Source organism: Haliotis cracherodii, unplaced genomic scaffold (genome assembly GCF_022045235.1).
Source record: "Haliotis cracherodii isolate W230 unplaced genomic scaffold, xgHalCrac1.p SCAF_17, whole genome shotgun sequence".
NCBI lineage: Eukaryota > Metazoa > Mollusca > Gastropoda > Lepetellida > Haliotidae > Haliotis > Haliotis cracherodii.
The window spans coordinates 30,072,436-30,144,524 of NW_027266272.1; the positions used below are offsets into that span (position 1 = coordinate 30,072,436).

At 41.4% G+C, this 72,089-nt stretch overlaps 3 protein-coding genes across 4 annotated transcripts; all 3 read right to left on the reverse strand.

Moving 5' to 3' along the window:
• Positions 1–3,806: 3,806 nt before the first annotated feature.
• Positions 3,807–11,128, reverse strand: LOC139464602 (cobalamin binding intrinsic factor-like). Its single transcript, XM_071246125.1, has 5 exons — positions 11,101–11,128; positions 8,277–8,355; positions 7,641–7,811; positions 4,185–4,312; positions 3,807–4,038 (listed from the first exon to the last, which is right to left on the reverse strand). Exons 2-5 carry the CDS (start codon positions 8,336–8,338, stop codon positions 3,977–3,979), a joined length of 423 nt encoding a protein of 140 aa, XP_071102226.1. The 5' UTR covers positions 8,339–8,355; positions 11,101–11,128; the 3' UTR covers positions 3,807–3,976.
• Positions 11,129–17,594: 6,466 nt separating this feature from the next.
• On the reverse strand, positions 17,595–28,137 carry LOC139464603 (cobalamin binding intrinsic factor-like). 2 transcript variants are annotated; one of them, XM_071246126.1, is made up of 5 exons: positions 28,109–28,137; positions 23,749–23,826; positions 23,019–23,186; positions 18,290–18,420; positions 17,595–17,958 (listed from the first exon to the last, which is right to left on the reverse strand). In XM_071246126.1, exons 2-5 carry the CDS (start codon positions 23,808–23,810, stop codon positions 17,897–17,899), a joined length of 423 nt encoding a protein of 140 aa, XP_071102227.1. In that variant the 5' UTR covers positions 23,811–23,826; positions 28,109–28,137; the 3' UTR covers positions 17,595–17,896. The 2 variants fall into 2 exon arrangements, with proteins under 2 accessions (XP_071102227.1, XP_071102228.1); XM_071246127.1 differs by lacking the exon at positions 28,109–28,137 and adding an exon at positions 26,677–26,697.
• An 8,490-nt stretch (positions 28,138–36,627) lies between these two features.
• On the reverse strand, positions 36,628–43,807 carry LOC139464604 (cobalamin binding intrinsic factor-like). The gene is made up of 4 exons (XM_071246128.1): positions 43,740–43,807; positions 43,181–43,354; positions 36,856–36,986; positions 36,628–36,689 (listed from the first exon to the last, which is right to left on the reverse strand). Exons 1-4 carry the CDS (start codon positions 43,805–43,807, stop codon positions 36,628–36,630), a joined length of 435 nt encoding a protein of 144 aa, XP_071102229.1.
• Between the last annotated feature and the right edge of the window lie 28,282 nt (positions 43,808–72,089).

Sequence of the window (72,089 nt, forward strand, 5' to 3'; positions counted from 1 at the left end):
CATAGGCGGGAAACCTGTTCACCAATTTGTTGTCACCGCACGAGCGCCGTCAAAGGTGGCGCGTTCGGGTGAGGTGTTTTTTTTTTATCTCTTCCTGGGCAGTCATATTCCCAATACCCACTTTCCACTAGTTATCGCTGTTTTTAGGAAAATTACAAATTGCCAACCTATACTTTCTTTTGCCGCTTAGTTTAGATAAATGTGGTCTTCAGTCATGTGTGCAATTGAATACAATATTGAAATAAGGAACGTGTTCATTAGGCGGGACATTTCAAAACAATATGCATTATAAGGTGTTGAAGATCTTCTTGAGTTGACTACAAAATATAGTTTTTACAAGTGCAAATACCTTAGCTGCATTATAAATTATGTTTTATTCCATATCATTTTGTTATCTTTAAATACCCAAACCAATTCTAGAGTTGTGAATTCCAAATCAAATAATATATTCTCGAAAAGAGTGAGTGAGCTAAGTTTAACGTCACATCGGCAATTTTTCAGCCATATCTTGACGAGTCTCGAAAAGAAGATCCATGGGAAATACTACATATTATATACAGGTATGCACCGGGTTGGGATCGGGGTTAGAATTGGTCTTTAGCAACCCATGCTTGCCGTAAAAGGAGACTATGATTGTCGTAAGAGGCGACTAATGGGATCGGTTGGTCAGGCCCGGGGGTGATTTGAGCCTGGAGTGAGTGTTTTGGGCCAAGTTGGAGGGAGTGGTGACCCGAGCCCAGGCTGAAGGCATACTAGAGTGAATTTAACCGGAGCCGAAATCACTCTTGAGGGAATGTTTAAAGGATTGTTTTGAGCCTGCTACATCTAATTAAGCCACGCCTCCTCGTTAACGCTTTTAAGATTCGGTCGGATTTTGACAAACACAGTGCTCAAAATACGTACTCTCAAATAAGCGTCACAGCGCTACGTTTAGGATTAGTATGATTTACAGATTAAAATAAAAAATTCAGCAAAGAGGGTTTGGGTGTTCCTGGCACAGTCAGGATTGTTAGTCTCAGGGCCCTTGCCCCCTCTACACGCAGCCCAGACAGCGAATTGGACTTCTCCCTGGAAGCGCTGCCTAGTCAAACTCACCCAGACCTTTTTCGGAGAATGTGGAGACTCCCAATCACTACAACCTTTCTGCATTACCCAGATTGTCAGGAAGGCTGTATTTCTGGTAGCAAACCCGGGTACTCTCACAATGTCAGTCAACAGATTGGGAGGTACCAAACCTAAGATACCGAGAACAATGGGGAGTCTGACAACTTGGTACTTGGGATGCAAGCATGACATTTTGAAAGCGAGGTCCGCATATTAGCCATGTTTTTCCTGAATCTTGTCAATCACATTAGTGTCAAAAGGGACAGAATATTGAATGATGTAAATAATTTCATTGGATTTATCTAAAAGAACAAGATCAGGTTTGTTGGCCTGGATACGTCTGAGGCTGTATATATACGGGCCTATTCCAAAGAATTGTGTATTGATCATTATCCATGACGCCCTTTACATATTTCCGGTCGTACCAGAGATGGACCTCTGTGTCAAAACCACAAGCATGGCGAAGACGGTAATAAAAAGATCGAGCTACACCATCATGTCGCTTCAGATACTGTGTTTGTGCTTAAGCTGGGCATCCACTGACAATGTGTTGGACAGTCTCATTAAATTCGTTACATAATCTACATTTCATGTTTACATTTTGATGCAAAATCACACATTGACGGTTTCGAGTGGGAATTGACTGGTCCTGAGCAGCAAACAGAAAACCTTCTGTTTAACTTTTCAGGCTAGACGACTTCATCCAAGCGAAGGACTCTACAGGACTGCTGATCGTCTCAACACAATGCACATAAAATCGACGCAGTGGTCGTTCAGATTGCCGCTCCTTGAAAAAACTGAGTCTGGGCCGACTTTATATGGCACTTAGCTTGGTTGACACTCATTTCTGTACCGTCCAGCCGTACAGAACTATCAACAAAGTCAACACTGATACTGTGGAATGCCTTGTTTTAATCATGAGTCTTAACATGCTTCACATTTTGGGTTTTGTTCTCCTTACAAACACAGTGAACATTATAGCACATGCTGAAAATGCGAATGGAGTAAAATATTAGTGTTACAGAGATAGAGTTTAGTGTCTTATCTTTAGCACATGACAAGGGAACTAACTTAAACATTTCGGAATCACCACGGGGCGGCTGGGTTAAGTACTCCGTACAAACAGGGAAAATAAATGGTGGTTGACAACATTGTCTATTGCATCGCGTGACAAAAATATCAGTTCTAACCAGAGAAGCGACGTATTGGACAACCACCGCAGTACTATTCTACATGTATTATACATGTACAATTTACACTGAATTTGCGTGATTCTATTTCACAATGCTTGAACAGGAACCCGTTCGGGTCCAAACCACTTCAATCGGGGTTCACATGCGAGAAAGTAGTTCCAACTTTAGAGACTAGCGGAAAAATAAATAAAAAAACAAAACTGAAGATAAAGATAATCCTATAGTGGTGGAAAGGTATGTATTGCATGACCAAATTAATTACAAACTACATTACATAGACAGTTGCTTCAGATATATAAACACCTCTCTGAAATAGAGTTAGAATGTATTTGTTGTTACCCTGTCTGGTTAGGACAAGGCTAAGCAGGGAGTGGTCGGATCGGAGTATACTGTGTCTGAGTAGGGTATCTATGATAAACTGCGGCATGGTATCTCAGTGAGCTAACACTATAAAACCTGCATAAGACCGGACAAGTGCAAGCAGACACACAGACATTGACGATCCTGCTCTGCATGGTTACCTTGTTAAAGGGAGACTTCGATTTCTCCTTTTAGTTACAACATTAAAAGGAGGCACTGGAAGTCCAGTTGCCTCAATGCTCTGTGCAGAGATGCGTACAGTAGGTGTGTCAGATTCATTAGGTTTTCCAGCACCATCCCGTGCTCTCTGGTTTACACGACTAAAACCTGCATCTAGTCCGACTTTAAACTGTTCAAACTTAACCCACGTCTCCTACATTGAGCTGACAGTTTCCACTTTCATTTACCCGTGGAAATATGCACACACATGTCACATACAGACAATTGGGATTAAGTTTATGGCGTAATAATTCCCATCACGTTCAACAATAAATGTATGTAGGTATACCAGGTACATCAACTGTGTCAAGCACATAAGCTATGCCAATGTATTATTCAAAATATCGGTCATTACTGTGATATTGTATATGCAGTGTATTGTTCTCAACATCAGTCATTAGTGTGACATTGCATATCCAGTGTATCGTTCACAATATCGGTCATTCTTGTGACATTGTATTCCAATTGTATTGTTCACAATATCTGTCATTCTTGTGACATTGTATTCCAAGTGAACTGTTCTCAATATCGGTCATTAGGATGACATTTAATATTCAGTGTATCGTTCACAATATCAGTCATTAGGGTGACATTTAATATTCAGTGCATCGTTCACAATATCGGTCATTAGTGTGACATTGTATATTCAGTGCATTGTTTCCAATATCGGTCAACAGCCTGACATATATACATTGTATTGCACAACACATTAACGTGTGGTGTGAGATTAAGTTTAAATGAGGTTAAAAGTATTGCTGCATGAAATAAATAAATAATGTAATCGACGTTTTTACATCACCATTTTTGGCGTTTATTTCACATCTATATAACCAAAACTAAATTATTTTTTATTCAATTACCTTAAGAGGACAAACAATTCCACAACACAGGTTCCAGCAATCCTTTACGTGATCACACACTCATGCCATCACAAAGATACGACAATATCCGGCCAGATCTCACCATGATGTCAAGTATAAGGTTGAATAGAGAGCTTTGTTTTGTGCTTTGAGGATATGAGGCATTAGCTCAGTTTGTATTTCCACATCTTGTAGCTGGATGAGTTCGACCCCTGACCACGGCGTGGTGAAATTGTCGGTCTAGTAAGTGGTGAAATTGAAGGAAATAACGGACCCATCTGTTGGTACGTACATACTGACACCTGCAATGCAGAAACACCATGGTCAGTTTATGTGTGGATCAGTGCTTCGATGTACATATACACACTTATGCATACATACATGTCTACACTCACTCACTCACTCACTCACTCACACTTACATACACGCACACCACCAATCCACGCACCTGCTGCAGGATTTCCATTGTCCAGGATCTCCCAGTAGGTCTTGTCCTCGGCGTTTCCAGCTAACTTGTTCATGCTCATCACATCGTATCCCGTCGCGTTTGGTGTCGCATTATATTCAGCGGTAAAACTGAAAAAGAGCAATTAAATGACTGACTTGTTTTTTATTTTGATTATAAATATGAAATTGTCGTTTCCGTTCCTTTTGTCACACAAGCGATGTCTTATAGATTTAGAATAGGATGGGTCTCACTGAAGAGGTGATAGATGACAGAAGAAGGTGTTGTTTGACAAAGAAGGTGTTGTCTGACAGAAGAAGGTGTTGTTTGACAAAGAAGGTGTTGTCTGACAGAAGAAGGTGCTGTCTGACAGAAGAAGGTATTGTATGACAGAAGAAGGTGCTGTCTGACAGAAGAAGGTGTTGTTTGACAAAGAAGGTGTTGTCTGAGAGAAGGTGTTGTCTGACAGAAGAAGGTGTTGTATGACAGAAGACGGTGCTGTGTGACAGAAGTAGGTGTTGTCTTACAGAAGGTGTTGTCTGACAGACGAAGGCGTTGTCCTATAGAAGACGGTGTTGTTTGACAAATAAGGTGTTGTTTGACAGAAGAAGGTGCTGTCTGACAGAAGAATGTGTTGTCTGACGGAGGTGTTGTCCTTCAGAAGAAGATGTTGTCCTATAGAAGAAGGTGTTGTTTGACAAAGAAGGTGTTGTTCGACAGAAGAAGGTGCTGTCTGACAGAAGAAGATGTTGTTTGACAAATAAGGTGTTGTTTGACAGAAGAAGGTGCTGTCTGACAGAAGAAGGTATTGTATGACAGAAGAAGGTGCTGTCTGACAGAAGAAGGTGTTGTTTGACAAAGAAGGTGTTGTCTGAGAGAAGGTGTTGCCTGACAGAAGAAGGTGTTGTTTGACAAAGAAGGTGTTGTTTGACAAAGAAGGTGTTGTTTGACAGAAGAAGGTGTTGTATGACAGAAGACGGTGCTGTCTGAGAGAAGAAGGTGTTGTATGACAGAAGACGGTGCTGTGTGACAGAAGAAGGTGTTGTCTCACAGAAGGTGTTGTTTGACAAAGAAGGTGTTGTCTGACAGACGAAGGCGTTGTCCTACAGAAGAAGGTGTTGTTTGACAGAAGAAGGTGCTCTCTGACAGAAGAATGTGTTGTCTGACGGAGATGTTGTCCTTCAGAAGAAGATGTTGTCCTATAGAAGAAGGTGCTGTTTGACAAAGAAGGTGTTGTTTGACAGAAGAAGGTGCTGTCTGACAGAAGAAGGTGTTGTATGACAGAAGAAGGTGTTGTCTGACCGAGGTGTTGTCTCTAAGAAGAAGATCCTGTCCTACAGAAGAAGTTGATGTCTGACAGAAATAAGGAGGACTGGGGACCTAGTGTTTTTGGAATGTAATTTATTGATAAACAATGATCGTAACTGTATTACATTGAATCTGTTGAGATTCAGTAGGAATTCATTGCATTGCATTTGAACAATGATTCGTTGTCAGGTATGTAATACTTTTTAATGTAAGCAGTGGTGATTATATTAAGATGCTCGAATTATCTGTAATCTACCGGAATAGCATGGCTGGATACCAAGCGTAAACAATATGTATGGAAAAGTCTGTAGTGTTCTAGGGAAACTGGACTGGCCTAGCACTGTGTGGAAAGTGCTGGAAGTTAGTTAGCTATATAAGTGTAGGGGGTGCGTCCGTCCCTCATCTCACATTTCATCTGACATTACATCAAGATCACTTTTCACCCTGGTGTTCAGACTAGGCCTATCTCGGAAGCTTGACCACTATTGCGGCGAGGTGATTAATATTCTTGTCATTGTCATTTCCACTGTTCTCACATTTTATACTGTATCAATCTATTTACACATAGTATCTATCTGAGAACCAAGGAGGAGGTGTGCACGGCTAGTAGTATCTATCTGAGGGCCGGGGAGGAGGTGTGAAAGGCTAGTAGTATATATCTGAGAACCCAGGAATAGGTGTGAAAGGCTAGTAGTATCTATCTGATGACCCGGGAATAGGTGTGCAAGGCTAGTAGTATCTATCTGAGGACCCAGGAGGAGGTATGCAAGGCTGGTAGTATCTATCTGAGGACCAGGGAATACTACCAGTATCTGAATGAGAACCTAGGATAAAGTGTGCAAGGCTAGTAGTAACTATCTGGGAATCCAGGAAGAGGTGTGCAAGGCTCGTAGTATCTATCTGAGGACCCAGGAGGAGGTGTGCAAGGCTCGTAGTATCTATCTGAGGACCCAGGAAGAGGTGTGCAAGGCTCGTAGTATCTATCTGAGGACCCAGGAGGAGGTGTGCAAGGCTCGTAGTATCAATCTGAGGACCCAGGGGATGGTGTGAAAAGGCTATTAGTATCTATCTGAGGGCCCAGAATGGTGTGCAAGGCTAGTAGTATCTATCTGAGGACCCAGTAATAGGTGTGCATGTCTGGTAGTATCTAACTGAGAACCTAGGATAAAGTGTGCATGGCTGGTAGTATCTATCTGAGAACCTAGGATAAAGTGTGCATTGCTGGTAGTATCTGACTGAGAACCAAGGATAAATTGGCATGGCTGGTAGTATCTGACTGAGAACCAAGGATAAAGTGTGCATGGCTGGTAGTATATAACTGGGAACCTAGGATAAAGTGTGCAAGGCTAGTAGTAACTATCTTGGAATCCAGGAGGAGGTGTGCAAGGCGCGTAGTATCTATCTGAGGACCAAGGAGGAGGTGTGCAAGGCTATTAGTATCTATCTGAGAACCTAGGATAAAGTGTGCATGGCTGGTAGTATATAACTGGGAACCTAGGATAAAGTGTGCATGGCTGGTAGTATCTGACTGAGAACCAAGGATAAAGTGTGCATTGCTGGTAGTATCTGACTGAGAACCTAGGATAAAGTGTGCATGGCTGGTAGTATATAACTGGGAACCTAGGATAAAGTGTGCAAGGCTGGTAGTATCTATCTGAGAACCTAGGATAAAGTGTGCATGGCTGGTAGTATATAACTGGGAACCTAGGATAAAGTGTGCATGGCTGGTAGTATCTATCTGAGAACCAAGGATAAAGTGTGCATGGCTGGTAGTATCTGACTGAGAACCTAGGATAAAGTGTGCAAGGCTAGTAGTATATAACTGGGAACCTAGGATAAAGTGTGCATGGCTGGTAGTATATAACTGGGAACCTAGGATAAAGTGTGCATGGCTGGTAGTATCTATCTGAGAACCTAGGATAAAGTGTGCATGGCTGGTAGTATATAACTGAGAACCAAGGATAAAGTGTGCATGGCTGGTAGTATCTGACTGAGAACCTAGGATAAAGTGTGCATGGCTGGTAGTATCTAACTGAGAACCAAGGATAAAGTGTGCATGGCTTGTAGTATCTGACTGAGGACCTAGAATGAAGTGTGCAAAGATAGTAGTATCTAACTGAGGACCAAGTATTAATGCAGCAGTAATCCTACTGGAAATGCGGATCGATGGCAACGGCCTCCTGTAGGAAGTAGATGAGTTCTCTCTGAGGTTTCATCTCAAGCTTGACAGTGGACTTGAACCTCGGCGGCTTGAGGCTATTCTCCACATTGATGATGACCGTGATATTAGGACCGCACATGCAACAAGGGCAAGTAACACTCCTGAAAGACAATGACATATCATGTGTCACTTTTGTATTCGAATTCAGTCGTGAAATTATCTAACTTATCTATCTAAAAAGTTGATTTATTACTGTCACAGATTGAACGACTATCACCCTTTGAAATGTCTTATACTTTGACTTTTCAGATTATTTCTAGTCAGTGTGTACAGAACAGACGTGAAGTGTATATCATATAATATCAACTCGTTAAAACAAGCGTGTTATTAGGCTAGAAATGCAACATCGTCTTATCATTAAGTATCATCTGTGTACACTTGGAAATGTGCGTGAATATGTTATCATGATATACAGGCAAGTTATTGTGTCAAGATCACCGTTGTTAGGGCTGGTATTTATTTTAGCAAGCAAACCATTTCTTATTGTACACCATGAGGAGAAATTTCCCTCCAGCACACCAAATAATCAATGTCTATTTAATGAGAGACTGTACATGTATACTTACTGGCCAGTCAGTGCGTGAAACACAAAGCAGGCCAGCAGACTCATGCACGATAGGGTATGCATTGTTCTTGTTGGTAAACCTAAAAGAAATAAAAAAGATAAAATCTTTAAAAAAAACTTCTTTAAAATCTTTGGAGAAGACCCCGTCGTCATAGGCACATGTACAGTAACTGACATAGTTGACATGGATCTCAGTGTCCGTGTAGGCTGGTACACTAACACATATAGTGGACATGGACAGTAGTGTCCGTGTAGGCTGGTACAGCAGCACACACAGTGGACATGGACAGTAGTGTCCATGTAGGCTGGTACAGGAGCACACAGAGTGGACATTGGTTGTGGTGTTCGTGTAGGCTGGTACAGCAACACACACAGTGGACATTGGTTGTGGTGTTCGTGTAGGCTGGTACAGCAGCACACACAGTGGACATGGACAGTTGTGTCCATGTAGGCTGGTACAGGAGCACACACAGTGGACATTGGTTGTGGTGTTCTTGTAGGCTGGTACAGCAGCACACACACTGGACACGGGTTGTAGTGTCCGTGTAGGCTGGTACAGTAACACATACAGTGGACATAGACAGCATTGTCCGTGTAGGCTGGTACACCAGCAGTGGCCATGGACAGCAGTGTTCGTGTAGGCTGGTACAGCAGTACACACAGTGGACATGGACAGCAGTGTTCGTGTAGGCTGGTACAGTAACACATACAGTGGTCATGGACAGCAGTGTCCGTGTAGGCTGGGACAGCAGTACACACAGTAGACATGGACAGCAGTGTCCGTGTAGGCTGGTACAGCAGTACACACAGTGGACATGGACAGTAGTGTCCATGTAGGCTGGTACAGCAGTACACACAGTGGACATGGACAGTAGTGTCCGTGTAGGCTGGTACAGCAGTACACACAGTGGACATGGACAGTAGTGTCCATGTAGGCTGGTACAGCAGTACACACAGTGGACATGGACAGTAGTGTCCGTGTAGGCTGGTACAGCAGTAAACACAGTGGACATGGACAGTAGTGTTCGTGTAGGCTGGTACAGCAGCACACACAGTGGACATGGACAGCAGTGTCCATGTAGGCTGGTGCAGTAACACATACAATGGACATGGACAGTAGTGTTCGTGTAGGCTGGTACACCAGCATTGGCAATGGACAGTAGTGTTCGTGTAAGCTGGTACAGTAACACATACAGTGGACATGGACAGTAGTGTTCGTGTAGGCTGGTACAGCAGCACACACAGTGGACATGGACAGTAGTGTCCGTGTAGGCTGGTACACCAGCAGTGGCCATGGACAGTAGTGTCCGTGTAGGCTGGTATAGTAACACATACAGTGGACATGGACAGTAGTGTCCGTGTAGGCTGGTACACCAGCAGTGGCCATGGACAGCAGTGTTCGTGTAGGCTGGTACAGCAGTACACACAGTGGACATGGACAGTAGTGTTCGTGTAGGCTGGTACAGTAACACACACAGTGGACATGGACAGTTGTGTCTGTGTAGGCTGGTACACCAGCAGTGGCCATGGACAGCAGTGTTCGTGTAGGCTGGTACAGCAGTACACACAGTGGACATGGACAGTAGTGTTCGTGTAGGCTGGTACAGTAAAACACACAGTGGACATGGACAGTTGTGTCCGTGTAGGCTGGTTCACTAGCAGTGGCCATGGACAGCAGTGTTCGTGTAGGCTGGTACAGTAACACACACAGTGGACATGGGCAGTAGTGTCCGTGTAGGCTGGTACACCAGCAGTGGACATGGACAGCAGTGTTCGTGTAGGCTGGTACAGTAACACATACAGTGGCCATGGACAGCAGTGTCCGTGTAGGCTGGTGCAGTAACACATACAGTGGCTATGGACAGTAGTGTCCGTGTAGGCTGGTAGAGTAACACACACAGTGGCCATGGACAGCAGTGTCCGTGTAGGCTGGTGCAGTAACACATACAGTGGCCATGGACAGTAGTGTCCGTGTAGGCTGGTACAGCAGCTCACACAGTGGCCATGGACAGTAGTGTCCGTGTAGGCTGGTACAGCAGCTCACACAGTGGACATGGACAGCAGTGTTCGTGTAGGCTGGTGCAGTAACACATACAGTGGACATGGACAGTAGTGTCCGTGTAGGCTGGTACAGCAGCACACACAGTTGACATGGGTGGAGTGTCCGTGTAGGCTGGTACAGCAGCTCACACAGTGGACATGGACAGCAGTGTCCGTGAAGGCTGGTACAACAGCACACACAGTGGACATTGGTTGTGGTGTTCGTGTAGGCTGGTACAGTAACACATACAGTGGCCATGGACAGTAGTGTCCGTGTAGGCTGGTACAGTAACACATACAGTGGTCATGGATCGCATTGTTCGTGTAGGCTGGTTAGTCGCATGCAGTAGTTGTGCTAAACATACCTGTATGTTACTCCGCATGCCCTTGCGCAGTATTTCTGTGTGCCCAGATAGCTGGAACGTTGCCTATAATATCAATTGCTCTTTTGACTGGCCCTGATTCGAATATTGACAGTCCGCTGTCACATTGCTTAAATATGAACACAACATGCACACAACATGCACACTCGGTAGTAGTAACATCGTGGCATTCATTTTCTCTACAAGGTGTGGGCATCGAATATTTCCAGAATAAAAGCGACTAAATTGGATGGCAAGGCCAACATCTGTGCGACCCAGCTGTAATACTGCTCACTACGGTGTAAAACAACACTCGCTAACTCTATCATTGCACAATATAACAACCTTTGCTCTCCGTACAGTTGCGTCTAATATCAATTGAATTGTTTAAAGCGAAGCGCGGAGATTGTTAATATGCCTTACCTGTAATGTGCAAGTCAGCCACAAGATGGCGATGTCACGTGTACTGTGATACTCCCTTCATTACAGCCTGTTTACACAGCCGAATCAAGTATCATGTATGTGAGTATTATATGTCATCTGTACGTATTTGCAGTAACAGCCTTAGGATGGACCTTAACATATCTTTGCTGATACCACTTCTATAATAATACGCTGAAAGCAAACGTTCGTACATCAAGAGAAAGTAAGACTATTGTTAATCTGTCATGGCATCTGTCCTTTCATGAAGTCAAGCTTTCATCTGTCACCACAGATTAAATGTAGTAATATGAAAGAATCGGGTGGCAATCAACTGCCATTGTGTAGTATAATTACTTTAGTGGCTGATCTAATACTTCGTACATACAGACCATTTGCTAAGAACGCCAAGAGCATGCCGGGACGTAATTTGTTACTTCCCTTTCAAACTGCTGTACTTGTCCTTTTCGGGGACGAAAGTATCCCGAAATTTCACTAGAATTATGCACACCCACCATATTTGCCAGGCAGATGTATTAAATTTGTATTTAAAAAGAAAATGAATAGAAACAAAATCAGAACGTAAATAGGGTTGTTTGTCAAATCAGTTTAAATCCAGTACACTTGCAGCACACGCTGAGTAAGAGAAGAATTTTCAGCTCAATGCTACCGAAGATCCGGGTTGGAAAAAGTCTTCAGCAACCTATGATAGTCGTAAGCGGCGACTATGCTTGTCGTAAGAGGCGACTATGTGTGTCGTAAGAGGCGACTATGCTTGTCGTAAGAGGCGACTATGTGTGTCGTAAGAAGCGACTTTGCTTGTCGTAAGAGGCGACTATGCTTGTCGTAAGAGGCGACTAACGGGATCGGGTGGTCATGATCGCTGACTTGGTTGATGCATGTTATTGTATCCGAATTGCGTGGGTCGAGGCTCATGATATCAGTCACTGGACTTTCTGGTTCAGACTAGATTATTTACATACTGCCGTTTTATAGCTGGAATACTGCTAGTGTGGCGTTAAAGAATTAACAAAGCGTAGCAACTGTCTGTGCCTGTCTGCGACTCCAGGGGTTTCCTCCCATATTAAACTGACACACCGTGATATGACTAAGATACTGTTGAAAGTGGCGTTAAACCAAACTCATTCGATACACCAACTGTACTAAATATACCAGCTGCAAAAGCTGTACCAGATATACAACCAATAGAAACTGTACCATACATATAAGCTGTATAAGACCCCCACTACAAGCTGTATCAGAGATTCAAGCTGTACCAGATATTCAACCAATTCCAGCTGTACCCGATGTATCATTTGTTCAACAAGTTGTGCCAGATGCACCAGATATATGTATTGTCCATTTTATACATATATCTAATTTGGCATTGTATATCTAGTGTATTGTCCATAGGGTCGGTCATTAATGTGACATTGTATATCTAGTGTATTGTCCATAGTGTCGGTCATTAATGTGACATTGTATATCTAGTGTATTGTCCATAGTGTCGGTCATTAATGTGACATTGTATATCTAGTGTATTGTGCATAGTGTCGGTCATTAATGTGACATTGTATATCTAGTGTATTGTCCATAGTATCGGTCATTGATGTGACATTGTATATCTAGTGTAGTGTTCACAATATCTGTCATTAGTGTGTGACATTATATGTCTCGTGTATTGTTCACAATATAGACCATTAGTGTGAAATTGTTTCTCTGAGTATTTTCACAGTTTCGGCCATTAGTGTGAGCATTGTATACCAATGTATTGTTCTCAATATTGGTTATTAGTGTGAAATTATGTACCAATGTATTGTTCACAATATCGATCATAATGTGTGACATTGTATTGTTCACAATATCGGTCATGATTTGGACTTTGTATACCCAGTGTTTTGTTCACAATATCGGTCATTAGTGTGATATGATATACCAAGTGTAATTGGTCACAAAATACCATCAGTGTAACAATGTATACAGATGAACACAATATCGACCATAAGAGTAACGTTGTAGACCATTGTTGACATTACATTTTTTATATATTGTGCACAATATTGGCCATTAGTGTTATTGTAAACCAATGAACCTTTCGACAATTTATGTGACATTGTATAGTCACTTTACTTTTCACAATATGGGAAATGTATTTGACATTGTATTTCCAGTGCATTGTCCACATTATCGCTCATTCGTGTGACATTATATACAGTTTATTGCAAACAATTTAGAACTGCATGTTCTTTACATCTTTATGAGAATATAGTCCGGCAGAGAAATGAATATTTTCCCACAACCCAGAATTAGGGGATAAAGTTTTTTTTATTGCTGGATTTGTTTAATGATGTACTTTAGATTATGAAACTGACTGATGACACTCTGTCATCTTTGGGCATTTTGAAATATTCAAGATGGCCGACAAGATGGCCGCCAAAACATGAAAATATCGCTTCCTTGCTAACAGTATGGAATATGATACCACTTTTGGAGCAAATCACTAATATTTTGATTTCAACTAATTAGAATATGGTATTCTAAATGAACTGGTATCATTTAAAACATAATTTGATTCTTAAATAAGCAAGATAACTGGCAAAATGCCTGTCGAAACATTATAAACTCAACAAGCACGGCATTCTTTTTAAGGATAATTCTGAACTTTCAAAAATGAATATTGGCTCAAGGTTTTCTTCACATACATACAATCATCATCAACAACATGGTTAGTGAGTTGGTTGAAGCAGACACTGGAGCTACAACGTAATAGGAGAAGGCCTCGTAAGTGTGTCACTTGTGCCTAATCCATTTGGTTTTCCGAAATTAAATATGTTTAAATCAATACCGCAGCTGGTAGTTTAATTTGTGAAAAATAGCAGCTGTCGGGGCTATGGGTCAGTGGGTGATTGACGATTTGCGATGGCGCCAGCTGGGGTAGGAGACGACACACTTTCCAAATTATTTCTCAACCTTATCTGATGCTAATTCAACAAGAAACACAGAGACACATAGTTTTTGATAGAGGCTACTTGTTATACTATATTGTTGATTAAAATATGTAAAACTATGTATCTCTGGCTGTATTGTCATCCCTTCAATCAGTAAAGTGGACTATTCCAACTACACACATTACCTAATTATAAATCTCATCCAGGCATGGCATACCCACATCACCTAATTGTATTTTGGTACCTTGTGGGGAGAAATTAGGCGATCTGGGAGGACACCGTTATATCATCTAACATGTCCAACTCTGCTCTTAAGTAAACAAGAACCTAATCAGTGAGGGGTCCTTTATCATCCATATTTGACTGCTTATAAAAATCTTATATCTCTCCTCACAGCTGGTTATCATATTTTTGCTGCTGAATATTCGAAACAGAGTGATTGAGTTGGTACAACACATGTATACGGTTCCATTTTAAATGACTGCAGCGCTCCATTATGAAAACAAGTTGTTTTAACGCCGCTCTCAGCAGCATTCCAGTGATATATGACGGCAGCCTGTTGTATATGAAATAAATGCAAATTGAATCTTGAATCTTGAAAGTTGCAGCTTTTCCGCAAATCAGTATGACATGCAGTATACAGTATATCAACTGCAATTTACTGTATACAACATGCAGTATACAGTGTGTCGCGAGCTCCGCGCTGGGCTGGAGCACACATTTCCTGCCCCTCTCCCTTCGGCAAACACCTCATGGGGGGTGTAATGAGGTCACAGGTCAGGCGTGCACTCGTCAGTTGTCTGATACGGTCAAGAGTAAGATCTTCCGGACTATCACAGCACTAGAGGAATGTGGATTGTTGATGAGGTACAACGTGTTTGAAACTGGGAGTTGAACACAAACACTTATAGAGAAGAGCTCACCATAAAACGTTATGGACTCGCGGACGGACTTGTGTTTTCAGTTCAAGACGTACATGTATCAAGTTGAACTTCTACGACAGCTATAACTTGGTTACCGCTTCCTAACTGTAACATTAACTGAACATTACGCCTTTTATACATATTTGTGATGGGGCGACAATGCGACAGCGAGACATATTTTGACATTGAAAAATGTCGCGTTACGGCATTGTCGCCCTTTTGTAAAATATAGAAAAAGATTATTCAAAGAGCGACAATGCGACAACGCGACAATGCGACAAATTGCCAAAATATCGCGTTGTCGAATTGTCGTGCTTTGGTTAATTTCGACACATTTTGCTTGTTTTTGTAAAGGCGTCAATGCGGCAATACGACAACGCGACAATGTCCCTTCCAAGATTCCATAGTGATCCGTGCAAATAAAACTGAGTTATGAAATAGAAGTTTAACATGCCAGTTAAAAGATAAAGTGTAAAAATGCGCTGATGAGTTCATCTGCATGCCGAGTCTATACGCTGTGATGAACAATAATGCTCTGAGCCAATACATTTTGTCAAATGTATGACATGTATTACCTGTAGGAACATATATTTATACTCGTCCATATTTTTGACGGACAATATAATATACATGCTCGGTAATAGTGAGGACGGGCATCATTGTGTGTTTCCGTGCTCACCTTTCGCGAACACCCGTTGGATGGCCTGAACCACTTCGGATTTTTATCCCACATCAGTCTGATACACCGTGATATAACTAAAATACTGTTCAAAGTGGTGTTTAATGCGATCACCGTAGTGTGTTACTGCAACTGTCCAAATTTTGTGTAGTGATATTATGTAATATGTAAAATAAAGCATATTCAATTATCCAATTGATTTGATTAGAATATACTTGCGTCAGTGTATTTTATTAACGCCCAAAACCGTATTTGTTAAACACATATAATAACAGATCATATACCCGCATGGTGCCTTGACTTACTATTAGCTTTAATAGGCCATTCCGGAATAAAATAGTTCCCCCCAAAGCGAAGAACATCTGTTTTAGTTTGTTTACAAGAAATGTATTCCAAAAAATACCCTCATTAGATGAGAAGGTCCATTAAGAACTACCTCAGTAAGTCAATCACAATGACAGAGCGTTGTAATACATTTACATCAAGTACAAAATGGCCGACACGATAAACGTGACGGGAGATATTTCCGAAGTTGTTAATTAACCTATGACGATTTCAAGCCTTTGTCATCACTGATCAATTGGCCGATCATTGAAAGGTGATTGTAAAGATGTGTCAAATAGATACTAAGGTAAATTCATAGATTGCTGTAGATTGTCACTACGATAGTTTGGATTTTTGGGTTGTTTTTTTTCTCTAGGATGGGTATCCTTGAACGGCATGCAACCAAACTGTATGACTTATCCCAGAGTATGCTAAGACGCTACGTTCAAAATTAAATTGTCTAAATGATGAAAAAAACCGCTTCTGTATGAATTCTTACTTGGGAATTCCCAGGGTTTTCCCCAGGAATGTGGAAGTAGTCAGTGTTTACGTAATTTCAAGAATACATTCACCTGATAAACGTCATGTGACCCACCTCTCGTCCCATGGAAAAGCTGTATATCGTGTAAACTTCACATTACAAAATTAGTTACTGTTATAACCAAATGAAACACAACCCATTATCCGATAGAGGTAACTGTTCATAGCGGAGGGATATGTTATCTCCATAAACTTGGTAGCATGGTTTGGTTTGACTTCTTGGCACGTGTCTGAATTCCATTAACATGTTACATATCCTAAAACTGACTTATCAGCAATTTTTTAGTCGTTTTTCCGTCCAATGACCATATACGGAAAAAAACGTCGTTTGCAGTGCATGCTGAGATGTCAAGTTCAAGCTTTGAGGCAGCCATTGAAAGGGACCAGTCATTAATTGTTCCATTCTTTTTTTCCAAAAAAGTTGGCCCAATCTTTTTTGGCCCAGTTTGTTTTGGCATGAATTTCTTAAAAGTATTTAACACAATTTAATACAACCATGTGTATAACAGACATAATAGGTTTTGCTTTATTTGCACCTCTTTTGAGGTTACTATTATTTTTATTTATCTTTATTGTTTTTTATAATTTCATTTCAAAATGCAGTGGGAATTTATCTTATTTTGTAACTATAGAACATTAACAATCGTTAGAAAATCCACAAGCATCCCAGTTGACACTGAATAATATAATAACAAATGTATATATAACGATATATACTGATTTGGGGTTTTTCATAGACAATATTGCCTATTATTTTGATTAATTACATTTCCAAATGAAACTATTTCATTAAGAATAACATATTCTAATATGTTGATGGCAAAACAATAGTGATATGCACCAAAAGTAGTCCCATATTCCATACAATTAGCACGGAAGAGATATTTTCATGTTTTAGCGGCCATCTTGGCGGCCATCTTGAATATTTTAAAATGCCCAAAGATGACAGAGTGTCATCAGTCAATTTCATAACCTAGAATGTGTACTTAAACAAATCCAGCAATAAAAAAAACTTTATCCCCCAATTCTTGGATTTTGTCCTCTCTGCCGGACTATAATAACATCATTCCAAATCCATTAAATAAGAAATCGAATTGAAGTTTGTATTTAACCATCTCAAGCGTTTATTTCATGTTCCTATACACACTGTAATACACAATGTATTCTTTATAAAGGGATGACTCAGACGGTGATTTGCGTGATCTTACACTCATGCCTTCATTGAAATACCACAACATCTGGACAAATCCCACTATGGTCCCTAGTACATGGTCGAATGTGGTTGTTTCATGCATTAAGGATATGAGGCATTGGTTCAGTTGGTATTTTCACATCTTGTAGCTGGATGAGTTAGACCCCTGACTAGGTCTGGTGAAATCGTCTGTCTAGTACGTCGTGAAATTGAATGTAATTACGGACCCATCTTTTGGTACGTACTCACTGACACCTGCAACGTAGAAACACCATGGTCAGTTTACATGTGGATCAATCCTTCTCCATGCAATATTTTCAGCGTATAAATGAGTCGTATCCATCCACCCATCCATCCGCACGCACGCACACACACACACACACACACACACACACACACACACACACACACACACACACACACACACACACACACACACACACACACACACACACACACACACACACACACACACACACACACACACACACACACATACATACATACATACATACATACATACCGCAGGTGCACGCGCATATAAAGACGCATACACACATACCTACTTACATACTAGCATACTTACCTAGAGGTGTAGGTATCCCTTTGTCCAGGATCTGCCAGTAAGTCTTATCCTCGGTGTTTCCAGCTAAGTTGTTCATGCTCAGAATATAATATCCCGTCACGCTTGGTGTCGCATAATACTCAGCCGTGAAACTGAACAACAAGAGCGGAACATGTTTTGATTATAACATTGAAAATATCTTTTCAATGCGTTTTGTCACACAAACCATATAGGAAAAAGTAAAATTGAGATCACGAAACGCAGACACAAGCTATTTAGATTTCAGATAATATGTGAGTAAACCTGGAAAGGGTTTTACGAAGATGTGTATGACTCCCAAAATAGGTTGGTACCTGACACGGTGTTGTCTGAAGAAAAATCTGTGGTCGGGGGAAAAAGGTGATGTCTGACAGAGAAGATGTTGTCAGAGGAACTAGCTGATGTCTGACAGAGAAGATGTTGTCAGAGGAACTAGCTGATGTCTGAGAGAGAAGGTGTTGTCTGAGAAGGTAGCTGATGTCTGACAGAGATGATGTTGTCAGGGGAACTAGCTGATGTCTGACAGAGAAGGTGTTGTCTGAGGAACTAGCTGATGTCTGAGAAAGAAGGTGTTCCCCGAGGAACTAGCTGATGTCTGACAGAGAAGGTGTTGTCTGAGGAACTAGCTGATGTCTGAGAGAGAAGGTCGTGTCTGAGGAACTAGGTGATGTCTGACAGAGAAGGTGTTTTCTGAGGAACTAGGTGATGTCTGACAGAGAAAGTGTTGTCTGAGGAACTGCTGATGTCCGACAGAGAAGGTGTTGTCTGGGAAACTAAGCAATGTCTGACAGAGAAGGTGTTGTCTGAGGAACTAGCTGATGTCTGACAGAGAAGGTGTTGTCTGAGGAACTGCTGATGTCTGACAGAGAAGGTGTTGTCGGAGGAAGAAGGTGATGTCTGACAGAGAAGATGTTGTCAGAGGAACTAGGTGATGTCTGACAGAGAAGATGTTGTCAGAGGAACTAGCTGATGTCTGAGAGAGAAGGTGTTGTCTGAGGAGGTAGCTGATGTCTGACAGAGATGATGTTGTCAGAGGAACTAGCTGATGTCTGACAGAGAGGGTGTTGTCTGAGGAACTAGCTGATGTCTGACAGAGAAGGTGTTGCCCGAGGGAAATAGCTGATGTCTGACAGAGAAGGTGGTGTCTGAGGAACTAGCTGATGGCTGACAGAGAAGGTGTTGTCTGGGGAACTAGGTGATGTCTGACAGAGAAGGTGTTGTCTTATGAACTGCTGATGTCTGACAGAGAAGGTGTTGTCGGAGGAAGAAGGTGGTGTCTGACAGAGAAGATGTTGTCAGAGGAACTAGCTGATGTCTGACAGAGAAGATGTTGTCAGAGGAACTAGCTGATGTCTGAGAGAGAAGGTGTTGTCTGGGGAACTAGGTGATGTTTGACAGAGAAGATGTTGTCAGAAGAGGAACTAGGTGATGTCTGACAGAGAAGATGTTGTCAGAGGAACTAGCTGATGTCTGAGAGAGAAGGTGTTGTCTGAGGAGGTAGCTGATGTCTGATAGAGATGATGTTGTCAGAGGAACTAGCTGATGTCTGACAGAGAAGGTGTTGTCTGAGGAACTAGCTGATGTCTGAGAGAGAAGGTCGTGTCTGAGGAACTAGGTGATGTCTGACAGAGAAGGTGTTTTCTGAGGAACTAGGTGATGTCTGACAGAGAAGGTGTTGTCTGAGGAACTGCTGATGTCTGACAGAGAAGGTGTTGTCTGGGAAACTAGGCGATGTCTGACAGAGAAGGTGTTGTCTGGGGAACTAGGTGATGTCTGACAGAGAAGGTGTTGTCTGAGGATCTCCTTGATGTCTGACAGAGAAGGTGTTGTCTGAGGAACAAGGTGATGTCTAACAGAGAAGGTGTTGTCTGGGGAACTAGCTGATGTCTGACAGAGAAGGTGTTCCCCGAGGAACTAGGTGATGTCTTACAGAGAAGGTGTTGTCGGAGGAAGAAGGTGGTGTCTGACAGAGAAGATGTTGTCAGAGGAACTAGCTGATGTCTGACAGAGAAGATGTTGTCAGAGGAACTAGCTGATGTCTGAGAGAGAAGGTGTTGTCTGAGGAGGTAGCTGATGTCTGACAGAGATGATGTTGTCAGAGGAACAAGCTGATGTCTGACAGAGAAGGTTTTGTCTGAGGAACTAGCTGATGTCTGACAGAGAAGGTGTTCCCCGAGGAACTAGCTGATGTCTGACAGAGAAGGTGTTGTCTGAGGAACTAGCTGATGTCTGAGAGAGAAGGTGTTGTCTGGGGAACTAGGTGATGTTTGACAGAGAGGGTGTTGTCTGAGGAACTAGGTGATGTCTGACAGAGAAGGTGTTGTCTGAGGAACTGCTGATGTCTGACAGAGAAGGCGTTGTCGGAGGAAGAAGGTGGTTTCTGACAGAGAAGATGTTGTCAGAGGAACTAGCTGATGTCTGACAGAGAAGGTGGTGTCTGAGGAACTAGGTGATGTCTGACAGAGAAGGTGTTTTCTGAGGAACTAGGTGATGTCTGACAGAGAAGGTGTTGTCTGGGGAACTAGGCGATGTCTGACAGAGAAGGTGTTGTCTGGGGATCTCCTTGATGTCTGACAGAGAAGGTGTTGTCTGATGAACTGCTGATGTCTGACAGAGAAGGTGTTGTCTGGGGAACTAGGTGATGTCTGACAGAGAAGGTGTTGTCTGAGGATCTCCTTGATGTCTGACAGAGAAGGTGTTGTCGGAGGAACAAGGTGATGGCTGACAGAGATGATGTTGTCAGAGGAACTAGCTGATGTCTGACAGAGAAGGTGTTCCCCGAGGAACTAGCTGATGTCTGACAGAGAAGGTGTTGTCAGAGGAACTAGCTGATGTCGGACAGAGAAGGTGTTGTCTGGGGAACTAGGTGATGTCTGACAGAGAAAGTGTTGTCTGAGGATCTCCTTGATGTCTGACAGAGAAGATGTTGTCGGAGGAACAAGGTGATGTCTGACAGAGATGATGTTGTCAGAGGAACTAGCTGATGTCTGACAGAGAAGGTGTTGTCTAAGGAACTAGCTGATGTCTGACAGAGAAGGTGTTGTCTGATGAACTGCTGATGTCTGACAGAGAAGGTGTTGTCTGGGGAACTAGGCGATGTCTGACAGAGAAGGTGTTGTCTGGGGATCTCCTTGATGTCTGACAGAGAAGGTGTTGTCTGATGAACTGCTGATGTCTGACAGAGAAGGTGTTGTCTGGGGAACTAGGTGATGTCTGACAGAGAAGGTGTTGTCTGGGGATCTCCTTGATGTCTGACAGAGAAGGTGTTGTCGGAGGAACAAGGTGATGTCTGACAGAGAGGGTGTTGTCTGAGGAACTAGGTGATGTCTGACAGAGAAGGTGTTGTCTGATGAACTGCTGATGTCTGACAGAGAAGGTGTTGTCTGGGAAACTAGGCGATGTCTAACAGAGAAGGTGTTGTCTGGGGAACTAGGTGATGTCTGACAGAGAGGGTGTTGTCTGTGGAACTAGCTGATGTCTGACAGAGAAGGTGTTGTCTGAGGAACTGCTGATGTCTGACAGAGAAGGTGTTGTCTGGGAAACTAGGCGATGTCTGACAGAGAAGGTGTTGTCTGGGGAACTAGGTGATGTCTGACAGAGAGGGTGTTGTCTGTGGAACTAGCTGATGTCTGACAGAGAAGGTGTTGTCTGAGGAACTGCTGATGTCTGACAGAGAAGGTGTTGTCTGGGAAACTAGGCGATGTCTGACAGAGAAGGTGTTGTCTGGGGAACTAGGTGATGTCTGACAGAGAAGATGTTGTCTGAGGATCTCGGTGATGTCTGACAGAGAGGGTGTTGTTTGAGGAACTAGCTGATGTCTGACAGAGAAGGTGTTGTCTGAGGAACTAGGTGGTGTGTAAAAGAGAATGTGTTATCTGAGGAACTCGGTGATGTGTGACAGTAGACGTTGTGACAGAAGGTTGTGTTGTGTGAGAGAAATTGCGTTGCTTGTCAGAAGCAGCGTTCGAAATACCTGCCTGTCGGACCGTCCGAGGCAGGTTGATTTCAACTCGGGCTGTCCGATTTTCAAATCCCCCTGCCCGACGGTCGGGTTATATTTCATAGGTGAAAATTTATAAATATTTCCCGATGATAAGCATTAATTCACATGTAAAGATGAATGATAAAATGTAACCATAAAGAAACCCCGTTAGCTTTTAGACAACCTAACATTTAGCGATGCGCTTATGCTACAAGCAATCAGTTTTCATATTTTTAATTAAATTATCCTGAGAAACATGATTATAGTGGGAAGGCAGGTTTTGGTCAGGGCTGGCAAGTATTTCAGCTAGCCAGTCCTGTGGTCTGGCTGAATTTTTTGGGAGTTTCATACCCTGTCAGAAGAAGGTGTTAAGTGATAGGAACGTGTTGTTTGACAGACGCAGTTGTTTTGTGACAGAGAATGTGTTTTCTTATAGAAGTAATTGTGTGACAGACGAACGTGTTGTCACACAGAAGAAGGTCTTGTGTGACTTAAGAAAATGTTTGACTGCAGACAGTGTTCTGTGATAGATGAAGTTGTTGTCCGATAGAAACGAAAGTGTTTGGCTGACAAGGCATTGTATGGCAGAAGGTGCTATAAGACTGCTAAGTGCTGCTTGACAGGGAACGATGGTGAACGAAGGCAAGGTTTGACAGAGATGGTGTTGTCTGACACTGAACTAGGAAATTAGGATTGAGGAGGAGGTACATAAGGAAGCAGTCGTCTTACTGGAAGAGCTCGTCGATGGCGACGGCCTCCTGAAGGAAGTAGATGAGTTCTCTCTGATGCATCTCAAGCTCGACAGTAGACTTGAACGTGGGTGGCTTGAAGCTGTTCACCACTTCCATTGTAACAGTGATATTAGGACCGCACATGCAACAAGGACAGTTAACACCCCTGAAAGATAACGGCTAATTAATGGAATCATGTATCACGCCTGTATTCAGTGGTGAAATACAAACATCATGTAACATATCTAGAAAGTAAACCCTGTACTTTCACGAATTGGACTACTTTATATCTTTCCTTTGAAGCGTCTCTTGCTTTTCAGATTATTATTATTATTTGAGAAAATAATACAAATCTAACTTCGAACATTATCAACTTTAATAATCTAAATGTACTATTTACAGCAAATGATCAATGGTTATTCATTAAGTATGTGCATCTATGTACTCTTTATAATGTACATGACAATGTTCAAATGAAAATGATTGATCGAATTAAATAACGTGATTTCATGTGCCCGATGGTATGGGTTCAAATGGTGTACAGGCAAATCGCTAGGGTTGGGATCCTCGATGAGACACAACAGGTTTTCAATCATTGATACAGTACATTCTTTTCAGGACATTAACACTTCTTTTGCTTAATCTGAGACTAATTTACACCCACCCCCTCCCACATACCAAATTGTCTGTCTCTTCAATGTCGACATAATGGAAGAGAGTGTACTTACGGCTGGCAAGACAGTGCCAGGACCACGTAGGCTAGCAGGCATACACACGATAGTGTACTCATTGTTCTTGTTTGTAACCTAGGAGGAACAAAATAAGATCGTATTATAAAAAAAAGAAAACATAATGGTAAAGCTTCCTAAATATATGCCAAGGGACTCACGGGTATATTCTCAAGGCACCAAGGCATGCACGAGCGGTGGCTTAAAAGTTCTGATGTAACTGCGTAGGGTGAATAATGTACTACTACACATCACTACTAATACTCACTACACGTCACTACTAATACTCACTACACGTCACTACTAATACTCACTACACGTCACTATTAACACTCACTACACGTCACTATTATTACTCACTACACGTCACTACTAATACTCACTACACGTCACTACTAATACTCACTACACGTCACTACTAATACTCTCTACACGTCACTACTAATACTCACTACACGTCACTACTAATACTCACTACACGTCACTACTAATACTCACTACACGTCACTACTAATACTCACTACACGTCACTACTAATACTCTCTACACGTCACTACTAATACTCACTACACGTCACTACTTATATTCACTACACGTCACTATTAATACTCACTACACGTCACTATTAATACTCACTACACGTCACTACTAATACTCACTGGGCGGTCGGGTAGCCTAGTGGTTAAAGCGTTGGATCGTCACGCCGAAGACCCGGGTTCGATTCCCGACATGGGTACAATGTGTGAAGCCCATTTCTGGTGTCCCCCGCCGTGATATTGCTGGAATATTGCTAAAAGCGGCGTAAAACCATACTCACTCACTCACTCACTCACTAATACTCACTACACGTCACTACTAATACTCACTTCACGTCACTACTAATACTCGCTACACGTCACTACTAATACTCACTACACGTCACTACTAATACTCGCTACACGTCACTACTAATACTCGCTCCACGTCACTACTAATACTCACTACACGTCACTATTAATACTCACTACACAGCACTACTAATACTCACTAAACTTCACTACTAATACTCACTACACGTCACTACTAATACTCACTACACGTCACTACTAATACTCTCTACACGTCACTACTAATACTCACTAAACTTCACTACTAATACTCACTACACGTCACTATTAATACTCACTACACGTCACTACTAATACTCTCTACACGTCACTTCTAATACTCACTACACGTCACTACTTATATTCACTACACGTCACTATTAATACTCACTACACGTCACTATTAATACTCACTACACGTCACTACTAATACTCACTGGGCGGTCGGGTAGCCTAGTGGTTAAAGCGTTGGATCGTCACGCCGAAGACCCGGGTTCGATTCCCGACATGGGTACAATGTGTGAAGCCCATTTCTGGTGTCCCCCGCCGTGATATTGCTGGAATATTGCTAAAAGCGGCGTAAAACACGTCACTACTAATACTCACTACGCGTCACTACTAATACTCACTACACGTCACTACTAATACTCTCTACACGTCACTACTAATACTCACTAAACTTCACTATTAATACTCACTACACGTCACTATTAATACTCACTGCACGTCAATACTAATACTCACTAAACTTCACTTCTAATAGTCATTACACGTCACTACTAATACTCTCTAAACTTCACTACTAATACTCTCTACACGTCACTATTAATACTCACTACACAGCACTACTAATACTCACTAAACTTCACTACTAATACTCACTACACGTCACTACTAATACTCACTACACGTCACTACTAATGCTCTCTACACGTCACTACTAATACTCACTAAACTTCACTATTAATACTCACTACACGTTACTACTAATACTCTCTACACGTCACTACTAATACTCGCTACACGTCACTACTAATACTCACTACACGTCACTACTAATACTCACTACACGTCACTACTCATACTCGCTCCACGTCACTACTAATACTGACTACACGTCACAACTAATACTCACTACACGTCACTATTAATACTCACTACACAGCACTACTAATACTCACTAAACTTCACTACTAATACTCACTACACGTCACTACTAATATTCACTACACGTCACTACTAATATTCATTACACGTCACTACTAATACTCGCTACACGTCACTACTAATACTTACTACACGTAACTACTAATACTCATTACACGTCACTACTCATACTCGCTCCACGTCACTACTTATACTGACTACACGTCACAACTAATACTCACTACACGTCACTATTAATACTCACTACACAGCACTACTAATACTCACTAAACTTCACTACTAATACTCACTACGCGTCACTACTAATACTCACTACACGTCACTACTAATACTCACTACACGTCACTACTAATATTCACTACACGTCACTACTAATACTCACTACACGTCACTACTAATATTCACTACACGTCACTACAAATACTCGCTACACGTCACTACTAATACTTACTACACGTCACTACTAATGCTCTCTACACGTCACTACTAATACTCACTAAACTTCACTATTAATGCTCACTACACGTCACTACTAATACTCTCTACACGTCACTACTAATACTCGCTACACGTCACTACTAATACTCACTACACGTCACTACTAATACTCACTACACGTCACTACTAATATTCACTACACGTCACTACTAATACTCAATACACGTCACTACTAATATTCACTACACGTCACTACAAATACTCGCTACACGTCACTACTAATACTTACTACACGTAACTACTAATACTCACTACACGTAAGTACTAATACTCACTACACGTCACAAAGCCAATACACAGGATATCTCTCATAAGAGAGTTCATCATGATGAATGTGCTGGATATGTGAAAGTAACCTCGATTCCAAAGCTTCTGATCATTCTGATCAGAAACGCACCAGGTTCATCATGTCTTGTGAGAATTCATGTCGTCTTGAAGCTGACACAGCTGATTTTGTTGAGGGATTTGTAACCAAAGATGTGTCTTGGTATCACCACTATTAGCCAGATAAGAAGGCTAAGGTTGTTCCATGATGGCTTCGATTGTCATGGATTCCAAAGGGATCCTACTGGTGGACTACCTCCCGAAGAGACGGACCATTAAAGGCAACTGTGTGAGAATATCAAGGCTTAACGTCTTGGAAAATTCATTAAAGAGACCAGGACAGTGAAACTGTGTACAAATCTGTTGTCTCCATTGCTGCAATGCATGCCCGGGGCTTTCTACTTATTGAACATCATCCTTATTCGCTAGTTTTGGCAGGGTTAGGTTTCAACTTTTGCCCGAACTTGAAAAAGAATTGTTTGGCAAGCATTATGCAAATGATGATAATGTAATTTCTGCTGTGGAGACCCTTTTAGACTACCAAGAGGGAGCTTTCTACACAAGAGTTGGAAATAATTAGCAACTAACTCTATCTGCGCAGTCCATCATAGTTTGGCTCTGCACTTTTCAGCCACCCTATCATTGCCGACTCTGGCTGGCGACGTGTGGCAGCCTTCCTTGATTGCCTTGATTTTACGGATGTCATGTCACCCTAGTCTATTATAGATGAAGATTTCAACGTTGGATTGAAGAAAATCAATCCTTGACACGTTGAATTTTGAATGTTTCGTTCTAGAATAGAAATGTCAGTGATGTGCAACGCGTAGTCTAAAATAGTAATTCGTCTTAATGATCCTCCCTTTATAACACCCAAGGACTCGCAATGTAAATTATTTGCGCCCATTCACAATTTGTATGTGTAAAGGACGTAATGTTTTAGTCTGGTAAAACCATGACAAACTGTTTTAGACGTCACAGGTACCCTGATAGTTTGTAGGGGAAGGGAGGGGGTTGGGGAGAAGGGTTGTTTTCGAAAAGTAACGTCATTCATAATTACCTCCTATTGGCAACGTTAAAACAGCACCAGTACATAATCGGACATCGTTAGATTTGGTGTCGAGACAGACATTCATATACATGTGCACAAAATAATATGAAGGTACTTTTATTTGAAATAAAGGATGTGTGCTGTGTTTTTCTGCTGCGGTTGTGTTTATATGACATCTTTTCAAATTTATATAAAATATTCATGTTACTCAGAATGTCAAGTGAACATTTATTTTGTTGATAAAACCCGAAGAATAATCATACTTTCAGTTATTATCTGGATCAAATTTTTTAAAGAAAATCTTCTGTAATATTACTGACTGTGGGGTAAAACAAAGCCGCTATTCTACATTACAATAGAAACTACATGTACATTTGTGCGTCCTGCATGTTTGTATGTACACTGAATTCATTAATGATATACTGTATAGCACAGGGATAATGTAAATACGCCTTACCTGATGTCGAAGTAAACAGCACGCAGCTTAAGGATGCTCGTAACTGTCACTTATATAGTGGCTATGTCACGCCTACTGTGACTGTGGCACTCCGTAACCTGTTGTACATCCTGTTCACGCAGCTGACTCACGTACCATGCACATATCAAAGAATGGGTATATTGCATATATTTAACAATAGTATTTTATATGTACCTTATTCAGAGGTGATAGTTCGTATAATGGTATTGACTTAAGTGACAAGCAACTAGGACTTACTGTTTTATTCAATTGTATGAGTGACTGGTGCTACCGATGGCACGATACCGACACTTGTTGCGAACACCTGGTGTAGTCACTAATTTTCATTGATGTATTTATATCATTTTCACCGCTATTTTGCCTTTTACGCTCAGTGGAATCTGTTTCGGCGGATAATCGAGACTTGTTGAAAATCGACTCTGGTGTCGACGTTTTACATTTACAGTTCATTTGCCAACGGTTTCCGTTCTTATGAGCATGGGGGTCAAAGGTCTCATTTTGGGTTACACTACAGTTGTTTAAATAAAGTGAGTGTGAAACTAAAATAAAGAATAATTAAACAAGAAAGTCTATATTTGTCTATTTTTCAGACAACGTCTTGTTTACCACCAGTGCAAAATATATTTATAAAGGTGGGATTTTCACTCAAGATCTAGATGGTGTTGATGGGTAGTAATAGTGTTATGGGTTGACTGATATAGGCACTATAATGGAAGTGCATGTACTGGAAAGTGTACTGTAATACATCGGTAGGTCATGAGTCAACCAGCGTGACCAGGATGTTTTCCTTCTGTGATACAGTTTGTTGTTCGGCTGGGAATACTTATGCAGCTTTCTCCGAGAATACCTATTTCACTGATACGTACCAGGAAAGTACAGGTTTGGGAAAATAAACAAGTAACTGCTGCTTCGCAAAGAAGGAGAGCTGAGCCCCGTGGCGACTTTTAAAGTGATTCATGTTAAGTGTTGAAATTCATTAAACTGACGCAGCGGAGGAAGGGGGCAGGGGGATTTTGAGGGGGTCCAGTCCGTCTAAGGTGCTGCAATCCGCTGTTGTGAGTTGCGTCCCTTTAACGTGCAAGAAATCTATGATCGTGGCTTCGAATCCCAACTTCGTCCTGATCATGTTGAAAAATGTTTACAAAGTTACAATGATAAAACGGCGTTAAGTCAAACTCACACACTCACTTACTCACTGCAACATAAATATGCAATACCGCTTAAAAATACGTATTTCTGAAATATATAAATAATTCATGTGCAATTGAAAATAGTTAATAGTGTAATTTTCCCATCACTCTCAAACACAACTGTATAGTGCATGGTTGTTTTTTATGTGAATCAATTGTATAACAAATTACATATATCATCATTTCATCTCAACTTCTGTCGCGTCAGGAATACATGAAATTTATGAGTAAAGATGCCTGGTGTTTGACACGAAAAGACACGGAAGCATTACATTTCCACATGTACCACATGTGTCAACTGGGCGCGATAGACTACGAGATGTATCAGCCGTACCAGATAGACCACGATAAGGCGCTCCATCAGACAAACCACTATAAACAACTGCACAAGATGGACCACAAATGTACAAGACATATCATCTGTACCAGATAGGTGGTGAGATGAAATGGGGTTTAACGTCGCTTCCAAGATTATTGCACTTATGTAGCGACGTGCATGCACGTGTATGTGTGTGTGTGGATGCTTGTGCTAGTCCGGACTGATGCCGATTTATAGCTCACTGAGATACCATGCCGCAGTTTAACATGAATACCCCACTCAGACACAGTATACTGACTCCGAGCCGACCAGTCCTTGTTTTAGCCTCTTAATGCCGAGCGCCAGACAGGGTAACAACAAGTACCATCTTTTAACGTATTTTGGTATGACGCGGCTTGGGATCGAACCCCGGACCTTCCGCTCTCCGGGCGGACGCTCTACCATTAGACCACGGAGGCGGTCTTGTACCAGATAGACTACCCATATCAAATGTAGATTTACTAACTAAGCCAACTGTATGAACTGTTCCAAGTGCATCCATCAACTGTATCAGCTGTAAAGGCTTCAAATCGCCCTTGTATCGCTCTTATATAGGTACAGACAGCCTTCGGGAAACTTGAACGATCAAGTCTGCCATGTTTTAACAACCATGGAAGGTAACTACCGACAGCGCTCGACATTTTACCAGCTCTTCAATCGTGTGCTTCCACTGACACTCCACTGACTGCAAATAAACTTACAACAATTTTCTACTGCCACGTAGAGCAGTGTATCAGTGTTTAGATGTCCAGTGTATTGTTCACAATATCGGTCATGTGTGTGACATTGTAGACCTAGTGTATTGTTCACAATATCGGTCATGTGTGTGACATTGTAGACCCAGTGTATTGTTCACAATATCGGTCATGTGTGTGGCATTGTACACCCAGTGTATCGTTCATAATTTCGGTCATGTGTGGGACATTGTAGACCCAGTGTATTGTTCATAATATCGGTCATGTGTGTGACATTGTACACCAAGTGTATTGTTCATAATATCGGTCATGTGTGAGACATTGTACACCCAGTGTATTGTTCACAATATCGGTCATGTGTGTGACATTGTACACCCAGTGTATCGTTCATAATATCGGTCATGTGTGTGACATTGTACACCAAGTGTATTGTTCACAATATTGGTCATGTGTGTGACATTGTAGACCCAGTGTATTGTTCACAATATCGGTCGTAAATGTGACATTGTACACCCAGTGTTTTGTTCACAATATCGGTCAATTGTGTGACATTGTAGACCCAGTGTATTGTTCACAATATCGGTCATGTGTGTGACATTGTACACCCAGTGTATTGTTCATAATATCGGTCAATTGTGAGACATTGTAGACCCAGTGTATTGTTCACAATATCGGTCATGTGTGTGACGTTGTACATCCAGTGTATTGTTCATAATATCGGTCATGTGTGTGACATTGTACACCCAGTGTATCGTTCATAATATCCGTCAATTGTGAGACATTGTACACCCAGTGTATCGTTCACAATATCCGTCAATTGTGAGACATTGTACACCCAGTGTATTGTTCACAATATCCGTCAATTGTGAGACATTGTACACCCAGTGTATTGTTCACAATATCGGTCATGTGTGTGACATTGTACACCCAGTGTATCGTTCATAATATCGGTCATTAATGTAATAGTTCACACCCAGTGTATTGTTCACAATATCGGTCATGTGTGTGACATTGTACACCCAGTGTATTGTTCACAATATCGGTCATAAATGTGACATTGTACACCCAGTGTATTGTTCACAATATCGGTCAATTGTGTGACATTGTATACGCAATGTATTGTTCATAATATCCGTCAGTTGTGTGACGTTGTTTTCCTACGGTAGCTTTCACAGTATCGGCCAGTAGTGGTATATATATATGTGTATATATATATGTTCCGATTATTGAAACGGTATTTACCTAACATCTTCATTATGGTAAAAGCATTGCCAAATCCATGATCCAAGTAACTGAATTGCATTCTGTGTAATTCCTTTGAATACAGACAGACAGATTTATTTCGTATATGAGGCCAATAGTACAACGACATTTTGTTGCAGGACAATTCGTCGTTGAGCACCACTCGTATATTGTATCTTAATAGATGTACACATTTGAGTTTTATTAATATTCAATGTATCATCCTTCGTTCAAATATCTTATCAACAAAAACTGCAATTTTTGCTGTTTATTAACTGTACAATTTTTCGTTTTTGTCTCTAACAGTTGAGGCCCAGTTTATATCCCCAAAGTCATCAAGGCGCTTAAGCATGTAATAGCATCGGTTTTTTCTGCTGTCTGAGCGAACGTATCCAGTATGAGATAACTCTACATGGATAGTTTACATATATCGGGTGCCTTCCGCATTCTACAAAGAAAATGCATTATTTGGTGACCGGTAGCCGACGCCGAGAGCAAATTTACAAACTTTTGTATGAATTTTCTTAATACTGTGGTGATATAAGGTTCCCCAAAGTTCCGAGTTGTATTTTACCATCTGCGGCTGTATTTTACCATCAAATACCCTAAATAGCGATTCAACATGTATATTCCTCATTATACTAACACACTGTATAGCTGAATACATTGATTTATCTGCATGCCTTGAAAGTACTTCACATGCTTTTGTAAATTAATTTTGCCATATAATTGTTAAGCCAAGATATTTGTTGTATGATACTACTTCTAGTCTTTCTGGACCGAAGAAGCATTTATCTTGTTCAGATATCTTTTCTCCTTTCTTGAAAACAACAACTTTAGTTTCTTAGTATTCACAGATACTCCCCACTTAGCACATTATTTATATAGAACATCTATCTTTTTCTGTAAATTTAGACCACAATCCGCAAATTTGCAACATCATCCGCAAATAGTAAAATCGATAATGCCTGTACAACTTCGTCTACAAAAATCCCACTACAATCAGTGTTCACGATATCATTCACAAGTTCATCAATGTACAAAATATAAAGGAGTGGTGATAATATACATCCCTGTCATACACCCGCACTTAATTTATGTATTTGATACATCAGTCATAGTGTTTTTACTACATCTTACAGCTGCTTTTATATGTTTCCATATATACTTCTTAGTAGTGTACTTATCTTACCATGTATACCTTTACAGAGCAACGTATAAAGACGTTTATTTCGATCCACGGTGTCAATTGCGTTTTTGAAGTCAACAAAAAAACAGTAACAATTTCCATGCTTCATGCTAATATATCCATGTGTCAGTGAATATAAAGAAATGTGATCTATCGTAGAGTAATCTCCCTAAACCCTGCTGGGCAGTCTGACAGTATATGTTGGGTGGAGACCCAAATGTTTATTCGCCTCTGTAGTTTTTTGCGTCACCCCTCGAGACGGATATATGTACTGGGACAATAAGACCAAGATTCCATGATTCCGGAAATTGACCTGTCTCAAGAATATGGTTAAAAAGGACGCATATAAAAGGGTATTAACAGAGAACAGGTTTCATTCACAGCTTCTGTTGGGATCCCGTCATGTCCCTGTGATTTTCGAGTTTTCAAATGCTGTATAGCATATATTATTTCACGGTCTGATATTTCCCCACTGACCAGTTAATCGCAGTTTCTACAGTGATCCCAGTCTAGAGTAGAATGGTTTTCTAGAAAGACTGCGATATCTTTGTCAAATGAGTGATTTGATTGTACTTGCGGATTTAAAAGTTCTCTGAAGTAGGCATACCCAATCACCAGCAGTGATGGATGAGGATCCTTTGAAAACATTACCTCTATTTCGTCATAAATCCTACATTACGGATGTACTCTCACTATAAAATCTTAAGATTTTCAACAAACGCTCCTCTCTACTGCCAGCTATACAATGGCCTTGAGTTAGATTTTCCAGTCACAGTATCTGTGCATGCGTAGGGCGGAAAAACGTCACTTCCTTCCAGTGTGTGCTCAAGTAAACAAGGAAAACATTTTCCAGTCTATTTAGTTCACAATCGGTTTGATCTTCACAAGGTTTTCCACAGTTAATTCGTTATAATTACTAGTTATTAATATGCCTACTCCTCGAGGGTTTTCGCGTAAATAGATTGTTTTGTGAATGTGTTGGGAAACTCGCAGGATAGAGGGCTAGTTTGTCAAAGTAACGCACCTGATTCTTCCTGTCCACTTCAACATGGAGCAGTTTATGCTTACACCTAAAATATAATGCAATCCGTTAATAACATTTTACACCAACAACTGTCTTCGATCAAAATCGATATCACGGTATTGCAGAAATCTCCCAGGAAGACAAAGCAAGGAAAAGGGACAGATCTAAATTTCTTTCTGCTGTAATTGACGATGAAGTTGTTCATTGCTTTTCAGCTAAAATAGTACAGGATCTCCAAGCGGTAGTGGATATTTGCCCAGCGGTTTCCTTCTTGGAAACAGATGGATACAGTTATGTTTCGTACACCTCAGGCTACCAAGAGGCACTAATCTGCTACTTCTGCTAACTACCCTTTGGCGAGATCTCTGATGAGATATACACCCGGAAGAAATCATGTTATCCAGCACGTGGCTCGTGCAGATCGAGCACCAAGCCGTCTGCCAGAGACAAGTAACGCCCACGTGACTGACACACGCTATTTTCATTCCCTTTGACGAAGTTTTTGTTTTACGAATTAGCCGATGCAGAGTCGCATACGCCCAAAGGAACCAACACCCCACCAACACCCCACTTTGCGTTTGAAAGGTCTGTAAATATCGAGTCTGGGCCGATCTGCACAATTGCTATATAATGACATGCCTCAGCGAGCTTCACCTGCACCGTTTATGACGATCATCAAGATACAACACTGTATCCAACTGACACATGTTTTCTCAACTGAGTCACAGTCACTAGAGGCATACAGATTCTAGGGTTTCAAATTTGTTTATAAACAGGCGGCGGCCTAGCGTGTGATTCAGGCTAAAGGAGCCGTTATGAGTTATCTTGCGATTGTTCACTAGAACTACAGGGACGATCATCAGATGTGTTCATGTCCAAATAGTAATGGACTCATAGTTTCAAAAATAGTCAAAGGCCAATCAGGAATCTAGTCGATCGTGAAATCAGCTTACGTATGACAAGTTTTTTCTCTGATTCTACTATTATTTCATCTAATTTCCGGAGGTCTGGAGTGGAGACGCTAGCCAACATCAGCTTGCATTTGGATCCTCCTGTCTCCTTTAGTTCAAAGCCATGCACATGTTCAGAACTTCGTCGATGACTAACTGATTGGATTAATGTTAACAACCATCATGGAGGATATTTATGTTTTTAAGAGCATAGTGTCGCGCAATCCCACACCATCGGCACCCGTGAGGATGTCTGTGTCCTACATTGTAATGACAGATCGGATAACGTCTCTCACTCTGATCATGAGGATTTGCATTCTATCCGAGGATTCTATCCTATTGATGGATAAGACCTGTTTTATCACAATATAGATCTTGATTGTCGATCAAATCTTCTTGACTGTGTGCCGCCATTTTGTTTGAAGCAAATGCAAGTGATATCAGAGGTGGAATCTGATGGGTCAATAGGTGGGACATAGAAAGGACATGACTCGTCATAGCCACTGGTGGCGCTACGATCCAGACTGAAAATTCCTGCCTAGTTCGGCTAGGTTGGAAACTGGACTTTTATAGTCAGTTAACGCCCTCGCCTCGGGAAGATGGGGTCACAGGTACTCACCAAGTACGTAATTGTCTTCTGAAATCTTTTTAATCCAGAAGTCCATTTTCTCTACATGTTTTCTATCATCACTGTTAGAGCCACCTTATGAGCCTATGTATACGCTACTCTTTTGCAAGCCCCCAAGCCATGGCCACGGCAGCAAGAGTGTCGGAGTAACATACCATTTCTCTTCACTCACTCACGACTATAATTTGAATACGATTACTCTGAGACAACTCTGAGATTAAATCGTTGAGAACCTGCCCACAATAACTAGACTACTCGCACATAGACAACACTCAATCCTCACATTTAACTAAGCTGTTGACGGACCAGACAGTTACTGCACCCGTTAAAAGCGTTTAAAGTCTACCTTACAGCCAGGATTTAGCTTCAAGATCAGCTTCCTGGAACTCCATAGAACACATCGTATCAAACTGTCAATGAGTTTCGCATAGCATGTTCACAAACTTCTATTTATGTGATGTCCAAGCACACATGGGAGGCCTACATTCACTGGGACCACTGGACCACCGATGAAAGCCCATGCTATAATGCTATAGGGGCGAGGATTCCAGGTGACTACAAATTAGCCCTTTGATCATATGTCGACCAAGGTGAGCAGGCTCTAGGTTAACGGTTGGACTCACATTATAAGATCTGTTAGTGATCGACGGGTCTTCGGTATTGACGCCAATATGGAATGTTATCAAAGCTCATTGTGTCATCAGAGAACCTGAAGTGACGTTATAACAGGAAATGACGTTAAAACTGGAAATGACTAAATCCCTCCCACTTCTCCAACATATAGGCATCTAGGATGTTTGGTTATTGAAAAGAAGTGACGTTTTCGGTCATGCGCATGCGCAGATGCTGTTGACTGTAGAAAATCTCCCTCAAGACCATGAGAAACCTAACTGTGAAGAGGAGAGTCTGTGGCAAATCTTAAAGTTTCATGGTGTAAGATCAGCCAAAAGGCAGGATTTATGGCCTGAGGTAATAGAGGTAGTTTTATCCACAATGATAACTATTGTTGGATTTCACCACCTCAAGCATTTATTACATGTTCATATACAGACAGCACTAACATATTTATTTTTTTCCTATGAGATGACGTTCAGAGGGTAAACAATCCCACAACATAACTTCTGACAATCATTTACGTATGCCTTAATAGAGATACGGTATTTTCACGTCTTGTTTTTTTTATTAACTCGACCCTTGTCTACGGTGTGATGAAATTGTCGGTCTAGTACGTGGTGAAATTGAACGTAATTACGGCCCCATCTTTTGGTATGTACATACTGGCACCTGCGATATAAAAACACCATTGTCAGTTTACATGTGGATCAATCCTTCTCCATGCAATATTTGTGGCATATGCATGCATACATGCATGCATGTGTTCATACAAAACGCACGTGCACACACACACACACGCACACAAACATACCTACTTACATGCTAGCATGCTCACCTGAAGGTGTAGGTATCCCTTTGTCCAGGATCTGCCAGTAAGTCTTGTCCTCGGTGCTTCCGGCTAATTTATTCATGCTCATAATAAAAAATCCAATCACCGCCTCTGTCGTAAAATACTCAGCTGTGAAACTGAACAACAACAGAGATTACATTATGGAACCTTTGCATTTCACTTTCATCGATATCTGTTTTGTTTTGATCATCACATGGACATTATCTTTTCAATGCGTTTTGGCAAACAAACCATGTAGGAACAAGTACAACTGAGATAAGGGACGAAACACTGGCACATACTATTAAGACTTCAGATAACATGTGAGTAACTTAGAAAGAGAACTACAAAGGAGTCTCACTGAAGAGGTGTACCAGCACAGACAAGGCTGAATCTCACAGATTGAATCTGGCGCAGAAGTTGTTGTTTGGCAGAGAAGGTGTTATTCTAGGGATGGGTGTTGTTTGACAGAGAAGGTGTTGTTTAAGTAAATTAAATAGATGCTGTCTAAAAGAGGTGTATGACAGGACGCTGTTGTCTGAGGAAGAAGGTGGTGTCTTGCAGAGAAGGTTGTGTTTGACAGATAAGGTGTTGACTGAGGACGGAGGTGGTGTCTGAGAGAGGTGTTAGGAAGGTGGTGCCTTACAGAGATAGTGGTGTATCAAATAAATATAACTTGTCAATGCAAGAGAATAGCCAGTCTCGATTATCCGCCGAAACAGAGCTGTGAAAACTATATGAATGGACCATTGAAAATCTGTGAAGATACCAGGTGTTCGCGAAAAGGGTTAGCATGTCCTGCCCTACCGGTAGTACCCGCCATTCACACAATATGCATAAAAAGTTCATTGTCTGATGCTGCGCAGCAGTACTCCGGCCATACGACTGAGGTTTGTAAACAGTAGTGACACAATAGTGCCTTTACAGATTTCGTAGAAACTAATCAAAGCGAACTATTAACTTGGAATTACGTCTGCCGTGTACAAGTGCAGAGAATCAGATGCTGTAAGTTGTAATATAACAGAAATGTATTCGTTTTGCAACACAGTGTCTCGGCCCAAACAGTCATTTTATAGTTGGCTCAACAATGATAAAAGCTACTGGGCTTATGATGAAACTCTTCAGTCCACCAGGAGAAACATCGACTGTATTCAAGTAAATATAAATTGTCAATGCAAAAGAATAACCAGTTTAGAGTATCCGCCGAAACAAATTAAAATTTGGCGTAAAGGGCAAAATAGCTGTAAACAGTCTATGAATGGACCATTGACAATGAATGTGTTGTCCGATAAACAAGGTGACGTCTGACAGAGAATGTGTTGTCAGACTGGGAACGTGTACCCTGACAGACGAAATAGAACCTGGCAAAAAAAAGATGCGTCTGACAGAGAAGATGTTCATCTGAGGGAGAAGGCGGTGGCTGACAGATAAATGCTGTTCGACAGAAGAAGTGGCGTTTGACGTAGAAAGGTTAGTGGAAAACTGAGAAAATGTTTTGTGACTGACAAGGCTATAGCTTAGAAGGAAGATTGTACATGAAGGAAAATAAGTAACTGTGAGTCATGTAACGTTCAATAAAAACAAAATTTAATCTAATGTCCACGAAGACATCTCCTTGATTATACGATCGTGAGGCACGTCGCACAATTTGGATGTGTGCATGTTTGTTGGGAGCATGAAACTTACACACGCTTTTTTACCAGCACACAACGCTTGTTTAGCTGTGAGTTTCACTTATAACATTTTCGTTTAACCGTAAATAACGCTTACGCAATACCACGGCTTGCTGAAAATCAACGTCTACGCGCCGTGGGTATGCAGCAAACAAGAATGTCGTAAAAAGAATTTGCCAGACATTTTAATGTTCATCGAAACACAAAAGTATCTCTTTGGAGATGTTGTCTTCAGTAGGGCAACACTCATGATTTGCCACCTTGCCTCAGCATCTGAGGTTCAGAAGACAAGACTTGGACTGGGGTAGATGGTTGTTCACAGATGAGTCCAGATTTCATTTGAACAGTTATGGCTGTCGTTGAAGGATCTACAGGCTTGCAGGAGAACGTTTTATCGACGCGTGCAGTACTCAAAGTCGTCAGTATGGGACTTGAAGTGTAATTGTATGGGGTGGCATCACCACTCATGGGAGCACACAACTCATTATTGTTAATGGCAATTTGAATACCGGTACACTACCGGAGCGACATCGTTCGAGATCACGTTCTACCCTTTGTGCAAGTGCATGGACGTAACGTCACATGTTTTAGCAGGATAATGCCCGCCCACATGTTGCACGTGTGATAACAGACTTTTGGGGGCAGCATTGCATTACATGGCCGGCTGTTTCGGAAGAACTCTTCCCCACATGTCTGGGATATGATAGAAATACGCCAACGACAGGACCAGAACCAGAGGTAACGGTAACACAGTTGGGCCAATCTTTGGTTGACATTTGGCTGTTGTCAGTCATGTGGTGTATCCAATGCGCCGCCGCTGCCTCGCCTGTAGCAACGCAAATGGTGGTCACACATGAAATTGACGCTGATAATTGTGTTGTTACATCTCCCCTATTTTAGCTCGTGTCTCCCTGTCTAATGTTATCAGGTATGAATTTTGTCAATGAATTTGTTATCATGAAACATGGATCGGAAGAAAGACCAAATATTATGTTGTACTTTATTTACGTCACTATTCTATGTGGAAAACAGTTCCCTTTTCCCCGTTAGTACATTTTACAGGGGAGTGTATGTCTTACTGAAGAGGTTGTAGCTGACAGAAACATTTGTTTGAAAAAAGTGGTATATGACATAAAATCGGCGACCTACAGAAAGGATTTTGTGACAGAGTGGTGTCTGACAGAGAAGGTATATTTTGACAGAAGAAGGTGTTGTCTGACAGAAACGTGTCACCTATGGTGTTGTGTGACAGAAGAAGGTGGAGTCTGACAGAAACGTGTCACCCATGGTGTTGTGTGACAGAAGAAGAAGGAGTCTGACAGAAACGTGTTACCTATGGTGTTGTGTGACTGATGAAGGTGGAGTCTGACAGAAACGTGTTACCTATGGTGTTGTGTGACAGAAGAAGGTGGAGTCTGACAGGAATGTGTTACCTATGGTGTTGTGTGACAGATGAAGGTGGAGTCTGACAGAAACGTGTTACCTATGGTGTTGTGTGACAGATGAAGGTGGAGTCTGACAGGAATGTGTTACCTATGGTGTTGTGTGACAGATGAAGGTGGAGTCTGACAGAAACGTGTTACCTATGGTGTTGTGTGACTGATGAAGGTGGAGTCTGACAGAAACGTGTTACCTATGGTGTTGTGTGACAGAAGAAGGTGGAGTCTGACAGGAACGTGTTACCTATGGTGTTGTGTGATAGAAGAAGGTGGAGTCTGACAGAAACGTGTTACCTATGGTGTTGTGTGACAGAAGAAGGTGGAGTCTGACAGAAACATGTTACCATTGTGTTGTGTGACAGAAGAAGTAGGAGTCTGACAGAAACATGTTACCTATGGTGTTGTGTGACAGATGAAGGTGGAGTCTGACAGAAACGTGTTACCTATGGTGTTGTGTGACAGAAGAAGGTGGAGTCTGACAGGAACGTGTTACCTATGGTGTTGTGTGACAGAAGAAGAAGGAGTCTGACAGGAATGTGTTACCTATGGTGTTGTGTGACAGATGAAGGTGGAGTCTGACAGAAACGTGTTACCTATGGTGTTGTGTGACAGATGAAGGTGGAGTCTGACAGGAATGTGTTACCTATGGTGTTGTGTGACAGATGAAGGTGGAGTCTGACAGGAACGTGTTACCTATGGTGTTGTGTGACAGATGAAGGTGGAGTCTGACAGAAACGTGTTACCTATGGTGTTGTGTGACAGAAGAAGGTGGAGTCTGACAGAAACGTGTTACCTATTGTGTTGTGTGACAGAAGAAGGTGGAGTCTGACAGAAACGTGTTACCTATGGTGTTGTGTGACAGATGAAGGTGGAGTCTGACAGAAACGTGTTACCTATGGTGTTGTGTGACAGAAGAAGGTGGAGTCTGACAGGAACGTGTTACCTATGGTGTTATGTGACAGAAGAAGAAGGAGTCTGACAGAAACATGTTACCTATGGTGTTGTGTGATAGAAGAAGGTGGAGTCTGACAGGAACGTGTTACCTATTGTGTTGTGTGACAGATGAAGGTGGAGTCTGACAGAAACGTGTTACCTATGGTGTTGTGTGACAGAAGAAGGTGGAGTCTGACAGGAACGTGTTACCTATGGTGTTGTGTGACAGAAGAAGAAGGAGTCTGACAGGAATGTGTTACCTATGGTGTTGTGTGACAGATGAAGGTGGAGTCTGACAGAAACGTGTTACCTATGGTGTTGTGTGACAGATGAAGGTGGAGTCTGACAGGAATGTGTTACCTATGGTGTTGTGTGACAGATGAAGGTGGAGTCTGACAGGAACGTGTTACCTATGGTGTTGTGTGACAGAAGAAGGTGGAGTCTGACAGAAACGTGTTACCTATGGTGTTGTGTGACAGATGAAGGTGGAGTCTGACAGGAACGTGTTACCTATGGTGTTGTGTGACAGAAGAAGAAGGAGTCTGACAGGAATGTGTTACCTATGGTGTTGTGTGACAGATGAAGGTGGAGTCTGACAGAAATGTGTTACCTATGGTGTTGTGTGACTGATGAAGGTGGAGTCTGACAGGAATGTGTTACCTATGGTGTTGTGTGACAGAAGAAGGTGGAGTCTGACAGGAACGTGTTACCTATGGTGTTGTGTGACAGATGAAGGTGGAGTCTGACAGAAACGTGTTACCTATGGTGTTGTGTGACAGATGAAGGTGGAGTCTGACAGAAACGTGTTACCTATTGTGTTGTGTGACAGAAGAAGGTGGAGTCTGACAGAAACGTGTTACCTATGGTGTTGTGTGACAGATGAAGGTGGAGTCTGACAGAAACGTGTTACCTATGGTGTTGTGTGACAGAAGAAGGTGGAGTCTGACAGGAACTTGTTACCTATGGTGTTGTGTGACAGAAGAAGAAGGAGTCTGACAGAAACATGTTACCTATGGTGTTGTGTGATAGAAGAAGGTGGAGTCTGACAGGAACGTGTTACCTATTGTGTTGTGTGACAGATGAAGGTGGAGTCTGACAGAAACGTGTTACCTATGGTGTTGTGTGACAGAAGAAGGTGGAGTCTGACAGAAACGTGTTACCTATGGTGTTGTGTGACAGAAGAAGGTGGAGTCTGACAGGAACGTGTTACCTATGGTATTGTGTGATAGAAGAAGGTGGAGTCTGACAGAAACATGTTACCATTGTGTTGTGTGACAGAAGAAGTAGGAGTCTGACAGAAACATGTTACCTATGGTGTTGTGTGATAGGAGAAGGTGTTGTCTGACCAAAACGTCTAAACTATGGTGTTGTGTGACAGAAGAAGGTGGAGTCTGACAGGAACGTGTTACCTATGGTGTTGTGTGACAGATGAAGGTGGAGTCTGACAGAAACGTGTTACCTATGGTGTTGTGTGACAGAAGAAGGTGGAGTCTGACAGGAACGTGTTACCTATGGTGTTGTGTGACAGATGAAGGTGGAGTCTGACAGAAACGTGTTACCTATGGTGTTGTGTGACAGATGAAGGTGGAGTCTGACAGAAACGTGTTACCTATGGTGTTGTGTGACAGAAGAAGGTGGAGTCTGACAGGAATGTGTTACCTATGGTGTTGTGTGACAGAAGAAGGTGGATTCTGACAGGAACATGTCACCTATGGTGTTGTGTGACAGAAGAAGGTGGAGTCTGACAGAAACGTGTTACCTATGGTGTTGTGTGACAGATGAAGGTGTTGTCTGACAGGAACGTGTTACCTATGGTGTTGTGTGACAGAAGAAGGTGGATTCTGACAGGAACGTGTTACCTATGGTGTTGTGTGACTGATGAAGGTGGAGTCTGACAGGAACGTGTTACCTATTGTGTTGTGTGACAGAAGAAGGTGGAGTCTGACAGGAACGTGTTACCTAAGGTGTTGTGTGATAAAGAAGGTGTTGTGTGACAGATGAAGGTGTTGTCTGATAGAGAAGGTGGAGTCTCACGGAGACAGCACCATGTGTTGTGGGACGGATGAAGGTATTATGTGACAGAGAATGTGTTGAAAAAGGGAGAATGTGTTGTCGGACAGAGAACGATGGTTTCTGACAGAGAAATTAGAGTTTGACAACAGGCAAAGTCTGAGATAAGAAGTGTCATCTGACAAAGGAGTTGTGATGGCTGACAGAGAAGGTGGAGTCTGACACTGAACTGGGAAAAGAGGATTGAGGAGGACGTGCGTTAGGGAGTCATCTTACTGAAAATATTGGTCGTAGGTGGCGGCCTCCTGGAGGAAGTACATAAGCTCTCTCTGAGCCATCTCAAGCTCGATATAGGACTTGAATGTCGGCGGTTTGAAGCTGTTGTCCACTTCCATAGTAACAGTGATGTCAGGACCGCACATGCAATAAGGACAGTTATCTGAAACATCCCTGAAAGATAACAATTAATCAATGGAATCATGTATTACTTTTGTATTCAGTTTTGAAATACTAAAATTATCAAACTTATCTAACAAATTAACTTTGTACCGCCACATATTGAACTTATTTAAATCTGCATTGAAGCGTGTTTTGCTTTGCTTTTTCAGATTAGTATTATTCATTGAGAAAATAATAGATAAACAAACTTTTCTGAAGCGTCACTCGTATAATATCAACTTTCGAAATTAACCAGCAAATTCTTTTCGAAACTTCAAACATGTCAAGCAAACACTCCTTTTGTTCAATCTCAGACAAAATTACACCCACTCCATTCAAAATACCAAATATATAGTCACTTCCTTTCAATCTACTTAGTGGGAGAGTGTGTACTTACTGCTTGGACGTCAGTGCCAGTGCCAGTGCCACGCAGGCCAGCAAACACACACACGATAGTGTACTCATAGTTCTTGTCTGCAACCTAGAAGGATCAAAATAGCACTGCTTGAAATGGTACATTTTCATGTGTGACCTCATGCTTGGAATTGTTGGATTCTGTGCCCATAGGCGACATCACCCATGGAAAATTATATTGAGATGTACAAATAATATTGAATGTATGCTCTCAAGGTGAATTATTTCCATGTATTCCAAACGGTGCTGAAACATACGGGAATGAATGGATTTTGTGTTTTCAGTTTCATATAGATTGAAATTAATGGAAAAAAGACCATGTCTCAACTGATTCCATTTTCTACATGATGCCATAGGGTTGGAAAGGGATGCAAATGGCAGGATTAGTGCCAGTGCCGGGTTAATAGTTCATTACCGAATTTGTACGCCATGACGTGGACAGGTGAGGTGAAATCGGGTTTGAAGTCGCGTCCAAGATTATTGCAATTCTATAGCGACGTGCATGTGTGTGTGTGTGTGTGTGTGTGTGTGTGTGTGTGTGTGTGTGTGTGTGTGTGTGTGTGTGTGTGTGTGCTTGCTTGTACTAGTCCGGAGTGATGCCGATTTATAGTGCTAGCCCACTGAGATACCATGTCGCAGTTTAACATGAATACCCACCTCAAACACAGTATACTGACTCCGAGCGGAGCCGACCAGTCCTTGTTTTATCCCATTAATGTCGAGCGCTAGGCATGGTAACAACAAGTACCATCTTTTAACGTCTTTTGGAATGACGCGGCTTGGGATCAAACCCCGGACCGTCCGTTATCCGGGCGGACGCTCTACCACGAGACAACGGAGGCGGTCCCATGATGTGTAGAGAGCGTTATAGTGGAGATTGTGTGGTAAGACAAAACCCATCGATTTACGAAGCATCAATCTACGCAAATGGGATACAATGACATGCATTAACGAAGTCAGCGAGACTGTCCACCCGATCCCGTTAGTAGTCCGGCAGAGAGGACAAAATCCAAGAATTGGGGGATAAAGTTTTTTTTATTGCTGGATTTGTTTAAGTACACATTCTAGGTTATGAAATTGACTGATGACACTCTGTCATCTTTGGGCATTTTAAAATATTCAAGATGGCCGCCAAGATGGCCGCTAAAACATGAAAATATCTCTTCCGTGCTAATTGTATGGAATATGGGACTACTTTTGGTGCATATCACTATTGTTTTGCCATCAACATATTAGAATATGTTATTCTTAATGAAATAGTTTCATTTGGAAATGTAATTAATCAAAATAATAGGCAATATTGTCTATGAAAAACCCCAAATCAGTATATATCGTTATATATACATTTGTTATTATATTATTCAGTGTCAACTGGGATGCTTGTGGATTTTCTAACGATTGTTAATGTTCTATAGTTACAAAATAAGATAAATTCCCACTGCATTTTGAAATGAAATTATAAAAAACAATAAAGATAAATAAAAATAATAGTAACCTCAAAAGAGGTGCAAATAAAGCAAAACCTATTATGTCTGTTATACACATGGTTGTATCAAATTGTGTTAAATACTTTTAAGAAATTCATGCCAAAACAAACTGGGCCAAAAAAGATTGGGCCAACTTTTTTGGAAAAAAAGAATGGAACAATTAATGACTGGTCCCTTTCAATGGCTGCCTCAAAGCTTGAACTTGACATCTCAGCATGCACTGCAAACACGAAAACGACGTTTTTTTCCGTATATGGTCATTGGACGGAAAAACGACTAAAAAATTGCTGATAAGTCAGTTTTAGGATATGTAACATGTTAATGGAATTCAGACACGTGCCAAGAAGTCAAACCAAACCATGCTACCAAGTTTATGGAGATAACATATCCCTCCGCTATGAACAGTTACCTCTATCGGATAATGGGTTGTGTTTCATTTGGTTATAACAGTAACTAATTTTGTAATGTGAAGTTTACACGATATACGGCTTTTCCATGGGACGAGAGGTGGGTCACATGACGTTTATCAGGTGAATGTATTCTTGAAATTACGTAAACACTGACTACTTCCACATTCCTGGGGAAAACCCTGGGAATTCCCAAGTAAGAATTCATACAGAAGCGGTTTTTTTCATCATTTAGACAATTTAATTTTGAACGTAGCGTCTTAGCATACTCTGGGATAAGTCATACAGTTTGGTTGCATGCCGTTCAAGGATACCCATCCTAGAGAAAAAAAACAACCCAAAAATCCAAACTATCGTAGTGACAATCTACAGCAATCTATGAATTTACCCTATTATCTATTTGACACATCTTTACAATCACCTTTCAATGATAGGCCAATTGATCAGTGATGACAAAGGCTTGAAATCGTCATAGGTTAATTAACAACTTCGGAAATATCTCCCGTCACGTTTATCGTGTCGGCCATTTTGTACTTGATGTAAATGTATTACAACGCTCTGTCATTGTGATTGACTTACTGAGGTAGTTCTTAATGGACCTTCTCATCTAATGAGGGTATTTTTTGGAATACATTTCTTGTAAACAAACTAAAACAGATGTTCTTCGCTTTGGGGGGAACTATTTTATTCCGGAATGGCCTATTAAAGCTAATAGTAAGTCAAGGCACCATGCGGGTATATGATCTGTTATTATATGTGTTTAACAAATACGGTTTTGGGCGTTAATAAAATACACTGACGCAAGTATATTCTAATCAAATCAATTGGATAATTGAATATGCTTTATTTTACATATTACATAATATCACTACACAAAATTTGGACAGTTGCAGTAACACACTACGGTGATCGCATTAAACACCACTTTGAACTGTATTTTAGTTATATCACGGTGTATCAGACTGATGTGGGATAAAAATCCGAAGTGGTTCAGGCCATCCAACGGGTGTTCGCGAAAGGTGAGCACGGAAACACACAATGATGCCCGTCCTCACTATTACCGAGCATGTATATTATATTGTCCGTCAAAAATATGGACGAGTATAAATATATGTTCCTACAGGTAATACATGTCATACATTTGACAAAATGTATTGGCTCAGAGCATTATTGTTCATCACAGCGTATAGACTCGGCATGCAGATGAACTCATCAGCGCATTTTTACACTTTATCTTTTAACTGGCATGTTAAACTTCTATTTCATAACTCAGTTTTATTTGCACGGATCACTATGGAATCTTGGAAGGGACATTGTCGCGTTGTCGTATTGCCGCATTGACGCCTTTACAAAAACAAGCAAAATGTGTCGAAATTAACCAAAGCACGACAATTCGACAACGCGATATTTTGGCAATTTGTCGCATTGTCGCGTTGTCGCATTGTCGCTCTTTGAATAATCTTTTTCTATATTTTACAAAAGGGCGACAATGCCGTAACGCGACATTTTTCAATGTCAAAATATGTCTCGCTGTCGCATTGTCGCCCCATCACAAATATGTATAAAAGGCGTAATGTTCAGTTAATGTTACAGTTAGGAAGCGGTAACCAAGTTATAGCTGTCGTAGAAGTTCAACTTGATACATGTACGTCTTGAACTGAAAACACAAGTCCGTCCGCGAGTCCATAACGTTTTATGGTGAGCTCTTCTCTATAAGTGTTTGTGTTCAACTCCCAGTTTCAAACACGTTGTACCTCATCAACAATCCACATTCCTCTAGTGCTGTGATAGTCCGGAAGATCTTACTCTTGACCGTATCAGACAACTGACGAGTGCACGCCTGACCTGTGACCTCATTACACCCCCCATGAGGTGTTTGCCGAAGGGAGAGGGGCAGGAAATGTGTGCTCCAGCCCAGCGCGGAGCTCGCGACACACTGTATACTGCATGTTGTATACAGTAAATTGCAGTTGATATACTGTATACTGCATGTCATACTGATTTGCGGAAAAGCTGCAACTTTCAAGATTCAAGATTCAATTTGCATTTATTTCATATACAACAGGCTGCCGTCATATATCACTGGAATGCTGCTGAGAGCGGCGTTAAAACAACTTGTTTTCATAATGGAGCGCTGCAGTCATTTAAAATGGAACCGTATACATGTGTTGTACCAACTCAATCACTCTGTTTCGAATATTCAGCAGCAAAAATATGATAACCAGCTGTGAGGAGAGATATAAGATTTTTATAAGCAGTCAAATATGGATGATAAAGGACCCCTCACTGATTAGGTTCTTGTTTACTTAAGAGCAGAGTTGGACATGTTAGATGATATAACGGTGTCCTCCCAGATCGCCTAATTTCTCCCCACAAGGTACCAAAATACAATTAGGTGATGTGGGTATGCCATGCCTGGATGAGATTTATAATTAGGTAATGTGTGTAGTTGGAATAGTCCACTTTACTGATTGAAGGGATGACAATACAGCCAGAGATACATAGTTTTACATATTTTAATCAACAATATAGTATAACAAGTAGCCTCTATCAAAAACTATGTGTCTCTGTGTTTCTTGTTGAATTAGCATCAGATAAGGTTGAGAAATAATTTGGAAAGTGTGTCGTCTCCTACCCCAGCTGGCGCCATCGCAAATCGTCAATCACCCACTGACCCATAGCCCCGACAGCTGCTATTTTTCACAAATTAAACTACCAGCTGCGGTATTGATTTAAACATATTTAATTTCGGAAAACCAAATGGATTAGGCACAAGTGACACACTTACGAGGCCTTCTCCTATTACGTTGTAGCTCCAGTGTCTGCTTCAACCAACTCACTAACCATGTTGTTGATGATGATTGTATGTATGTGAAGAAAACCTTGAGCCAATATTCATTTTTGAAAGTTCAGAATTATCCTTAAAAAGAATGCCGTGCTTGTTGACTTTATAATGTTTCGACAGGCATTTTGCCAGTTATATTGCTTATTTAAGAATCAAATTATGTTTTAAATGATACCAGTTCATTTAGAATACCATATTCTAATTAGTTGAAATCAAAATATTAGTGATTTGCTCCAAAAGTGGTATCATATTCCATACTGTTAGCAAGGAAGCGATATTTTCATGTTTTGGCGGCCATCTTGTCGGCCATCTTGAATATTTCAAAATGCCCAAAGATGACAGAGTGTCATCAGTCAGTTTCATAATCTAAAGTACATCATTAAACAAATCCAGCAATAAAAAAAACTTTATCCCCTAATTCTGGGTTGTGGGAAAATATTCATTTCTCTGCCGGACTATAGTCGCCTCTTACGTCTAGCATGGGTTGATGAAGACCAATTATAAGCCGGATCTTTTCGGTTCGCCTATTAATGACACATATAGGGTGAAAAGTGAATGAGTGAGTTGGGCTTTTAACAGTATTCAGTATTCCAGCCCGAAGTGATACAGGCCTCAGACGTTTACCACTTTAGAGAACCCCACGAGCATGGTGCTGACAAACCTAGAAACATAATCGTGGCAAAACGGGATTCGAACCCACAATCACAGGTTTCTGGCGTGCCCAAGGGACGCAACTCTGCACAGCGAATCGCGGCGCCTTACACGACTCGGCCACCCGTGCCCCCAGGAATGCTACACAATTAACAGATATAGATATGGATCTTAGATAATTAATTGTGTGTTCATACATCCCTTTCTTGTAATTATGTTTTCCTGAATAATTTTTTGTCTGAATGGAAAATATAAGGTATGTTTCACCTGACTGAGTGTTATAGATCCATAGCAGTACGATTGCATACTCGATAATTTGATGACTAATTGAAATATACTTCGGAGGAAACGATCAATAACAATTGTGATAAATGTACATTTGTATGTGTATTTACTGTAGGATCGACAACAGCTGAGGGAGTCACATGTAGTTTTGGCAATTACATAAAGTTGAATTATATCTTACTACACTGATTGCTCACTCTAAAACAGATTTAAACTGAACTACAGTCATCGACTGATTCCCTTAAGGACTTGTATACATCCACAAATATACTGCTAATATGTTTTCGCACGACTCTAAAGGATATTTGCTAAAATTCTGTGTTGTCGTAATTTTTCATTTAATATCTTTCCAACGACTCTTAAGGATTTTTCTAAAATTCTACAATTTTTGTGTTTCAGAGTGAATATAGTGTGTACTTAACCTAAATATTTGAAATGTGTTGATATATTTACAGAATAATACGTGGGTATTCACTTATGAATAAACCACGCCTACATGTTATGAACGTCGTTTCTATTGTATTTGTTCAATGCTTGTTGCATTCTTTTCAAACAGAGAAAACATTCTCTGTACACGAACCTGCTTTATTCATATCAACCTACCATGCATGACATAAGATACCATATTGCAATATAAGTTAGTTTATAAGGAGGAGTCCGTTTCCTTGCTCCACATACGAACTAATCCTATATCAGGTATACGATTCACCCACTCACAATGGATAATGGATAAAATAAAGATTACATCATTAAATGGCAGAGGTTTGAACGTTAAGGCAAAGCGAAGGTGAAGTTTCAGATTCTTGAAGAGAAGACGTTCATCAATCAAGGTAACAAGGAAACACGAAGTCTACGAAGACTTGGTATGTAAGATATGTTAATTTAGCTCATTTAAAGGTAATTCCAGAGGGGTAGCTATTTTATGTTCGAAGTACTTAGAGGTGAGATGAAAAGGGGTTTAACGTCGCTTTCAAGATTATTACACTCATATAGCGACGTGCATGCATCTGTGTGTTGTGAGTGAACGTGTGTGTATGTGTGGTTACTTGTACTAGTTCGGGCTAATGCCTGTTTTGTAATGCCAACTGAGATACCATGCCACAGTTTAACATGAATATCCTACTAAGACAGACTATAATGACTCAGAGCTGACCATTCCTTGTTTTAGCCCCGTAATGCCGAGCGCCAGGCAGGGTAACAACAAGTTCCGTCTTTTAATGTCTTATGGTTTGACGCGGCTGGGAATCGAACCCTCGACCTACCTCCCTCCGGGCAGTTGCTCTACCACTAGACTACGGAGCCGGTCCCAAGCACTTTGACAACAACCGTGATGCTGGAAATACGATTACAACAGAACTTCCTGGATACATACAAACTGGTTATTATCAGTATACATGATCCAAATACTGATGAATCTAGTTTTCATGATAAACTAGATGTGATGATACACACCCTAAACATGTGTGGTATGTGGAGATTTCTATGTGGTTTATAATTATTTTATTAGTTCTTATAACTATAAAATCAAAAACAACAATAATCAAAAGGAGAGGGGGATTAATGCAGCTAAAATATGAAATAGATCTAGTAGATCTATAGCAGGATAGATACCCAAATGACAGATGATAAACTCGGCGGCACTCATACCATTAAAACAAGCTCGGTTCAACTTCTTTCCGGTATCTCATAATATGATCATACAACAGCATACTCTCATGATGACCCACATACTAACTCGTATCATATTCACCTGGGCAAGCGATGGTACACGAGGGTAGACATTGGGTCAGAGCCTCACTTTCCTCCTGGTAATTTATAACTCACGAGGGGCGGTCGGGTAGCCTTATGGTTAAAGCGTTCGCTCGTCACGCCAATGACCTGGGTTCGATTCCCGACATGGGTACAATGAGTGAAGCCCATTTCTGGTGTCCCCCGCCGTGATATGGAACATTGCTAAAAGCGGCGTAAAACCATACCCACTCACTCACTCACTATATCTCACGAATATAGTCCTACAGACCTGGTGAGCTGTTCATGTCCTTAAAGGGAGGACTTTTCACTTGTATACCAAACGTTAACATACAAAAGCAGTGTTTAAATATATTGGTGACAGATTAAACTGTTATCTGTCTTCTCTTAAGTTGCATCTCTCACTCTATCTAGAAGGATACAGTCAGTTCCTGATATACTCATAAGCGAAGATCAAAATATGGATTTATGTCTGAAATCACTTGACTAAGTTATGACTTAATAGAATACACAGAAATATATTCAATCCCAGATCTTTTACCACTTATATATAGCATTCAACACCTTTGACTGAAAACCTATAGACAAAACAGTATTTTTGTTTAATTTTGGTGATTTCATGCGTAGATGGTTTTAAATGTTCTATTGGGAAATTTAACTATGGTGTCTGAATGGGTTAGATCGCTGACTTTGTGTGCTGGCGATTAGGTGCCTCACCCCGGCAGTGTGGATTCGAATCCCGGATAGGACTAAACCCCAAAATATACTAGAATCTGTACTTTACTCAGAAAGTGTTATCCCAAATATAACTGGTCGTGGTTACGTGTCGACATCCAAATTGAAACAATAAGTTACCCCAGAAATCTATACGTGAAAGATGGAAATAAAGAAATGGTATACAATTAACAAATGTATTATAAAAGTAACCAGGTTTACAAATCAATACCAACTACTGCAAAGTAAATACAATGGCAGTACAATAGATCGGCAGCACGAAATTCAAAAGCAGTATAATTACAATAGCAGTTTAAAATACAAAAGCAGTGGTAACAGAAAAAGAGGTTGAAACTAATTATTTTCACACATATTGTCTAAATACCTTTTACAAGGTTCAGTACTATGCTGGATTAGTCTAATTTTTCTCGAAGATTCCAGATTACGATTGACTCCAAAAGCATCTAAATATAGAAACTTTCTCATCCCTGGTTACATTCAATAGCAATGTAATACTATTATAACATTGTTTATCAATAAAATTACAATGCTGTATAACAAATAAGACTATGTGATTATTGGATATGTATATAGTGGGGACTGCTTATAATTAAATGGATAAAAATGAAAATATTTCACTTTGTTCTTAGGTTATTGTAACTTTCAATTGTACTGTTGGCCTCTTGGCTTTTTTTACGAACATAATGCCTGTATTTTATATGAATATACAATTGTACAACAATATAAAAGAAATGAAATCACACTTCAGCTAACTAACTACTTCTGCAGGTGATTGTAATCGTGTATGGGAATTTTTGGTCTCCAACCTGTGCCCACTAACTTTTATAGGGATAAACTTAAATTGCACGTATGTCTTATGTGAGGTATCCGTCTCCCTTATAATCCCCTACTGATATTCAGCAGGTATACATATATTAGAGTTTCAAATAATAGAATTAAATGCAATTGCTGAGTGATTAAACTAGTAATCGGGGCCTGTATTGTAACGACAATAGTACCGTGCTGTGTCCACTTTTTTAAAGAAAGCATATTTCCAAAGCATGCAAATGAACGAGAGATAATTACTGTGAACCAAAACTGATGGGATTTGATCATGAGTTCATGCTTTGATATTGGTAATGTCACGGTGTGCAGTGGTATCACACATGGCAGGCGAACTGATTTGGCTATTGTGTATGGACATGAGACTGGCTAGTGATATGTTGACGAAATTTGGCGTTCGGCCGTTTTTCCATTAGCTACAATTATCAATAGAAAATTTGAACTGCAAGATGCCAGTGCCAGACCACATCGTGTTCAGATCGTCACCGATTATCTCCGACAAGGCGTAGGGGCAATAGAAGTCCTCTGACATGTCCCGAAAAGAGATCTATGGGATTTTCAAGGCGGAGAGTGTACACCAGAGACCCAACACCCGCCAACGTGGCCCAGCTTAGTGTAAAGTAGCTATCAGACACGCACTTTTGCTTACATTATCTTCGGTAGTTTCCGACTGTGCTCGGAAATGTTTGTAAACATTCCTGATTAAGAAGTTATTTTATATGTCACATTAATGTAACCATATCCTTTAAAGATTTGTTTATTTCCTACAAGTTCAAAAATACGTATCTGGCCTTAGTTAATTACTGTGGGATATCCCAAAATGCTTTGCTTATCACTCCATCTCGCGCTCAGGCCAATTCCATTGTTTTAGCCAGCCAGCCGAGCACGTTGTTTCAACACAGAGCACATTGTTTTGGACCAGCTCTAATTAGCTATTTTATCAATGAGTAAGTACACCCCTTTAGCTGATATATTGTTGCTTTATGCTATAGAAGTACATTTGTCTGTGATGGTTTTAGTGGCAAAGTTTAATTTTGTAGAAACTGTGTTAAGTATCGAATTACCATCTTGTAGCAGCCACTGTACTATAGTCAGTATAGGAACGCCGTGTAGAGGCTGTTTCATTGCTTACACATATTTTCATCAGCATAGTAGTAGTAGAATTGTAACCTAGTCAACATTTCTTTTCTCAATGGTTGTGTGAGCACAAAGAAGTGCATACTATTTAAATTGTGTTATGAGATTAACAAATAAACTACGGGTTTTAGTTGTAGTGACTACTGTTATAGCTATCTATCCCATAAGCAGTTATCTCCCGTTGGTCATGCTGTACTGCATGAGACGCGAATTTCCCTTGTACTGTAATTATACACTTCTACTCCATTGTTGGTCCTTTGTTCTGTTTTGTTTACGTTTCAATGCCACGTGCAAGCGAGGGACTTAAATAAGGCTCGAATCTCAGAGTGGTTTATAGAATTAGGCATTGATAAGTTGTTAATTACTAAGACTGTAATTGAATGGAATTGTCAGTTTTGCATATTGTATTGTAGTTACGTCCTACTAGGCCTGGAAGCCCATTCCAGTCGTTTACAGATGTAACAGAGGTAGTTGGGGGTAAGTCTATAAACCTCAACGGGTACATTGTCATTTGTTTGTCGATACTTTCTTTATGTTAGTTACTTTGTAATTAGTTAGATTATTTAGTATATAAACTGTTATAAAGGTGTTCCGACCCACTGGATCTGTTATTTTACTGTAAGTTACTGTGAGTGCTATTGGTACATTTGACATTGTATGTAAAAGATACTTTCTACCATGCAGATGTTTATATTGTACTTTTATGCATTGTTTTCATTGAAAAGAACTACACTGTGTGTATTACGATGATGAAATATGAATGTATGATAACTGATACTTTCAGCCATATATGATTATTATATGCATGTGTAATATGCAGATACGATACAGCATTATCATCTATGAAAGGCCATACATGATGTTACCAAGTATATTAAAAGTTTGTATATTATTGTTTAGGTCTACCATCTTCAGTATTAATAAAATACATGGACCCAGAGAACGACTTTGTCCAGCTTTTACATGGTGTCAGAAGTGGGATGAAGACTCAAGGTGGACCCCCAGCTGCCGGATCGGTTTGAAGCACAGTCTGTGAAGGCATCCCAGAAGAGCTGTTCAAGTCCAGGAACAGCGTTTCAAGTATCTGATGTTCAGTGACTGTAACTGTGATATTTCCCACTGGTGTTGATGGTGAACTTTACTTGAACAGTAATCTCATGTTACGTTAGGTTGCCCCTTAACATGTTGTAATAAGATAACTTACATTGCCTTGTTTACCTTAGCATTTTCGAAGGATTTCAGCATGCCAGGAGACACTGAAAATCCCAAGAGTCCCGAGGAGAAAGTGACTGAATTGGCTAACGAGCTGGAGCAGCTTCGAGCAAGGTTAAAGGACCAAGATGCCTGGATTCAGAATCAGGAAAAGGAAGCTCCAAAACCTGTCATGATGGTTTCAGGCAGACGTCTGGACAGATTCAGGGGACGGCCAGAGAAATCAGGCGATCCGTCTGTCTCAGACTGGATTGCAGATGTCAGAAGCCATGCTGACGCCAGGAAAATGACCAAGCAAGAGCTTGGAGCACATATTGTGGATAACTTGGCAGGAAAGGCCAGACAGGAGATTCTTGGTCGGGGAGATGACCTGAAGGACAACCCTGAGGAAATCCTGAAAATCCTGCTCAGGGTATTTGGAGATGGTGACCAACTTCCCATCCTCCAACAGAAGTTTTATTCCCTGCATCAAGGGGATGATGACATTGTCACCTGTTCCCTAAATATGGTTGAACTGTTCGACCGCATGGTTGAGTTGGACCCAACACTCAAAGTAAGAAGAACAGACACACTAAAGGGGCGCTTTGCAGAGACTGTTAACGAAGAAGGACTAAAGAGGGAACTAAGACGATTAAACATGGAGATCCCAAGTTTGTCCTTCTTCGACTTTAGGGACAGGGCTGTCAGTTGGCTGGGACAACCAAAGAAGCCAAAGTCTGTCCACTCCCAAGAAGCTGCTGCCACGAGAATAGAGGAGACCACGATCCAGAAACAGCAAGCCATGATTGACCAGCAGCAAAAGCAAATTGACAGTCTACTTAAAGCTCTTGACGTAAACCAGTCAATGAGGCCGATGAAAGGGTACCAGCCAAAGCAACAAGTACAAGCACAAAATGATCGATGTTGTTGGATCTGCAGATCTCCGGATCACTTCAAGAGGGAATGCCCACGCTGGTGGTACAACAACAAGGAGCACAAACCACAGGGAAATGCCTAGAGTCTGCAGTGGAGAGTCTCACAGCAGGCGAGGACGACAAAGGCTCATTCTTATTTAGAGCGGTGGGGAAATGTCCAGAAGTCATTGTAACACTGAATAACATTGAAACAAAATGCTTGGTTGATACTGGAGCACAAGTGTCAACAATCACGGAATCCTTTTTTCAGAAACACTTTCTGCTAGAGGATTTGAGGGATGTTTCAAGCTACATTCATGTGAAGGCAGCTAATGGACTGGATATCCCCATCCTGGGCTATGTGGAGTTCTCTTTACAAGTTTTTGGCCTTGAATTCACAAACTTAGGATTTTTGGTAGTAAGGGACCCAAAGGATGAAAGTACAAGATTAAGAAAGCAAGAAGTTCCAGGAGTTTTGGGTTCCAATGTCTTCAGGGATATGAAATTAAGCACTCCTACAGAAAACTTCCCTAAAGACTGGCAGACCATTTTGGCCCTCTACGAAGAAGTCTGTGCAGAGAGAAAGAAAAATGATGTAGGTAGAGTCAGGGTAGCGGGCAGAGCACCTGTACTAATTCCAGCACAATCCATCCACATCATTGAGGGGAGCTGTCGGCAGATTAAAGAATCTTGTACAGCTATTGTGGAGGAACTTGATGCGGACTCATTTCCACTGCAGAAAGGTTTAGCAATCGGCCCATCATTTGTTAAAGTATCAAGCTCAGGTTGCATCCCAGTACAAGTCGCAAACTTCAGCAACAGTGACTTGTACCTCAAGCCAAGAACCCCAATTGCCACACTGAAGCATGCTTCTTTGGAGCCACAGTTCGAAATTGTCAACGTCAGCAACAATGAAATTCAAGTCAGGAATGTCAAGGGGGACCTGGTCGCAAAGGAAATATCCAGAAATCTCATTGAAAAGATGGATCTTGGAAAGAACATCAGTGGCCAGTGTCAAGAAAAGTTGGCTGAAGTTATTTTCCAACACCACAAAACTTTTAGCTCATGTGATGAAGACATCGGATTTTGTAATGCAGTTCAGCACAAGATCATAACCCTGGATGAAGTCCCAGTCAAGGCCCCTCATAGACGGATCCCACCCCAGCAATGGGAAGAAGTCCGGGAATATATCGCAAAAGCACTAGATACTGGCATCATAAGGGAATCTTCAAGTCCGTATGCATCACCAGTGGTTCTGGTCCGCAAGAGTAATGGAAAGCTGAGGATTTGCTGTGACTACAGAGCTTTAAATGCAAAAACACGCAAAGATGCGTATCCTCTGCCCAGGATTGAAGAAGCATTAGATGTTTTGAAGGGTGCTAAGTACTTTTGCAGCCTGGATCTGGCGCATGGCTTCAACCAAATTCCAGTTGCTGAGGGAGACATCGAAAAGACTGCCTTCAGGATAGGTACTGGCGGACTTTATGAATATACCAGGATGCCCTTTGGACTAACCGGTGCACCAGCAACATTCATGCGCCTCATGGACAAGATCTTCGGGGACCAAAATTTTCAAACACTCATTGTCTTCATGGATGATATCTTAGTATTCGGTTCAACAGAAGAAGAGGTCCTTGAACGACTCGACAGGGTTTTGACCCGACTGGCATCATACAATCTCAAAGTTCGCCCAGAAAAGTGCCAACTCTTCAAGGAAAAGCTGAGATACCTAGGGCACCAGATATCCCAGGAGGGCATTCTTCCAGACCCAGATAAAACCAAAGCTGTTTTGGATTGGGAAACTCCAAGAACTGAAACAGAAGTGAGAGGATTCCTGGGACTGGCAGGTTATTACAGGAGGTTTGTCCGGGATTTTGCAAAAATAGCTGCCCCAATCCATGCACTCCTGCAAGGTACCAACCCCAAGAGACATGGAAGGAGGAGAAAGTCGAACAAAGGACTTGGAATCAGTGCATGGGATGCCTCCTGCGACCAAGCCTTTCAAGAACTGAAGACAAAACTCACCACATCACCAGTCTTAGGATTCCCCGACTTCACAAAGCCATATATTTTGGAGGTGGACGCCAGCTTTATGGGATTAGGAGCAGTCCTGTCACAGGAACAAGACCAAGGGAAAGTTGTACTGAGTTATGCCAGCCGATCCCTGAGGCCCAATGAAAAGAACATGCAAAATTACAGCAGCATGAAGTTGGAATTATTGGCGCTAAAATGGGCAGTTACAGAAAAATACAGAGATCTCTTGCTCGGAACAGAGTGCCTGGTGCTAACAGACAATGACCCTCTCAGCTACATACAGACAACTGCTAAACTTGGAGCTACAGAGATGAGATGGGTTGGGGAGCTTGCACAATTCAACCTCACCATCCGCCATCGTTCTGGCAAACTAAACAAGAATGCAGACTCGCTGAGTAGAAAATCTCATCATTCCCCAGAATCTGCTTGCTTAGAGGAAGTAATTATTCAGTCCCCATTCCTCCGAATGGAAACCTCCTCACAACTTCCAGAAGAGTTAAGGTCCTTGGCACAAGCTATCACGGAGATGGTGTGGGTAGAAGAATTCCAGACGACCACAAAGAGACAAGTTCCTATCATGGTCACTCACATGCCCTCACTGTCACTGGAAGATATGTCAAAATTACAGATGGAGGATCCATACATTGGTAAATTTAGAAATTACTGGGACAAGGATAAAAAGCCATCTAATCGTCAACTCCTCCGAGAACACCCTAGGACCAGGCGATTGTTCCAGTACTGGAAGCAGATAGTGGAGGATAAAGATGTCCTGTATCGACAGATACAGACAAATGGAACAGTAATCAAGCAATTCTTACTACCAGAATGCTTGAAGACAAAGGTGTTGAAGTCGGTACATGATGACCATGGACATCAGTGTTCTTCAAGGACATTTTCCTTGTTGCAGAGTAGGTGTATGTGGCCATACATGTCCAAAGATGTAAAAGACTACTGCACAAAATGCTCCAGGTGCATGTTGGGAAAACATGGGGAGGTAGTCAAGCCAACCATTGGATCCATTGTTGCCAAGAAACCAATGGAAATCCTGGCGATCGATTTCACAGTCCTCGAACCAGGAACCAACAAAGTTGAGAATGTGCTTGTCATGACAGACGTGTATACCAAGTTCACCCAAGCCATACCCCTGAGAGACCAGACAGCAAAGAGGGTTGCACGTACATTGGTCAAGGAATGGTTTGTGCACTATGGAGTTCCACTTCGGCTGCACAGCGACCAGGGTAGGAACTTTGAAAGTAGAGTCATTCACGAGCTGTGTAACATCTATGGCATCCTGAAAACTAAAACAACGCCTTACCATCCAGAGGGAAACGCCACATGTGAACGATTTAACCGAACACTGCACAATTTACTTCGAACCCTACCCTCAGAGAAGAAGAACCATTGGCCTGAGTTACTACCAGAGCTCATGTATGCATACAACTCAACTCCCCATGCGACCACTGGATACTCGCCTCACTATTTGTTCTTTGGCAGGGAACCTAGGGTTCCAATTGACATGTTGATTGGTGTAAGTGACGAAGAGCAAGAGGAATGGACTGCAGAACACCAGAAGAAACTGCAAGATGTTTACCGCATGGTATCTGAGAGAACAGAGCATGAAGCCTTAAAGAGAAGAAATAGAGTCAACAAAGATGCCAAGGACAAAGAAATCTCCATAGGAGCAAGAGTCTTCCTACGAAACCATCCCAAAGGCCGGAACAAGATTCAAGATGTATGGAGCCCGGCACCATACAAAGTAGTGGAAAAGAAAATGTTGAATCAATATGTCATTCAGGCACTACAAGGGGAGGAAAATAGGAAAACTGTACACAGAAAGGAGCTTCTAGACTCAAAAACATTAGTAGAGGACATCCACAGAAAGTCTTCTCGGAAAGACAGTGTTACAACTGAATTACCTAATCGGGTGGAGCTGAGCTGCGAAGAAGACGATGATATTGGGAGTGAAAATGATTTCTATATCATCGGTGAAATTCCTGGTGTGGAAACAGTGGAAGCCGGGACCAAGGGCGGAAAAGTGCCACAGGACACAGATACTGCAGAATCTGTGGGTCCGGATGAAGCATCAGCTGTGGAAATTCTTAGTGAAGAAGACACACCAGTGGGACCTCAAGATGAGTCCGAGGGTACTGCTTCATATGAAGCAGGGGAGGAGAAGAGCACAACTTCACCCAAAGCAGGGGAGCTAGTGGCAGAACCTTCTGAGTTGGAGACAACACCACCACGTAGGTCCACCAGGAGCACAGCTGGAAAACACCCTAACCCCCTTAATTTCCCGAGATCAGTTCTCCAACAAGAAGCGACGAATAACACGACGATGCAGTTGGATCCATCTGTGATCGCCGACATCACAAGGACTCAGTTACTTCTGGTTCAACTGCTGTCAAACTCCGTCCAGAAGTGACAAAGGACATCTGAGATTAAATTTCAGTTGACAAACAGTATTTACCAAAACAGTATTTCAATTGTGGTGCACATTATTACTGTTATATCCAAATATATTTTTCTATGTATATTTTTAAAGGAACATTATTTTGTATGTTAGTTTGAGATTCACAATGTCCTAGCAGTGTATCATGTTGTCGTAAGGTATCTGGTCTTGATACTGATAGATGAGTACCACAATGTCTTTGACGAAATACCTTTTCTCGGGACCATCTTGTGTATATCATGGTAGAAAAGTAGTTAGTTTTGTTAAGCGTCTAGTTGCCAGGAGTCAACTAGGAAGCAGGGGAGTGTAAAGTAGCTATCAGACACGCACTTTTGCTTACATTATCTTCGGTAGTTTCCGACTGTGCTCGGAAATGTTTGTAAACATTCCTGATTAAGAAGTTATTTTATATGTCACATTAATGTAACCATATCCTTTAAAGATTTGTTTATTTCCTACAAGTTCAAAAATACGTATCTGGCCTTAGTTAATTACTGTGGGATATCCCAAAATGCTTTGCTTATCACTCCATCTCGCGCTCAGGCCAATTCCATTGTTTTAGCCAGCCAGCCGAGCACGTTGTTTCAACACAGAGCACATTGTTTTGGACCAGCTCTAATTAGCTATTTTATCAATGAGTAAGTACACCCCTTTAGCTGATATATTGTTGCTTTATGCTATAGAAGTACATTTGTCTGTGATGGTTTTAGTGGCAAAGTTTAATTTTGTAGAAACTGTGTTAAGTATCGAATTACCATCTTGTAGCAGCCACTGTACTATAGTCAGTATAGGAACGCCGTGTAGAGGCTGTTTCATTGCTTACACATATTTTCATCAGCATAGTAGTAGTAGAATTGTAACCTAGTCAACATTTCTTTTCTCAATGGTTGTGTGAGCACAAAGAAGTGCATACTATTTAAATTGTGTTATGAGATTAACAAATAAACTACGGGTTTTAGTTGTAGTGACTACTGTTATAGCTATCTATCCCATAAGCAGTTATCTCCCGTTGGTAATGCTGTACTGCATGAGACGCGAATTTCCCTTGTACTGTAATTATACACTTCTACTCCATTGTTGGTCCTTTGTTCTGTTTTGTTTACGTTTCAATGCCACGTGCAAGCGAGGGACTTAAATAAGGCTCGAATCTCAGAGTGGTTTATAGAATTAGGCATTGATAAGTTGTTAATTACTCAGACTGTAATTGAATGGAATTGTCAGTTTTGCATATTGTATTGTAGTTACGTCCTACTAGGCCTGGAAGCCCATTCCAGTCGTTTACAGATGTAACAGAGGTAGTTGGGGGTAAGTCTATAAACCTCAACGGGTACATTGTCATTTGTTTGTCGATACTTTCTTTATGTTAGTTACTTTGTAATTAGTTAGATTATTTAGTATATAAACTGTTATAAAGGTGTTCCGACCCACTGGATCTGTTATTTTACTGTAAGTTACTGTGAGTGCTATTGGTACATTTGACATTGTATGTAAAAGATACTTTCTACCATGCAGATGTTTATATTGTACTTTTATGCATTGTTTTCATTGAAAAGAACTACACTGTGTGTATTACGATGATGAAATATGAATGTATGATAACTGATACTTTCAGCCATATATGATTATTATATGCATGTGTAATATGCAGATACGATACAGCATTATCATCTATGAAAGGCCATACATGATGTTACCAAGTATATTAAAAGTTTGTATATTATTGTTTAGGTCTACCATCTTCAGTATTAATAAAATACATGGACCCAGAGAACGACTTTGTCCAGCTTTTACATTAGGGTAGCACTTCAGACGCAATGGCGGGCAATACCAAGGGCGACCATACACTAGTTATGCAACAGAACGCAATGTTGTGCATGTGGATGTGGACACACAAGATAATGATTTACACACCCGAAATTAATTTTACATACATTTATGGTCATTATTCCCTCACTATCATTGCATCAGTTCATTTATTCTTTGTTGGTAGTATAATCCAATGCATTTAATTACATATTACATGACACACAACTCATTGATTTGGCTTGTATTTCGCTATGTAAGTATAGGTGCCCATATTACTTCATCTATGCCAAACCTGCGTAAATATTTGAAATTATACGATTTCCTGTTGATTTCTGTACCTGAAAATTTGGAGGAAATATTTCATTTCTAGCTGTCCAAATTATTCCAAATAGTATGCAGACACATGTAAATGTCATTGATTTGGTTTTGTGTCGCTACCCGCTGCCATATATGACATAACACACCTGCTAGGATGATGGACGGGTTTGGACACTGAATAGAACCAAATGATTTAGAATAATTGGAACTTTTTGCAGTTACATTCACACCAACACTATTCCAAATGAATCAAATCTGCCATTTCTGCTACTGATATTAAACATTAAGATATAGCCCCCACCCAATTTTTTTGCCCTCCTCTCCTTGGCAAATGGTAAAATCCTAGGTAGACCTTACAAAAACTAAACTGAAGAAATCAGAAACATCCAACTGATCGCCAACAAGAATACACTCGGTTACGAAACACACATGCCACTTACAAATCTATATTTACAGATGTATCCAAAGATGGTGACGTAGTACTGGATATTGAATAACATCTTCAAGATTGCCAGACAACAGCTCTAAATATATCAATAACCAATCTTAACATAGATAGTTCATAATATTATCATATTCTCTTTCTGATATGTAAACATTCCCTTTTACGTAAAGTTGTTGAATTACATAATGATTACATAATTGCCCTGGCCAATATGACAGTCATCGTATTTTATTGGTTACCCAGCCATGTTGGAATCATTGGTAACACAATGGCCGTTGCTGCTGCAAAGAACTCACTCAACAAATCTGTGAGGCCACTTCTTATCACATACAGTCCAGATTTTAAGATGTCATTATGCGACGATGTCGTATTGGTCACGCTCGTCATACACATGGAAATTTATTGAAAGGTGGTGATGCTCCATTTTGTATCCCTTGTAATGAGAAATCACAGCCAAGCATGTCCTGTTTGACTTATTGATTTTGCCAGTACAAGAGATAATTATTTCAAGGTTTCATCCATTAAGAATCCTTTTGTTCCCATTTAATTCTTGTTTTTTTTAAGAAATTGAAATGTCACATAAATTTTGAGAATTTGTATTTCCATCTGTTACATTCTAGTTATTGTACTGTCATAACACCTGTTACATTCTAGTTATTGTACTGTCATAACATCTGTTACATTCTAGCTATTGTACTGTCATAACATCTGTTACATTCTAGCTATTGTACTGTCATAACACCTGTTACATTCTAGTTATTGTACTGTCATAACATCTGTTACATTCTAGCTATTGTACTGTCATAACACCTGTTACATTCCAGTTATTGTACTGTCATAACACCTGTTACATTCTAGTTATTGTACTGTCATAACATCTGTTACATTCTAGCTATTGTACTGTCATAACACCTGTTAAATTCTAGTTATTGTACTGTCATTACACCTGTTAAATTCAAGTTATTGTAATGTCATTACACCTGTTACATTCTAGTTATTGTACTGTCATAGCATCTGTTACATTCAAGTTATTGTACTGTCATGACATCTGTTACATTCTAGTTATTGTACTGTCATAACACCTGTTAAATTCTAGTTATTGTACTGTCATAACACCTGTTAAATTCTAGTTATTGTACTGTCATAACACCTGTTAAATTCTAGTTATTGTACTGTCATAACACCTGTTAAATTCTAGTTATTGTACTGTCATCACATCTGTTAAATTCTAGTTATTGTACTGTCATAACACCTGTTAAATTCTAGTTATTGTACTGTCCTTCGACGACAGGATTTTATACAGTTTAAGTATATTTGTTATTAATGTATCATTTTGCCTCGTCAGGACGTTAAATTGTAACTCACTCAAAATTCCATACGTCATGATATTGGCCTTTAAACCCCATTTCACCTCACCTCATTTGACTACAGTATTGCAGCGTTAAACACCGACTACTGCGATATAGCTGTAATATTCCCAACACTCTCTCACTCTTCAACTTCACAATAAACTACCTTTGCGATCCCTACATGTATTTTTGTGTGTTCACTGAATATCGACGTAAAGAGCACGATCCTCTAGGTCGCTTGTTCCGGGTAACTGTGAAATATATAGTGACTGTCACGCGTACCTTGACACTTTTTGAAGGGCCAAAGTCGTTTATGTCAATATAATGAATAACAAATGTTATATATCATTATTTCCTCTTAATTTATGTCGTGGCAGGAATACTTGAAATGAAAATTGTTATGCGCACTCTGACCTACCAGATAGACCACTATGAACAGCTGCACCAGTTAGACCACCAATAAACGGGATATGTCTGCTACCCCATATAGTCTACCTAAAGTACCGCTATGCGGGATAGACCACTATAAACAACTGCTCCCGATAGACCACCAAAAAACGGGATATGTCAGCTACCCCATATAGTCTACCTAAAGTACAGCTGTGCGGGATAGACCACTATAAACAACTGCACCAGATAGACCACCAATAAACAGGATATGTTGGCTACCCCAAAGTGTCTACCTAAAGTACAGCTGTGCGGGATAGACCACTATAGACAGCTGCACCAGTAAGACCACCAATAAACGGGATATGTCAGCTACCCCATATAGTCTACCTAAAGTATAGCTGTGCGGGATAGACCACTATAGACAGCTGCACCAGATAGACCACCAATAAACGGGATATGTCAGCTACCCCATATAGTCTACCTAAAGTACAGCTGTGCGGGATAGACCACTATGAACATCTGCACCAGTAAGACCACCAATAAACGGGATATGTCAGCTACCCCATATAGTCTACCTAAAGTATAGCTGTGCGGGATAGACCACTATAGACAGCTGCACCAGTTAGACCACCAATAAACGGGATATGTCTGCTACCCCATATAGTCTACCTAAAGTACCGCTATGCGGGATAGACCACTATAGACAGCTGCACCAGTTAGACCACCAATAAACCGGATATGTCAGCTACCCCATATAGTCTACCTAAAGTATAGCTGTGCGGGATAGACCACTATAAACAACTGCACCCGATAGACCACCAATAAACGGGATATGTTGGCTACCCCAAAGTGTCTACCTAAAGTACAGCTGTGCGGGATAGACCACTATAGACAGCTGCACCAGTTAGACCACCAATAAACGGGATATGTCAGATACCCCATATAGTCTACCTAAAGTACAGCTGTGCGGGATAGAACACTATGAACATCTGCACCAGTTAGACCACCAATAAACGGGATATGTTGGCTACCCCATGTAGTCTACCTAAAGTACCGCTTTGCGGGATAGACCACTATAAACAAATGCTCCCGATAAACCACCAAAAAACGGGATATGTCAGCTACCCCATATAGTCTACCTAAAGTATAGCTGTGCGGGATAGACCACTATAAACAACTGCACCAGATAGACCACCAATAAACGGGATATGTTGGCTACCCCAAAGTGTCTACCTAAAGTATAGCTGTGCGGGATAGACCACTATAGACAGCTGCACCAGTTAGACCACCAATAAACGGGATATGTCGTCTACCCCATATAGTCTACCTAAAGTACCGCTATGCGGGATAGACCACTATAAACAACTGCTCCCGATAGACCACCAAAAAACGGGATATGTCAGCTACCCCATATAGTCTACCTAAAGTACAGCTGTGCGGGATAGACCACTATAAACAACTGCACCAGATAGACCACCAATAAACGGGATATGTTGGCTACCCCAAAGTGTCTACCTAAAGTACAGCTGTGCGGGATAGACCACTATAGACAGCTGCACCAGTAAGACCACCAATAAACGGGATATGTCAGCTACCCCATATAGTCTACCTAAAGTATAGCTGTGCGGGATAGACCACTATAGACAGCTGCACCAGATAGACCACCAATAAACGGGATATGTCAGCTACCCCATATAGTCTACCTAAAGTACAGCTGTGCGGGATAGACCACTATGAACATCTGCACCAGTAAGACCACCAATAAACGGGATATGTCAGCTACCCCATATAGTCTACCTAAAGTATAGCTGTGCGGGATAGACCACTATAGACAGCTGCACCAGTTAGACCACCAATAAACGGGATATGTCTGCTACCCCATATAGTCTACCTAAAGTACCGCTATGCGGGATAGACCACTATAGACAGCTGCACCAGTTAGACCACCAATAAACCGGATATGTCAGCTACCCCATATAGTCTACCTAAAGTATAGCTGTGCGGGATAGACCACTATAAACAACTGCACCCGATAGACCACCAATAAACGGGATATGTTGGCTACCCCAAAGTGTCTACCTAAAGTACAGCTGTGCGGGATAGACCACTATAGACAGCTGCACCAGTTAGACCACCAATAAACGGGATATGTCAGATACCCCATATAGTCTACCTAAAGTACAGCTGTGCGGGATAGAACACTATGAACATCTGCACCAGTTAGACCACCAATAAACGGGATATGTTGGCTACCCCATGTAGTCTACCTAAAGTACCGCTTTGCGGGATAGACCACTATAAACAAATGCTCCCGATAAACCACCAAAAAACGGGATATGTCAGCTACCCCATATAGTCTACCTAAAGTATAGCTGTGCGGGATAGACCACTATAAACAACTGCACCAGATAGACCACCAATAAACGGGATATGTTGGCTACCCCAAAGTGTCTACCTAAAGTATAGCTGTGCGGGATAGACCACTATAGACAGCTGCACCAGTTAGACCACCAATAAACGGGATATGTCGTCTACCCCATATAGTCTACCTAAAGTACCGCTATGCGGGATAGACCACTATGAACAAATGCTCCCGATAGACCACCAAAAAACGGGATATGTCAGCTACCCCATATAGTCTACCTAAAGTATAGCTGTGCGGGATAGACCACTATAAACAACTGCACCAGATAGACCACCAATAAACGGGATATGTCTGCTACCCCAAAGTGTCTACCTAAAGTATAGCTGTGCGGGATAGACCACTATAGACAGCTGCACCAGATAGACCACCAATAAACGGGATATGTCAGCTACCCCATATAGTCTACCTAAAGTACAGCTGTGCGGGATAGACCACTATGAACATCTGCACCAGTAAGACCACCAATAAACGGGATATGTCAGCTACCCCATATAGTCTACCTAAAGTATAGCTGTGCGGGATAGACCACTATAGACAGCTGCACCAGTTAGACCACCAATAAACGGGATATGTCTGCTACCCCATATAGTCTACCTAAAGTACCGCTATGCGGGATAGACCACTATAGACAGCTGCACCAGTTAGACCACCAATAAACCGGATATGTCAGCTACCCCATATAGTCTACCTAAAGTATAGCTGTGCGGGATAGACCACTATAAACAACTGCACCCGATAGACCACCAATAAACGGGATATGTTGGCTACCCCAAAGTGTCTACCTAAAGTACAGCTGTGCGGGATAGACCACTATAGACAGCTGCACCAGTTAGACCACCAATAAACGGGATATGTCAGATACCCCATATAGTCTACCTAAAGTACAGCTGTGCGGGATAGAACACTATGAACATCTGCACCAGTTAGACCACCAATAAACGGGATATGTTGGCTACCCCATGTAGTCTACCTAAAGTACCGCTTTGCGGGATAGACCACTATAAACAAATGCTCCCGATAAACCACCAAAAAACGGGATATGTCAGCTACCCCATATAGTCTACCTAAAGTATAGCTGTGCGGGATAGACCACTATAAACAACTGCACCAGATAGACCACCAATAAACGGGATATGTTGGCTACCCCAAAGTGTCTACCTAAAGTATAGCTGTGCGGGATAGACCACTATAGACAGCTGCACCAGTTAGACCACCAATAAACGGGATATGTCGTCTACCCCATATAGTCTACCTAAAGTACCGCTATGCGGGATAGACCACTATAAACAACTGCTCCCGATAGACCACCAAAAAACGGGATATGTCAGCTACCCCATATAGTCTACCTAAAGTACAGCTGTGCGGGATAGACCACTATAAACAACTGCACCAGATAGACCACCAATAAACGGGATATGTTGGCTACCCCAAAGTGTCTACCTAAAGTACAGCTGTGCGGGATAGACCACTATAGACAGCTGCACCAGTAAGACCACCAATAAACGGGATATGTCAGCTACCCCATATAGTCTACCTAAAGTATAGCTGTGCGGGATAGACCACTATAGACAGCTGCACCAGATAGACCACCAATAAACGGGATATGTCAGCTACCCCATATAGTCTACCTAAAGTACAGCTGTGGGGGATAGACCACTATGAACATCTGCACCAGTAAGACCACCAATAAACGGGATATGTCAGCTACCCCATATAGTCTACCTAAAGTATAGCTGTGCGGGATAGACCTCTATAGACAGCTGCACCAGTTAGACCACCAATAAACGGGATATGTCTGCTACCCCATATAGTCTACCTAAAGTACCGCTATGCAGGATAGACCACTATAGACAGCTGCACCAGTTAGACCACCAATAAACCGGATATGTCAGCTACCCCATATAGTCTACCTAAAGTATAGCTGTGCGGGATAGACCACTATAAACAACTGCACCCGATAGACCACCAATAAACGGGATATGTTGGCTACCCCAAAGTGTCTACCTAAAGTACAGCTGTGCGGGATAGACCACTATAGACAGCTGCAACAGTTAGACCACCAATAAACGGGATATGTCAGATACCCCATATAGTCTACCTAAAGTACAGCTGTGCGGGATAGAACACTATGAACATCTGCACCAGTTAGACCACCAATAAACGGGATATGTTGGCTACCCCATGTAGTCTACCTAAAGTACCGCTTTGCGGGATAGACCACTATAAACAAATGCTCCCGATAAACCACCAAAAAACGGGATATGTCAGCTACCCCATATAGTCTACCTAAAGTATAGCTGTGCGGGATAGACCACTATAAACAACTGCACCAGATAGACCACCAATAAACGGGATATGTTGGCTACCCCAAAGTGTCTACCTAAAGTATAGCTGTGCGGGATAGACCACTATAGACAGCTGCACCAGTTAGACCACCAATAAACGGGATATGTCGTCTACCCCATATAGTCTACCTAAAGTACCGCTATGCGGGATAGACCACTATGAACAAATGCTCCCGATAGACCACCAAAAAACGGGATATGTCAGCTACCCCATATAGTCTACCTAAAGTATAGCTGTGCGGGATAGACCACTATAAACAACTGCACCAGATAGACCACCAATAAACGGGATATGTCTGCTACCCCAAAGTGTCTACCTAAAGTATAGCTGTGCGGGATAGACCACTATAGACAGCTGCACCAGTTAGACCACCAATAAACGGGATATGTCGTCTACCCCATATAGTCTACCTAAAGTACAGCTGTGCGGGATAGACCACTATGAACATCTGCACCAGTAAGACCACCAATAAACGGGATATGTCGGCTACCCCATGTAGTCTACCTAAAGTACAGCTGTGCGGGATAGAACACTATAGACAGCTGCACCAGTTAGACCACCAATAAACGGGATATGTCTGCTACCCCATATAGTCTACCTAAAGTACAGCTATGCGGGATAGACCACTATAAACAAATGCTCCCGATAGACCACCAAAAAACGGAATATGTCAGCTACCCCATATAGTCTACCTAAAGTATAGCTGTGCGGGATAGACCACTATGAACATCTGCACCAGTAAGACCACCAATAAACGGGATATGTCGGCTACCCCATGTAGTCTACCTAAAGTACAGCTGTGCGGGATAGACCACTATAGACAGCTGCACCAGTTAGACCACCAATAAACGGGATATGTCTGCTACCCCATATAGTCTACCTAAAGTACAGCTATGCGGGATAGACCACTATAAACAAATGCTCCCGATAGACCACCAAAAAACGGGATATGTCAGCTACCCCATATAGTCTACCTAAAGTATAGCTGTGCGGGATAGACCACTATAAACAACTGCACCAGATAGACCACCAATAAACGGGATATGTTGGCTACCCCAAAGTGTCTACCTAAAGTATAGCTGTGCGGGATAGACCACTATAAACAGCTGCACCAGACAGACCACCAATAAACGGGATATGTCGTCTACCCCATGTAGTCTACCTAAAGTACCGCTATGCGGGATAGACCACTATGAACAAATGCTCCCGATAGACCACCAAAAAACGGAATATGTCAGCTACCCCATATAGTCTACCTAAAGTATAGCTGTGCGGGATAGACCACTATAAACAACTGCACCAGATAGACCACCAATAAACGGGATATGTTGGCTACCCGAAAGTGTCTACCTAAAGTATAGCTGTGCGGGATAGACCACTATAGACAGCTGCACCAGTTAGACCACCAATAAACGGGATATGTCGTCTACCCCATATAGTCTACCTAAAGTACAGCTGTGCGGGATAGACCACTATGAACATCTGCACCAGTAAGACCACCAATAAACGGGATATGTCGGCTACCCCATGTAGTCTACCTAAAGTACAGCTGTGCGGGATAGACCACTATAGACAGCTGCACCAGTTAGACCACCAATAAACGGGATATGTCTGCTACCCCATATAGTCTACCTAAAGTACCGCTTTGCGGGATAGACCACTATAAACAAATGCTCCCGATAGACCACCAAAAAACGGAATATGTCAGCTACCCCATATAGTCTACCTAAAGTATAGCTGTGCGGGATAGACCACTATGAACATCTGCACCAGTAAGACCACCAATAAACGGGATATGTTGGCTACCCCATGTAGACTACCTAAAGTACAGCTGTGCGGGATAGACCACTATAGACAGCTGCACCAGTTAGACCACCAATAAACGGGATATGTCTGCTACCCCATATAGTCTACCTAAAGTACAGCTGTGCGGGATAGACCACTATAGACAGCTGCACCAGTTAGACCACCAATAAACGGGATATGTCTGCTACCCCATATAGTCTACCTAAAGTACCGCTATGCGGGATAGACCACTATAAACAAATGCTCCCGATAGACCACCAAAAAACGGAATATGTCAGCTACCCCATATAGTCTACCTAAAGTATAGCTGTGCGGGATAGACCACTATGAACATCTGCACCAGTAAGACCACCAATAAACGGGATATGTCGGCTACCCCATGTAGACTACCTAAAGTACAGCTGTGCGGGATAGACCACTATAAACAACTGCACCAGATAGACCACCAATAAACGGGATATGTTGGCTACCCCAAAGTGTCTACCTAAAGTACAGCTGTGCGGGATAGACCACTATAAACAGCTGCACCAGACAGACCACCAATAAACGGGATATGTCGTCTACCCCATATAGTCTACCTAAAGTACAAATTACCACACAATGTCCATGAATAATCAGTGCATTACACTGAAACACAGTTTTATGTTTACAATCAAACAAGGCAATTCAATGGGTCAAATAAGTGGCAGTAGCAAAACGTAACAGTCCCTATAATGTGTCAGGGCACTCAGGATTGTCCACA

Bases quoted from the DNA above. Each gene is read 5' to 3' on its own strand.
- LOC139464602 (XM_071246125.1), bottom strand. From the start codon at position 8,338: ATGCATACCCTATCGTGCATGAGTCTGCTGGCCTGCTTTGTGTTTCAC. The intron at 4,313-7,640 runs GTAGGATTACTG...GCTCTTTTTCAG, and splicing joins GCCATCGATCCGCATTTCCA to TTTTACCGCTGAATATAATG. The intron at 4,039-4,184 runs GTGCGTGGATTG...TCTGCATTGCAG, and splicing joins CAATGGAAATCCTGCAGCAG to GTGTCAGTATGTACGTACCA.
- LOC139464603 (XM_071246126.1), bottom strand. From the start codon at position 23,810: ATGAGTACACTATCGTGTGTATGCCTGCTAGCCTACGTGGTCCTGGCA. The intron at 23,187-23,748 runs GTAAGTACACTC...GTTATCTTTCAG, and splicing joins CTGGCACTGTCTTGCCAGCC to GGGTGTTAACTGTCCTTGTT. The intron at 18,421-23,018 runs GTAAGACGACTG...CTTGTTGTTCAG, and splicing joins GCCATCGACGAGCTCTTCCA to TTTCACGGCTGAGTATTATG.
- LOC139464604 (XM_071246128.1), bottom strand. From the start codon at position 43,807: ATGAGTACACTATCGTGTGTGTGTTTGCTGGCCTGCGTGGCACTGGCA. The intron at 43,355-43,739 runs GTAAGTACACAC...GTTATCTTTCAG, and splicing joins CTGGCACTGACGTCCAAGCA to GGATGTTTCAGATAACTGTC. The intron at 36,987-43,180 runs GTAAGATGACTC...GTTGTTGTTCAG, and splicing joins ACCTACGACCAATATTTTCA to TTTCACAGCTGAGTATTTTA.